Source organism: Parasteatoda tepidariorum, chromosome 1 (assembly GCF_982258835.1).
Source record: "Parasteatoda tepidariorum strain Cologne lab strain chromosome 1, Ptep-v5.0, whole genome shotgun sequence".
NCBI classification, from domain to species: domain Eukaryota; kingdom Metazoa; phylum Arthropoda; class Arachnida; order Araneae; family Theridiidae; genus Parasteatoda; species Parasteatoda tepidariorum.
Window position 1 is genome coordinate 127076269 of NC_141755.1, and position 63697 is coordinate 127139965.

Below are 63697 nucleotides of genomic sequence, written 5' to 3' on the forward strand. Positions count from 1 at the left end.
CGGTTCACCTCATTGGGAGGTGAGGGCTATATCCCCTGAGCCACCACTACTCTTTATTGATGTATTGTATATCTTAAGTCTTTCAAATGGAAATCTTATTTAAATAAGTTCTCTCGGGTTCATACTCAAGTTTAGCCGATATAACGCCCTGTAACCGATATAACTCTGTCTAGCCGATATAACCCCCTCTAAAATATCAAAATTTATAAAAAAAAATTTAAAAAAAATCGACTAACGAGAACAAGTTTTTGTAATTTTGATGAAGCTGGGAGTAAATTAAAAGAACTAGGACTAAAAAAACGTCAAAAGAAATTTGAACAGATTATATTTCATTCAATAAGAAGGTTTTAAAACTTAGAAATAAAGAACAGTATTATGAAAAATCATGACCTATCATCTGTTAATCTTTCTATCTAGTTCTGATTTATGTCAGTATTTTTTCAAATGATAAAGCATTTCACAACTAATTTTAATATATATTTCAAGAATTTGTAGATGTAAAAATTCTATGTAACATCTAGTTCAAACTTTTTGAATTGGCGAATTTTGAATTGGCGAATTTTCTCCGAAAACTTCGATATGACTATAATTTGACAGAAATGATTTTAGATTACAGCAACCCTAGAAGAACAAATTAATATTCTCTCTCGTTAAGCAAAGGGAGAGACGCAAGTAGTAGAGGTAATTTTTGAAAGCTTCGATAGTTTTTAGTTTAAAGATATTAAATCTCAGTTATTTCACGTGATAATTAAGTGATTTCTCACTATAATCGGGATAATTTCATAAAAATATGATAATGATCAACAATTTCATACGTGTTTTAAATCTCAGAAATAATTTAGGTTTTTTTTGAAAAAATTCTATTGGCTGGTATTGTTTTGCGTTTTTAAAAAAATTGATAGTGTACTAAGTAAGTTTCACAGCTGGTGAAGTACCAAGTAAGTCTGTTACAATTATCATACATTTTTATAATTGTTTATATATCTAATCATTTTATTTTATAACTGTTTAAGTTAATAATCGTAAATGTTTATATCAATAGTTTTGATTGTAAGCAATTCAATTGTTTTTTTAAAATTGCATAAAGTTAATTTATTAATTTAAAAACAACTTTTACAAATAATTATAATTTCTAATGTTAATCAGACTCGTAAAAGTGTTCTCAGTTTCCAGAGACCGATAAATTAGATCGAATAATTTTTTTTTCGAATAATTTTCTTACAGTATAACTCATTTAAATTAGAAAAAATCATCACATTTTGACCCGCATTGCAAAATGTTTTTTTTAATTAGCATTTGCTAATTTTAAATGCTGTGTTTTTAAAACACCGTTTTGTAAACTCGGCGATTTAATAAAGTTTCATTTCATTTGTTTAAATTCCATAGCATTTTTATACTCAACATTGTTCTGGCACATGAAATGTTCTAAATCACATTTATAATTGTACACTCTAAATTTAAAGGTACTTTGCATTCAATGTCACAATTTCGTTAAAAATAGTTTATAATAATGACAAAATTTTGACTACCGTGGCTTAATTTAAAAGTTAAATTTTTTTTTAATATTTATTAACTCATTCACCGATTTGACTTATCACAAAAATACTATTTAATACCTTAAACAACCTATAAGCAAATGCACTGCTATTTATTGGTTACTCATTGTTCATAGACCTATTCACTGATCCAGTGATTGGTTTTTTTTTTCATTCCTCACATTTACTTTATTCACTCGCTATACTGTATCCAAAGTTGTTTATAATAGCAGTTTTCATGAAGAAAGCCTATAAAAAATATTTATGAAATAATCTATCTTGAGAGTAGCCGTTTAAAAATAAACTAAGAATGACTTATTTAATTTTAGTAACAATGTATTATTTTTTTATTATATTTCATAATAATTAAAAACTATTTTGAAGAGTTAAGTATACAACTTTTACATCATTTTTAAGAATATAATTTTACATGGCAAAATACAAAAATTTTAGCGATGTCGAGTAGATCCTGAAAAACTAATTTTTTAAAAAAAGTCGTATTTTTAAAATTAGTTTTCCCAGGAACTATTCGACCGATTTTGTTCAACTTTTTTAATTTTATCCATCGCATCACATGTTTATTTGGAGAAAGTATGTTATTTGTGTCTGGTTTCGTAACAAAGAATATCGTCTGCGCGAATCAATTTGCATATTTAATAATAATATCAGAAATCATAAGTGACTAATATTACGCGGAAATTCGATTATTGGATCAAAAGTTATTCAGGATGTTCACTTTTTTTGCCCTCCGTACATTCTTTTCATATCATTTTTCAATTTTATTTAGCTAAACAATGTGTACAGTTAACTGCTCATACAGTCCCGCTCCATATTATTCGACGTACTGTAAAATTCTATGTAAAATCTTAACTATCAGATGATACTATACTACAGCTTTGTTTTTATATGATTGAAACCGGTTTGCACTTATTTCCGCTCCTGTATCAATGGTTTAACATTGTAATGCAATGCGTTGAAAATAAATACAAATAGGAAGTATAAATAAAATCTCCTGAATAAAAACCCATAACATATATGTTTAAATATTAAAGTATTGCCTATAAACTCCTACAAAACATGCAGTTATTAAAACACTACAGTGAATCTAATATTTTGGTCAAATTATTATAATATTCTAATATAATACCTGATGTAATAAATATTCTATATTTATATAATATATCGTCCTATTTATCCGATGGCTCAGGGATTACAGCGTTCGCCTTCCAATGAGGCGAACTGGGTTCGAATCCCAGTGATGGTTAGTAGATACGAATTCCGTATTCGGCTTGCACCAACCACAGTGCTAACGTGAAATATCCTCAGTGGTTAGGCGGATCATGAGTTAGTCAGGCTAACCATGGGAGGTCCTCGTGGTGATCCCCTCCATGTAACGCAAATGCGGGTTAGTTTCATCAAAAGTCCTCCACGAAGGCAAATGTTTCCTAATACTTGATCCAGGAGTTCCCTTGTCTTCTGGATTGGATGCAAAATTACAAAGCTACGGAGTTGAGTATTAATATACACAAAAATTGAGTCGGATGATACAATAATATCTAACATTAGAAATTTTCCTTTGAAAATATTTAATCTATCTCGCAAGACTTTTTGTTTTGTAACCATTCTGATTTGAAATCTGTTGGGGAAAAAACTAAATTTAATATAACTATGTTAAGAAAGGAGAAAAGCAACTAACAACTACAAATGCGATCTACGCTTAGCTACATTTGACAAACAAAAAAGAATTTTTTTTTTTTTTTTTTTTTTTAACACTTGGAAAAAAAAAGTTGTGCGTACAACTTGTAAGTTCATTTAAAAAAGTAGCGAGTGTTGTTAGATAGGTTTCTTCATAAATTTTTTTAAAACATAAGTCTAAAATGTTACATTTTATGCACATAAAACACTCGTCTGTTTTTAAAAGTTGTAATCAATTTCATAGAACGAAAAAAAATAAGTTAAACATTTAATAAACTCCATTTTTATTTTAAAATAACTTTAGCAAAACACGCGCTGAGTGAAAGCTCTTAACAACAGTTTGTAAATTTTGTAAAAGTTGAAATGTTATTTTAAAAGAAAATTTTGTTTTAGAGGTGTAAGATATCTTCCCTTTCAAGCTAGATTTTGCGAGATGTATTAAAGTTCGAATTTCAAAATGAACATTTTAATCTTCTTTGCAACTACGATTGTAAACAAGGTAGTAGTTAGGGGGGAAGGAGGTGGTCTCATTTTCTAATTAGTGACGGCTATATTGCGTCACAAACTCTCAGCGAATCGAAAACTTACAAAGAACTTAATTTGCATTTTCTCTCTTAAATCTTTTGGATGTCCCGTGTTCTGAAAATGTTTTCAGTTTCTGCAAAAATAATCTATAGGAGTAAAGATCCGTAGTTTTGTAGCAATAGTTTAGCAGTTTATTCGTAGTTAGTTAGTAATCTTTTTTTTTTTCTCATTTGTAACGTTTTTATCTTATTTACTGGCTTTGATAATGATTTTTCAATTAAAGATTTATTTTATTTGGGTTTTTAATTACGTGTGTAATAAGGCGTATACCTGAATATTTACTTAAGTTTAATAAGGATATGTTTTGGAATTCTATATTTTATTTTACAGCCGTCGTTCGACGTCAATTTTGAGTTTACAACTTAAAGTAGACTGTAAAACTAATAAGAAAATAGAACGAATTTTTTTCTTCAAAAAAATGCAAACAATTACAAGTTCTATTTACATGAAAATTTAATTCATTATTACTTTGCAAATATCATAAAATGTGATTTGATTCAACAAAAAAATAATAATAATTTAACGATGTTATAAAAATTATCTTTGTGTTAATGTTTCTCAAGTTAGAAGTTATCGATTTTGTTATATAATTACCCTAAAAATGCAATTATTACTCGGCAAATATTAAAGTGTAATTTGATTTAACCCAAGGGTAATTTAATGACGTTACATGCAGAATACAAAACTGTAGTTTTATTAATTAGTTAGATTTAAAAACAATTGAACTTTTTAATCCATAAAACCTTTTTCGGATGTAATTTACTTTTGTAAACTTCGAAATATTTGAGGAAGGTATATTTTAAATTATTTATATAAAAGCGTTAATGCAAAATTCAATTATTTTAACATCATTTAAGAATCATTATAATAATCTTTATTATCGAATATTTATAATCGAATCTTTATAATAATCTTGATTATAAAATCTTTATAATTTTCTTTAAAGTAAAATAAACATATGAACTGAAGAATTTTCGAGATTAAGTTGAATTGGCGAGTTTTACAGTCAAAGGGAAAGTCGAGTGGAAACCCTACAATTCGAAGAGATGAAGAAACATTTGTTTTATTTTTCATATAAAATATTTAGTTGAACATCAACTAATCGTTCCTCGTAAAAAAAAATTCATAGTCACATTTGAAAACTGAAATCGGCGTTTGTGAGTGTTAAAAGTTTTTTGTTATTTTTCTTTCCGATAAACAAATATTTTTTGATTAACGTCAGTTTTCATTTCATTACCGTTCACTATTTTCCTTTAATTCATTTGGTTAATTCATCAAAAAGTCGGCTGATGTATCATTTTGTTTCATTGCTGAAAAATCAGCCAGGTGCAGTCTTTTGCTCACCCGTACAAAATTACAATGAAACCGGAGGGGGCCAGTATAGCTTGGTTAGTAGGGCAATGCGCCCATATCCCAGAGGTCGTGGGTTCAATCCCCGCCGACCGAAGGCTCCCCGTGTAGTAAATGATGACTGATGCACGTCAGATCTGCCGGGTACACAAAGTCCTCAAAGTACTCATAACAAATCAATACGCCAGGGGGGTACTGATCCAGGAGTTACCTTGTGTTCTGGATTGGGTTCAAAATTACAAGGCTACGGAGTTGAACAATAGTAGTCTTAAACCCGAAAATTGGGTCGGCTGTGCAACGACGATTATAAAATAAAATAAATTTAAAAAAAAATGAAACGGGTATGAACCGTGGTGGCTCATGGGATAGAGCGTTTGTCTTTCAACGAGGTGAATCGGGTTCGAATCTCTGCCGATACAAAATCCGCACGCAGCTCGCACCGGCCGCATCGCTGACGTAAAATATCATCAGTGGTAGACGGATCCATGGTTAGAGTTCCCTTGCTATCAGGCTAACCATGGGTGGTTTTTGTGTTTCCTTTCCATGTAACGCAATAATGGTTTGTCCCATCAAAAAGTTCGCCATGAAAGCGATTTTCTCCCAATACTTGAACTCCTTATCTTCTGAATTGGGTTCAAAATTACAAGTCTATGAAATTGAACATTGTCAGTCGAAAACTCAAAATTGGGTTGGGCTGTTCAAACGACGGTTCGCATATGAAGCGGGAATCTGGAATGACAAAAATAGTAAATAAAACCTCCAAAATTTAAATCCCCTTCCCCCCCAAGAAAAAGCATAACTATAAAATTGAAAAAAGGAAACAAAAAAAAAGTTGCAATGATGAAAGGATAAAAATAGCTACAAAAAAAATAGAAATTGAAAAACGCAAATCAAATGCAGAAGATAAAAAAAAGAAGAAATGAACTATGGAAGAACTGAGATAAAACTGAGAGCAGCAGTTGCAGAACTTCTAACCTTAATATTTTTTATGTTTAATTAAAAGGCTCAATTTTCCAGCATAAATTATATTTCATTTTGATAGAGAAGCTTAAAATTGATTATGAGAAAAACAATTCTAAAGTCACACCTATTATATATTCCTTTTCCTTTTTTTTTACTATTTTTCCTTAAAGGATGCTATAATAACATATATAATATATTTTTTTTTAATAATAATATCATATAATTTTAATGTCACTTCATAAACTAAGAAAAATATTTTTTTATAACAATTTAGAAACAAAATCGTAATTAAGGTTCTTTTAACTCAAAGAAAAATAAATAAATAAAAAAATAGTGGAAAGAAAAAAGTGGTTACCAATAAATCTAGTGGTCAGTGGTCATCCGATAAATTTGTCAGTTTCGCCTTTTGTCGGTAGATTTTGTCTTTTCCCCGATTATAGTAAATTAACGTTTTTCTTATCCGGGATTTTTCGGGCTATATTAATTGGGCTACTTTTCAAAAATCATGAAATATGTTTTTTAATTTTTTAAAAATTTAATAGCTTTTTGAGTTAGCTAAGTATTTGCTGAAATAGCTAATTGTTTTTTAAAACTACGGTTCTTTTAAAATTTATTGAAAAATAATTTGCTTTTAAAATCAATTTTTACTGAATATTTTCTATAAAACAATTTGGATTAATCTGGACCTGCTGTAATAGTTTCAAATTTTTCGCCAGTAAAATCGTCAAATATCAAAAGTATTCGCCAATTTTCCAAAGTCTTCGCCGAATGCAAATCTTAACAATTTGTTTATAATGATTTTTTTTTATCGGGGAGAATTATTTTACGGTAGTATATTTCTGGCTTATATTATTCGCACCCAACTTTCGCCATATAACAATTTTATTCGCCAAATTTACGATTTTATCGCATTTAGCGCGGCCCTGATTAATGTAATATGATGTATCTAGTTTACATACTTTACAAAGAACCAGAAATAAATAATTTCTTAATATTAATAAATAAGACATTCATTTCAATTACAAAATTGCAGTTTTTGGGTCACTTGTTTATTACAGAAATAAACATTATTTATCTAAGATCTATTTATCGTTAGTATCATATTTGCTATCTTTCATCTTTAAATTTTATTAAAAAATTTTGGAATTGGCATATGGATAGAACAATATTGTGGCAAAAAATATTTATAGTGCTGACGTTTAATATCCTCAGTTGCAGACGAATCATGGGTTGAAGTCCCCTTTCAGTCAGGTTAATCGTGGTTTTCCTCCTCATGCAACGCAAATGCGGGTTAGTTCCATCAGAAAGGCCTCCACAAAGGCAAAATTTTACACAATACTTGATAAAGTAGCTCCCTTGTCTTCTGGATTGGGTTCAAAAATACAAGGCTACAGAGTAAAACCAAAATTTGGGTCTGTTCAACGACGGCGATAAAATAAAATAACTTGAGGCGTGATGACTCAGGGGATCGCCTTCCAACAGAGTTCGAATTCCAGCGATAACTGTCCGATATGAATCCTCCTCACCGATCACAGTGCGGACGTAAGAATATCCTGAGTAATACACGGATCATGGATTAGAGTTCACTTGCCGTAAGGCTAACCGTGGGAGTTTCTCGTGGTTTTTCCTGCATGTAACGCAAATGCGTATTAGTTCCGTTAAAAATGTCCTCCGCGAAGGTAAATTTCTTCCATTACAAAGTAAAAAGTGGTCAAAATCAAGTAAAGAGTGGTCAAATCAGAACTGCCAAAAAGTGAGTTCTTTCTAAATCTAGCAACCATGTCACCTTTTTAAACAATACATCTCGAAGTAACTAAAGCAAATGTTCACTTCAAACACACCAGAATTGTGTAATTCATTATCTTATGAAATATTGCTGATTTATGCTCAGAAATTATACAATTTATTTCTTTTTATCAAAAACAAAATTATTTGTTTGAAAATATCGCCCCGCAGAATGAGTTGTAGTAAGAAGCTGTGTGCTTTCTAACCGGAAGTAGAGCAGGTTAAGAGGTCGAGAAAGTTTGTTGCCTACATTTATATGGAAAACATCATCCATTTACGTTAGTTTCGTAGAAGAAATTTTTAAATAAAACGAACTTGCTCCTTATTAAATAAATAATCCCAATCCTGAAACGGTAACACTATTACGGTAACGGCACTAACAATCCTGAAACGGTACTTGCTTAAAAACTTCATTCGGAAAAATATACAAATCGGAAGTTACAGTCACGTGTTCGGAGCGCTCAGAAACTGGCTCCCATTTTCAAGACTTGTTAGACAAGAATGAGAAGAAACAAAAGTGATTTCAAAAATAAAACATAAAAATGCCAACGAAAAGTAAAAAAAAAAAAAATAAATAGGAAAAACAAAACTAAAAAACCACGGTAGAAAAGAGAGGAAAATTAGGGGAACGGGACGCGACTTTACACATTGTCGACTCCCGGGCACCTCCACTCGCTGCGGTTTTATTTGTCAACTGTTTCACCGCCTTATCTAGTAACCCTCACTCAGAGGCAACCCTACGCTCACCTCAATACAGCACTCGCAAAAGTCATAAATGAATCTTCGCGCTAATGGATATTTTTAAAAGTTGCTTGTTGAATTAAGTTAAAATTTTATCCTCGTTTAAGACTAGAAAAATTCAAATAACGAGAACAAAATACTTCGTCCTTCTTTAAAGAAAGAGGAAGAAAAATTTACATACATACAATTATTTCAGTTAATTACATACATATTTCGATTAAAAAAAATTTCAAATAGAAACTATTCTTGTAAATTAAATAAAAATCTGGAGTAATAAAATAGTCAATTATTCAGAATAATCAATTTCTTTTGAATATCTTAATTAATAAACAAAGTTTAAAAAAATAATTCCCTATATAAATCATCACATTATTAAGTGTACATATTTTTAAAGATAAAAGTATTAAAAAAAAATTTACTCAGTTTGAAAAATAATTATTTTCATTTCCTTCATTTTTACCAGGTTTTATCAATTATTTCTATTTTGGAAAAAATATGTATTCTTCAAAATGCTTAACAATATCTTAAAAAAATTGCATATATTTTATACTGAACAACTTTTGATTGACAGTATTTTCTTCATAAGAGAGTCTTTAAAAAAATTTGAAAATATTTTCATTAAATTTGTTCAAATATTTTCTGTGAAATGCGTGCTATTAGGAAAACAAGGAGCAAAAATATTTTTAGTGAAGCCATGACATAAAGAAACAAATCTATGACATATTCACTACTATTTTCGTATAGTTAATTTATTTTTTATAACATCAAATCATATTTATTGAAACTTAAAGTTGTGGCTGCTTAACTTTCTTTAATGTTTCTTAAATCCGTCATGGAAAATTCCGATATTTTCCATTTTTCTTGCTTCTATCACTATTATTTGTATATATCTGAAATTACTCACCTTCGTTTTAATTGTTTCCTAATTAATTTTATCATATATTTTGCTATATATATTTATCCTTTCATTCTATGCTTCATTAATTTCATAACATATCCATCTTGTAACTTTTTATTCATAATTTTATAACAACTTCAGCTTATTAGATTCTATAACTCAACAATTGGTCTATATATTTTAAAAATTTTTTTATTCAATTTTTGGGCTTCTAAATAAGATATGGAAAAAATACTATGAAAATTATTACATTTATTATCAATCTAAAATTCGGCCTTTTTTTCTTCCTAAGTGCGAAAACACATTTACTAACTTAAGGTAACGTAATTTAACACGATTCATCTATTTTAATAAGAAAGATTCAGAGAAAAGCAGGATCAGAAAAAGTGAGATGTGTATTTTAATTTATATTCTACTTCAAAAATGAGACAAAAGAGACACAGAAAACTTTTCTGTTATTATTTAATAGTCTTCATTAGTCTTTAAAATTCCAAAAGAATTTTTCAGTTGCTGGAATCATATAATAGTCTCATTTGTAACAACTTGTTTTAATTTTTTTTTACACAATAGCTTTCATTGTATGCAATTTGCTTTAAAAGTTCAAATATTTATTCTTGGATTGTCATGCAGTCTGTGTGTCTGAAAACTGTATGACCTATTTTATTTTATTTGTTCCTTGCAGAATGGTAATAATTGTTTCTTATTTGATACTAAAAATCTTACTTTTGCTGAGATAACTGATCGCAGGAGTTTTGTTTTATTATCATAACATCGATTAATTTTTTTTAGAAAAGTGTAAGTCCTCAGCCTTTCAACCCAATTGCTTTAAAACTACTTTCTTTATTTAAAGAAAATTATTAAATTTAAAATTTGTTAAGATTCTCTTATTTGACTCAATATCTTGTCTTTAATGAATCAGAAATAAATAAACAGATTGCCCTTATATTGTTATACAGTTATGATATGAGAATGTCAAAGTTGATGCTTACTGTTTACATTATATTTTTATTTTACAAATCATAAAAAGTTTTCTTTAATCAAAATTGTGTTCACCTCATAAATATACTTTAACTGCTACAAATTTTTCAGTCTTTGCTACCAAAGCTGTGGAGTAAGCTAATACGTATGAAGGAATTTATCGTTTGGGACATAACATTTACAAAAAAGTGTCAAATCTAAGTACAATTGTTTGGACGCAAATATTGTGGCACTGCAAATGGGAATCATTACATCAAATTTAATCATAGATATTAATGTCAGAAAAGTAAAAAAGAATAAATTCATGTATAAAGCTGACAGCAACAATCTCCTCATCATTACACGTATATAAAAAGAAAATGCTTAAAACTCATAAATTGTGTAATTACTTAAATTAAAGGTTCTAAAAACTAAACAATAAGGTACAAAACCATGCTGCATTATAGAATATTGTGTCCACATACTTGGTAAAGACACCATAAATTATTTGCAATAATTTTATAAAAATAATTAAAAAACTATACCCTACTCATATATCCTACACCCACAACAAAACTTTATCCTAAAAAGGAAATAAAAAAGTAAGAAATAAATATGTGTTTCAGGAAGTCCGAATAAGAGAGAATGATAATACACAAAAATTTTTAAAGCAGCTAAATTTATTCACACCTCATGTTCACTCATGCGTTTTTTAAATCGTATGTCGCAAGTGAAACATGCGCGAATTAATATTCGAAGATTTTCGCGAGAAAATTTGAAACCCGACTTGGCGAATGTAAGATTGGCGAATTTCAAAATACGGTGCCAAAGAAGTGCCCGGGAGTCGACAATGTGTAAAGTCGCGAACGGGACAAGGCTTCCACGGCCTTGAAAATTAAGGGCCCTTAAAAGTACTTAATTTCCAGTATCACTAATTGTTTGGAACAATTTTTTTATCATAGGAAAATATCCACAATTAAAAAGTTCGTCTTTCGCCTAGAATGAGTCCCTGCTTCGACGGTAGAACATTTTGAATGCGTGTGAGTGTAGGGGTTACAAGAAAGAAAACACGCCCTTATTGTTTTTTTAATTTTATTATTAAATTTTTTCATTAAATTTTTTCATTAAAATATTCTTTCTTTCTGGATCATTCTGAAAGAAAACAATTTAGAGATGGGATCATGATACTGCAGGTGGGTAGAAGGCTTGATTTATTTTGTGCAATACCGTTGTCTGCTTGGCGCCGGAATAATGACTAATAGCACCTATCAGTCAAGCAAAAACTTTTATTTCTTAAAAACTTTTATTCTATTTATTTTCTTTCTTATTTGTTATTCTTAAAAATTTCGTCCCAAACTTATGTCTTTTGTGTACCCTTTCTAAGTTTTTCGTAACGCTGTGTACCATTAATAAAAAAGTGAATGTATATTTTACTATAAACAAATGGCACATAAGTTAAAAATCACAACTGGCTGTTGACACTACTAATTTTTAACTGTTAACTCTGCAAAAAATATGCAATAGAAAAATACGTAATCGTAAAATTTCATGACTAGCTTTTTTTTAAAATAAACGTTTTGAAATGTTTGTTTGTTGCAAGATATTCGCGTACCCCCGCTAAACTGCTACCGTACCCATGGGGGTGCGCGTATCACACTTTGGGAAACACTGTCTTAAAGGATTGTTTGTTTCGCCGTGGTGTCTTTTAGCAGGTGTTTCATGAGCAATATGGAAAATAAAGTGATGGTTTTAAGTCCTCCTAAAAACGGCAGAAGAAATCTTGCATTAGTAAAGCCGAGAAGGAAATAATATTGAGCATTTATAAAACAGAAGTGCATTCAAAACCAGATGTTCCAATCATTGATGTGGCTGATCATGCGGCTTCTATATCGGGAGTAAACACAGCTTCTGTTTTCAGAATTATTAAAGACTATAAAAGGGATGGTATACTACAGGGGTGGCGATGCTCCTTGATAGTCAAACCATTTTTCAAAATTTGAAATTTTTCGCGAGCCGCAATTAAATACGTATTTAAAAGGTATGCAAAAAAGGTATTGATTTTTTTTTACATAAATTATTTATTAAAAACATATAAAAAAAGTAAAAGTAAAAAATATGTGTATTGAATTTAAATATTAAAAGTTAAACACATTTATTTTACTTCTCTTGATAATTCTTTAAAATTTTGTGAATAATTGGTGGCGGCACTTCCCAGTAATTCTTTGAGATGCTGGTTAGCTAATACTGATCGGTGTTTGGATTTTACGAATTTTAAAGTGGAATACAATGATTCACATAAGTACGTTGTTCCGAATATTGAAATAATTTGACAGGCAGCCTTTTTCAATTCAGGATACTTCGATTCTGGTACAAATTTCCAAAATTCAGTAATCGACGTCGACTTATATTTTCATTGTAGAGCTTGATCTTCTTGCATCTCTATTAATTCTAATTCTCCAGATGCTCTTTATGTCATAATATATTAGAAATGGAAAACTCAAATTGAACTGAACAACGTTGCATTCAGTCTTTCATATTTGTTCTCAGTAATTTAAAATACATTTAGAAACACTTTCGGAATGATAATAATTTTTTATAAATATAATAGCACAAAAATGAAAAAGGAACTCTGTACTCTGGTACATTTATCAAGAGCCACAAATAATCCTTCAAAGAGCCGCATTTGGCTCGTCAGCCGCATGTTAGCCACCCCTGGTATATTACATTCACTGAAGAGGACTAAATCTCGTAAAACTTTTTTGGATGACATTGACGATTTCGACAGAAATGCTGCAAGAAGAAAAGTTCATGATTCTTTCCGCCGTAACGGAATTCCGACAATAAACAAAGCTCTCAAAACTGTGAACGATGATTCTGATTTACTAAACTGTAAAAGAACGACATTTTATTCCCTGTTAAAAAAATTAGGCTTCAAACATCAAAAACCTACCTAGTTTCATTTTTACTTTTTAATGATTCGTTATTATCCATGATTAATTATGATTAATCCAATGTTAATACAGTTATTCTTAAAATTTTGTTCTTTTCTGCGTAGATTAATCTAATTATTTTTGCTTTAGGTACAGATGTTAATTAATTACAAAAATTCAAATGCTACTTAAAATTAAATAATTTTGATTACTTCATTCTATTTTCAAAAACCTATTGAATTCGAGGGTTACAAACTGCTTTTTTTTTATAGGTTAAGTGGGTATATTTTTTTTAACTAAAGATTTTGTGAGACATGTAAAAAAGTTCCAAGTTTCTTTTAGCGTAATTATTTTTGTAATACTTCCCTTAGAACTATATATATATATATATATATATATATATATATATGAAATAACGGTGGAACCACACCGTTATTTTTTAGTTATTTACAGTCAAAGCAGCATGTTTAACGAGTCCATATTGTGCATAATCTCTTTTATTTCGTAGCGATGGTGAAAGCATACATCTTAGCCCCCTCCAAGCTGGAGATGGGGGGAGACCCATGTCCCGTCTAAGCTGACGGATTTTATTTAAGCATGATAAACAACAAAAAGCATACGCAAAAACATTGCTCCTGCGTTATATAGGATGATTAAAAGTTGTGAAGAGGCCAGTCACTATTGCCTTTTTCTGTATTCTTACGCCTCATCAATTTATTTATTACTCATAGCAAATCGTTTAATATTCTTTCCTTATATGGAAGTGAAAGATCTTAAAATAACTTCTCTTTTGAAGTATAAATCTAATTATTATTCATTGGCATGTTTTTAGCCTTGAAGTCCCAAAATAGAATTTCTACCCTTATCCTTTACTAAAGATATTTTATGAAAACGAATGAAGTTTTAATGCTTTTATTAATACAAAAGTATTTAATTTTTGTATTATATATATATATATATATATATATATATATATATATATAGCGCGGCATTTTAACAGCGTTTCTGATATATTTTTTCTTCTCCACTTCTTCTTTTAAATACAAATAATTAGATTGTCGGTAAAATAAAAAACTGATTTTCTACGTTGCAAGTTTTGTTTTAAGAATTTAGGAAAATTTTCTATTTCTCTTATGCTTTTTTGATTAATTGTGTTTCTTTTTTATTTTATTTTGATAACGTATTTTAACGCGTGTTCTTTTTCGTCATTTTTTCTAAGAATCCGGCGATGGGAAACACTTAAAAGTGTAATTATCAGCGTTAAATTTTTTTTTTAAAAATCGAGAGCGATTTCTTATTTTATTTCTGTTTGGCTTTCCCATTTTTTTTAAAAAAAAAGGAAGAAAAAAAACTTTTGTTTTTGTTATGATGTGGCAATTTTAACGAGCACTACTCTTAGATATATTTAAATCGATTATCGCGAATTATCGACTTAACGGACATATCGGCAAGCCGATATAATTACATTTTATTTTTGGCGATGCATCAGGAATCTGATTTAACCCACTAACGGGACTCATTTGTTCCAACAAATGTATAAAAATTACTAATGACCCTCACTGACTGAATTAACTGACCCTCATTTGCGTTACATAGAGAGAAAAATCACGAAAATATGCCATGGTTAGCCTGACGGTAATGGGACTCGAACCGATGATCCGTCTACCACTGAGGATATTTTGCAAGCCAGATTGGCGCAAGCCAGATGCGGAATTCGTATCGACCAGTCATCTCTGGGATTCGAACCCGGTCCACCTCATATGGAAATCTGATTTAAATGGCTTCTCTCGTGTTCACGGTCCAGTTTAGTCCATCTTTAGATAATGCCCTCAAACACTTAAATAACAAAATGATTAAAAAGAAAGCTCTTTTAACGAGAAAAAGTTTTTTGTAATTCTGATGAAGCAGGGTATAAATTAAAAAAACTATTAAAGAAAAATTAAAAAAAAAATTAAATAAATTGTAAATGTTATATTTTATGCAATAGTTTTAAAAAATAGAAATAACACGATTTCAAAAATAGTGATCTCTGTTTAAAATCATGCCTTTTAATAAAACGCATTACGTTTTCAACTATACGATTTTAATGCGTAGTAAAATATTTCGTCCTTGTGTCTAGTTCAGATTTATGTTGGTATTTTTTAAAACCGCAAAAAGCATTTCGCCATTTATTTTATTACACTTCTGGATCCTAGATATAAAAACTCTATGTGACATTTAGTTCAAACTTTTTTAATTGGCGAATTTTCAATTGGCGACTTAAGTACGGCGAATTCCAAATAACCGAGAAACAATATAACAACCATAGAAAACTAAATTAGTATTCTCTTTCCTCTACTGAATTTAAAGTAAATATTGATGTTCCTCCATAAAGTAAATATGATTTAAAGTAAATATTGATGAATTCCTTGTTGAAAGCGTGGGTTTGTGTCTTATTTTTGAGATCTATTTATTAAGTAAATTTCCTTTTTTGTTGATACATTTATTATAGAATTTTATGAAAACATTTTTCTATTCTTTTTCTGCATTTATTTTATTTCAATTTATTGTTTTTATCAATAGTTTTGTATTTAAGGACTTTGATAGGTTTTTTGCCATAGAAATGACTTTATGAAGGAATATTTGTTGAATATCAAATCAAGTGTTGAATGTTAACAAAGTTGTAATATTATTTTAGGAAAGATAGTCAATCAAATGAAACGTCGCGATTCGCATTTACGAAACTTAAAATACACTCAGGGCGATTCCTATTAACGAGATTTAAAACTATAACACAATGTAATTTTCATCAAATATTCAAAAATTACACACCATGATTCGTTTTAAAATAACGCTTCATGATATATATATATTCACCTGATTTTTTAAGAAAAATTTTGATTCGAACCTGGGTTATTTTAAAATCAAAGATTATGATTTGTAATTACGCGATTTTAATATCGAACATTTCGTTTTTTAAACTCAAAATTTAAAAACCGCACATCACGATTCATATTCACGCAATTTAACTTAATAATTGACTTTTCATGGATTAAAAATAAATTTTGGCATTTTGCCAACGTATAATTCAAAATATCTTTGTAAAATTTTTGGTCAATATTCATGGATTCAGATAATTAAAATATAATAGTTTAAAAGAGTTTTGGATCCTTTTTTGAAGCTATCATTATTTACCACGTTTATATAAACTTGCCTTCGTGTATGTCTGTCCGGGTGGAATTTTGTAATCCATTTTAAACTAACTTCCCGACTAGCTACAAACTTCAAATTTAGCACACAGTTCAGAATTGGATGACAATGCATGAAAATGAAGAGAAAAAAGACATGCAAAGTAAAATAAAATTAAAATTTAAAAAAAAATTATTTTCGAGATTGTCTTTTGTTGTCGATTCCATTATTTCAAATTATTACGTGTCGGGTGAAAAGATTTTTGTTGTCGGAGTATTTTTATTGGCTGAAAAATCACGTGGTAGGATCCAGTTTTTCCTCATTCATCTCCAGATTGTTTTGGTTGTCATCAGCATAAAACTTATTCTATTACTTTAGTAGTAGTCTTGTAGTAGTCTTGACTACTCTTGACTAAGAAAAATAATCTAAATAAAAATATATATTTTTAAAAACCACGTTTTTTGTAGTGAAGAATAATAATTAAAAAATAATAATTTTTTAAAAATATAAAATAAAAATTAAAAATTAAAAAAATCATAGTTTAAAATAAAAAAATTCAAAATAAAAAGTAATATTTTTAAAAACCACGTTTTAGTAGTGGAGAATAATAATTAAGAAAAAAATTGAAAAACGAAAAACGTGGGGCGCATGAAATACATAACAGTACATATACACATACATTTACACATTTTCTTACTCATACACATGCACAGCCACATATGCATTCACATACATATGCATATACACAAACATATTCCACATCCACATTCAGATACAATTACAATTACTGATATACATAAACATATTCTCAAGAGCACACATACACACACTAATATAACATTACTGTTATGTATTTCATGCGCCCCACGTTTTTCGTTTTTCAATATTTTTCTTAATTATTCTTCTCCACTACTAAAACGTGGTTTTTAAAAATATTACTTTTTATTTTGAATTTTTTTTTTATTATTACCACTCAAGTATTGTCGGAATCTTTGTCGAAAAATTGAGAATATCATATAGTTTTAAGAATTTTATAATATTGTAATAAAATTACAATATTATGAAATTTACAGTTACAATATTATTATTATTATTATTTTAATTGAAATAATACGACTTAACTACTGTAATTGCTTAAAATATTTTCATGAATTTAATTCATTTATGCTTTAATTATTAAAGTTTCTCAAAATAAGATTTAAAATATATCAATTTCTCATTTATAAAAATTATGATTAGAGTTTACAATTGTCTATTAGCAGAAGACATTCAATGATTATCTATGTCTCCTGCGTAAACGTCTATTTCTTTTAAAATTTCGGGTATTTCTTCGTGAAGCCCCCCCCCCAATCACTCCTCTTAAATATTGATGGTGAATTTTTATATTCACATTTTTCTATTTTTTTTTAAAAAATAGTTTGTGATAAATATCAGTTGAAATCATATTCATTTATTTAAAAGATTGAAATATATTTTTGTTTAATTTGTAAACACTCTTCCGACGTTATTTATTTTAGAAGAGTGTTATGTTGTATTTAGCTCATGTCAATCCTTGACTCTTAAGTTTATTTTGATCCTTTAAAATTCCATTTCTAGTCTTCCTTTGTAATACACATCTGAAAATTATTGAATTGATATATTTAATAAGATTTTTTATTTTATCTATCAAATATAAACCCTGTGTAAATTATTCTGGAAATCACCTTTGAGATAAAAGCTGTAATTTTACTCACACATCGTAAGACAATCAACAGTTTTACTGAGACAAAATGTCATTTTTGTTGCGACCTTTTTTTTATTTGCTCTTTCATCCCTGAATTGTGTATACTTTTCTATGTTCATTTTTGACAAGGATTCTAGAAAGAAAAAGTTAAGGGTGGTTTTTACAAAACACCCTGTATATGAAAGGTTTTCACTCGACATTAAGAGTGATTTAAGGTAAAAACTAACACATATATATTATTAGCCATTTGTAGATAAATGTCTTATTACTGTATTTAATAGAGTTAGTAGAGTCGGATAAATTTCAAAAAATGAAGCTTTCAATTTCCAAAATGTGCCAAACAATGAAAAAAAAGTAAGTTCTTCACTATACATTTCGATAAAATCGGTTTTATAACTATTTCCTATCTATTGCTAATGCTAACAAAATTGAAACCGAAATTCATAAAACTGATAACAATACTTTGCAATTTATAAATTAGTTTTACTTATCAAATAAAAATGCAAAATTCATAAAAATCTCATTTTTTGAATTTTTTGTCTTTACTTTGATTTTTCTATTGCATGACAGTGTCTTCTATAAATTAACTCAGTTTTTCCGTGACATTGAAAATGTGCCGAAGTTTCAGAAAGATATTTGGGAGAAATTAATGTCTGTTAAACAAATCGTCATACTCCGTGAAGCATATGTTACAACTTGATCTTTCAAAAGTTCGAATTTTAGAAACGCTAAATAAAGACAGGGGTCTGTCCAGACATTTTGTGAAAGGTCCGTTTTTCGTGAAATTGTGAAAAAATGACTCGCATTTTTTCAATCAGGGTCCGCTTTTATGAATTTGTGCAAATAGGGTCCGTTATTGCAAAAAAAAAACTTTTTCAAGGAGTTTTTAAATTGTAAAGACATACATGATAATGCTCAACACTGTAAAATTATAATTAAAAAAATTAAATTTTAAAAAATAAACAACAATTGCTGCTTCTAAATTAGAAATGCAACATTTGATATTTAGCCTATACTGCTGAACGCAGAATATTCATTTCGGACGAATAATGGAAGAATCGTCTGACGAAACTTAATTCGTTTACATCCATCTTTCTTGTTTTCTGCCCTGGAAAGGGTTTATTCGATTGACAAAATAATAATGAAGATAAACAAGTTTGTGAAGGGTCCGATTAAAAGAATAATCTTTTTGTGAAGGGTCCGTTTTTAAGTTAAAATATTTTGTGAAGGGTCCGTTTTTATGGAAAGATATTTTGTGAAGGGTCCGTTAACGGACCCAAATTTCTTCTAAACAGACCCCTGAAAGAAAATGCTACATTATGAAAGTTTAAAAGGGTCTCTCTTTAACCTTTCAACCCCCTAGTTATTTGACGTAAAATCGTTGTAAAAACATTTTTTTTAATAAGCAATCGGGGAAAAAAATTTTTTTTCAGGAGTTTTTTAAAATGTAATTAAAAATGCAATTGACATTGAATAGCTGGTGGAATATACCCCGATCGTGATACAATATCTAAAATTAAAAACCTTTCTTTTAAAACAAACTTAACATAAACTATGTATTTAAAGTAAAGAAACAATTCAAATGCGTAACTACAATTGTTAAAAAAATAATAGAATATATATTTTTTTATTTGTAAAATCAATTTCGCATAGAATTTTTAAGTTCTTTAAAAAGTGTAGCGTGTAATGTGAGAAAGGTTTCTAGAAAACATTAGCTTCAATAAATATTACTTTTTTGCATAATATTACTTTTTTTAAGTTTAGCATTTAATAAAGTAATTAAACTCTTATTATTTAAAGAAAATAAAATTTCAACAAAGCGCATGTCGAGTAAAAAGTTGTTAACTACAGTTTGTAAATAATATAGTAGTATAATATAGTTTGTAATATAGTTTGTAAATAATACAGTAGTTGAAATGTAGTTTTAAAAATATTTTTTTTTGTTTCAAGGGTCAAAGATTTCATCCGTTTAAAATAAGACTTGGCGAGATTTATAAAACTCGAATTTTAAAATGAACATTTTAATCCTCTTCCGCAACAGCGATTGTTAACAAGGAGAGAGCAGGGGGGGGGGGAGGCAGGCGACTGCTGGCGTCACTGACTTCCAGCCAATTGAAAACCCGCGAAGAGCTTAATTTGCATCTTTCTTCTTTCTTGCATCTCTTAAGATTTTCCGTATTCCCCCCCCCCAAAAAAAAGAATTTTTTTTTTCTGAAGCTGTGTTAATGTAAGAGTAAAGATACTTAAATCTTGCATTTGAATGTAAGTAATGTTTCATTTTTTATTTTGTAGCACTTTAATGATATTTTGTTTTATCATATTTATTTTTATTTGGTTTTTTTTTAATTACTTAAGTAATTAGGGTATACCTGTTCATTTACTTAGTTTACTAAGGATATTTTCATGGAAAAGTAGTTATCTTAAATTTTAATGCATTAAAAAATCTTATTTTTTTGAACTGCTTAAGTTTTAAACCAGGTTTCATTCCCGCAGAATTACAAATTATCATCTGGAAATATTAAATAGAGGGTGAAATCTTCATTATACACAGCCGAAACGAGCTTTGCTTATTCTTTGTTGAGTGTCTTCTGTAAGTGAAGTTAATTTTGAAATTTTCTGGACAGTTTTAATACGTTATGTTCATAAGAGTTTGCGTATTGTGAACGATTTGCGATGTTGCAACGATGCAATAAAATTATTTGTAAAAGCTTTTTTAAATTTCACATTATTTTTTTAAAATCTAAATCATGCTTCTTTAATGTCCAAATAATTGCTAAAGTTTACATTCACGCTTTTTATGAATACGCAATTTTTTTTTAAATCATTGACATAATTTTACATACACACAATTAACTACTTTCTTAAAAGTGTTTTTTAATATTATTAAAAGGTTTTTAAGAACAAAGTTTTATAAGAAACGAAACTTATTGTTTATATTTCACAACGTTCTTACATTCTGTTTGATAACATTCCAACTTAAATATTTTGCGCATGACAAATATTGATTTTTATCCATTATTCATTAACATCCCTATTTTATTAAGTAATAAATATTTTTTTTTTCTTCATTAATATACAGTTTTATTCATTACACTGGGGAACAAGTTTTTTGTTGCTTTTATATAAATACTTAATCTTTCCTAATTAGGGCACTTCGACAGATTCTTTTTAAAAATGATTTTCTTCTGTTAATTTTCGGTGAAATGTTTAGAAACGCTATGCATATCAGGGAGTTAAAGATCATTTCCTTTTTTTTTCTCTTCTGAATTCCAATTTGAGACAGCATATTTTTATTCTCTTGTTAAGTTCGAGTGTAAGTAATCTTACACCTTTTTTTTTTTAATCATCTAGTTTAATCTTATAGTTTTATTTCTTTCATTTTTTTTCCTTTTTCTTGTTCTGAATTTTGATTTGTTTTTAAAATCTTAAAACATATTTTTTACACAATAGCGACAATTTTTGGAGGGCGTAACAGCATAGAAATATGTATCTCGAATATTTTAGTTATTGTTTATTAAAACAATTTATTTTTTTTAAATTTTTTTTCTAATTATTAATTAATTCAAAAATTTTATTGAGGTATTTTTAAAACTAATTATACTTTGAGTTTATAAGTGAATTCTCAGATTTTTCCGATTTAGCTTTAACAGTTTAATATTTTTTATTCGTCGTCATTTTTGATGTTTTTGAAACTTATTGAACTAAGAATACTTGATTCTTCATTTTGGAACTTAGTTTTTTTCCTTATTATGGAACTTCAAAATTGAAGTACGTAATTCATTAAAACTCCAATTTTGTTCCATATACATTTTGATTATCTTAACAATCGACTATAAAAAAATAATAAAACTTCTAAAATTTTCCTCAGAAAAACCTTTTATAAAAATCTTTTTATTTTCATGTTTTATCTTTAATCATATATTCTGGTAATTATTTATGAAAATTTGGTTTTTGTGTTAATGTTTTAGGGATTGAATTTTTTCACGGGTAGTAAAACTTTTATGAATTATAAATCTTACTTTAGTAAATTGATTTAAAGTTATTTTAACGTTACGATATAACTTAGTCTTCATAAACGTTCTTTTAATTTCTTTTATTGCGAGATATTTTGTGTTTTCTTCATCTGCTTCTAGTTGACAGGAAAGCAGAAAATGTCTATTTGTATTTTTGCACATCTTATTTGGTATGACAGCCTAAGGTGGGCCAAAGCCTTCAGTTGAAGATTCCGCTAGGACAATTTATTCTTTGACCTGGAGTCTTTTATCCCCATAGCACTAAAACCTGTTTCCACATAATCGGCCCATCATTTTCTTACGTATTTATGTGTATAATTTTAATTGGAAAAAAAGCTGTTCCCTTCAAATAAGTTGTATTTTGTATTTGGCTTAATCACACATTGAATAATCACTGATTGATATCCTTTGTAAATAAGTATTGTTTTCTTTTTAAGGAATTAACAGTCCTTTGCTGAAACTCGCCGTGTGGCCTGACGGAACTGTATATAGTGTGTCAGACGGAAACTCGCTTAGGTGCTCGATGCAACTCATTAAGGCGCCTCATCTACAGCTATTGGATTAGTTAACTGAGCAATTTGGGTAAGTACTCTTTGTATAGATTTCAAACTCATTTTATACCCTATTCAAAGAAATTGTTTCGCTTTCAAAAAGGAAGAAATATTCATTTTAGATTAAAATAAATTAATTAGAGTGCTATAAATTGTTTAATGCCAAATACTAACATTAATGTGAAAAAAATGTAGAAGTAGAACTTATTTATATAAATTTACCAGAAGAGGGATAAAACTCTTTTTTTTTAATTCATTAAATATTTAGAAATTAAATTTTCTATTTGTGTGTCAAATAGAGAGTAATCATTTCTTTTACTTTGGTTTTTGAGCCGCGATGGTTCAGGGGATAGAACGTTCGAGGCGAACCGGGTTCGAATCCCAGTCGATACGAATTCCGCATCTGGCTTGCACCGACCACAGTGCTGACGTGTAATATCCTCAGTGGTTGAAGGATCATGGGTTTGAGTCCCCTTGCAGTGGGAGGTTCTCGTGGTCTTCCTCTCCATGTAACGCAAAAGCGGTTTAGCTCCATCAAAAAGTCCTCCACGATGGTAACATTCTCCCAATACTCGACCCAAGAGTTCCCTTGTCTTCTGCATTGGGTTCAAAATTACAAGGCTACGGAGTTTATCATTAGTAGTCGTAAACCCACTTATTTGGGTCAGCTGTTCAACGACGGTTATAGTATTATAATATTACTTTGGTTCGTGGGTTCGATCCCCGCCGACCGAAGACTCACCGTGTAGTAAATGGTGACTGATGCACGTTAAATCTGTCGAGTTGCAAAGTCCTCCATGTTCCCATAACAAATCAATTCCTCTGTGGGGTACTGATCCAGGAGTTTCCTTGTCTTCTGAATTGGTTCAAAATTACCAGGCTGCGGAGTTCAACATTAGTAGTCGTAAACCCGAAATTGGATCGGCTGCTGAACGACGGTTATAAAATTTAAAACAATACTTTTAATAAGTTCGAGCAATTAAAGTAATCTTAAACTTTTGTTTTTCATCGAATTAGTTTTATTTTTATCATTTTTTTCCTTTCACTACTCGTTATGAATTACGTTCGTTTAATATATTTTATGCTTTAGGGACAAAATGTTTAAGTATACGTGATAACATGGAATCAGATGTCTCGAATCTTTTAGTTATTGTTTATTTCAAACAATTAGCTTTTTCAATGTTTTCAAATAGTTTAAAGAATAAACGCATTTTATGACGAAAATTATTGCAGAAAATTTATTAAGCATTTTAAACTAATTATACTTCCGAAATATAGTATATAAGTAAATTCTCAGTTTTTTCCGATGTGCCTTTGTTTAGAGTTTTAATATTTTTCCTTCGTCCTAATTTAAAATGTTTATGAAATTTATTAAACTAAGAATATTTGACTTTTACTTTTGGAATTAAGTTTTTTCTTCTCATTTTGGAACTTCGGGTTTTTTTTTACCCTAAGCTCGTGATGTTTGAATTCAGCTCAGTTCACTGATTCAATTTTTGCACTGTTTTAAATTAGAATTGCTGTTTCTTTAATCAAATAGACTCAATATTTAATTCAGATACCGATATATGAGTGGTTAGCTAGCTCAAATACAAAATTTAAAAAAAAAGGAAAGAGAAAGAAGTCTTCTTTGACAGTAAGAAATGCAGAAAATGTGGTATCAAAATACGTTACAAAGGTTGTTTATTTAAAATGTAGAAAATTAGGAAAATAAAACTAAACATTTTTGAAATTCGGAAATTACTTTAAAACACGTTATTAGTGTAATGCTACTCAGAATATACAAATTCTTTTCACTTTGTCTGTTGGAAGTTTATGCTCAGGCTAATGCGTGACTCACGACCCCCCTAAGAATCTTTTATTTTATTTTACAATACTCTTACTTACTTTTTAATCAGGTATAGTTTCTGTCACCGTATGAATTGCTTACATTGAATATGTGATAAAAAAAATCGATGTGAGCAGTAAAGCCATTTCTGGCTCTTTAACCATAAACATATTTATTCAATCAAACTAAACCTTTTGATAATTAAGTTCACCGAAGTCAAGCATCACTGACTGCGGTCAGTGTGCGGGTGGGTAACCACTTGGATCAGCCTGCGTAGGGACCGAGGGTGTGCGATATTGGTCCTCGTTAAACTGTGCTACCGTAAAGTGCTCGACTTCGCGTGCAGGTCGTCGGGCTACCGAAGCGGGGGTGCCATCCCCTCTGCAGAGGATCAAAATTGTGATGGCATGTTTTCGGATCATCCTCAGGGATGTTTCCCAGACCGTCGCCAATAGCCCATTGTGCAGCTCTAGTGCGACGTAAATGAACTACAACAATTGTTTATTAAGTTAGACGTACTTTCTAGCATTGTTTAAATTTGTTTTCCGATTCGCATGAAAATATGAATATATGCTGGCTTGTTCGACATTTCTTCTTGAGTTATTAAACTAAACATTTTTCTTACGGCAAAAGCTTCAAATATTACAAAAGCATACCAAAGTCAAAAATCTTGATGGTCCTATCAAGAAATTTTGATGGTTTATGCTGGTTTCACTGAGATTCATGATGGTCCAACAGCATCCATCATTTTCTATTACGTGTTTTTTGATATGCTTCCATCATTCCATAATGGAGACTCTAATACTATGATGATTAACCATCAAGAGACTCTCATGGACCAACAATCCGTTATGGTTGATGATGGTTCCAACTATACATTTTCATAAGGATTAAATGGGAATTCTTGTTGGTTTTCAGGAATATACCATCAAAACATTTTGGGTTTTTATGCAGAACCATCATCCGAATTTCTTACATTGAGATGATGGTTGTTCATGATCGTTCCATCATTTGATTTTTAAGACGCTATCATGGAAATTCGTGATTGTTCAACATGAACAAACCATCAAAACAAGTTGCTATTTTTATGTTGGACCATCATAAATCAATCCGAATTCCTACATTGATTACTCATGTTGGTTACCATCAAAAAATAGAGTAGTTCATGATGGAATTATTGATGGTTACCATCAAGATTATGTTGGTCCATCAAAAAATAGAGTGGTTCATGATGGAATTATTGATGGTTACTATCAAGATTATGTTGGTCCATCAAAAAATATAGTGGTTCATGATGGAATTATTGATGGTTACCATCAAGATTATGTTGGTCCATCAAAAAATATAGTGGTTCATGATGGAATTATTGATGGTTACCATCAAGATTATGTTGGTCCATCAATGGAAAACCATCAGAGATTTTGACTTGGGTATGTAAAGATCCAATCACTAAATCAAGAGTTATTTAGGGTGTTCTTTTTTTCGTACTGTACTTACTTTGTCAGAAGAATGTCCTAGATTGCCTTATTTTTTTGTGTTCTTTCTATAAATGTATTGCAATTTTGTTCCCCCACCCCCTTTTGAAAGCAAAAATGATCAAACATCTTCACCCAATATTTAAAACAAAAGTTATATAACTATTGTGATTCATCTGTAAATATCTCTTCCTAGTCAAGATTACAGTCTTGTGGCTCAGTAATAAAATTTCTCATCTAAAAAATTCCATAATCTGTATAAAAATAAGTTTTTTTGATTATGAGATTTTTGCTATGAAATTTTGCTGTACGCAGCTAATCTACGATAATTTTTTACTTCTAAGCAATAAATAAAAATCAAAAAATCAAAATAGCCAGGAAATGTCACCTTCCACTCTTGCCAACGAACTATTCTGAAACCTAACCTTTTTCCTTAAAGAAAAAAAAACGAACTCAAATCTTAAAAGCTGTGAGCAAAAAACTGAAGTATTTCAAATGCTTAATATAAAAATACAATATTGGCTAATTTGAGTAATCAATTTAATTTTACCACTTTTTTAATAAAATATAAGATTTCAGTATAATTTAATTTTTGGTTTAGTACCTTAACTTTTTTAATTGAAACTCTCGCTTAATTTTATTAATATCATGTACCGATATAAAATTAAGTTTAATGCACCTCAAAATTTCACTATTTTGAATTTTGTAAGCGTACAGAGTAATCATTTTAGTGTTATTGTAGGTAACTGCCTCTTTTATCACTTTATATTTTGATAAAAATTTTTTTTTGCCTTCATTCAACTTTAGAATAAAAGTTGAAATTTTTCCATGAATCTTTTTTTTTTAAATTTTAAGAAAATTTTGAAAATAAGTAATAAATATTAAACGTGAGCATTGCTCGTATCCTTACCCCCTTATCAGGGAAAATAAGTAAATCACAAACCCCCTTCCACTGTTAGGTGCTTACGTATTATTTGAACTGCCTCGTATCTACTCTATTTCGCCGTTGAACTATTATTCTTAAAAAAATTTACAAATATTTCATACACTTCAGTGTATGAAAAATATTTCTCAATTTTTTTTAAAAAATTTTATCTCTATCATTTGAATTTATATTTTTCAAAGCATTTAAATTGTTTACTTACTTATTTATTTTATTAGAATTGTTAATGAGAATTAAAGTAAAGATTAAAACGCGGATAATTTTTTTAATAAAAAAATTGTTTTCATATGTAACTATATTGAGTTGGTTTTGAAACTAAACTTAAAATTAAAGATGTGAAAGACCGATATGACATTTAAAAAATTCTATCTTATGCTTATGCTCAACAGAAATACTTGTTAGTCATTCTATCCAGATATTAATCATTTGTATGAGTTTAGTCGGGATACCTCAAGAAAGTGAACGCTAAATAGACAAGTATTTATCTCTGAACATTGCTTACTACGTTTTTAATAAATCGCTTTCGTTTGTTTAATGCTGGAATCTTGAAAATTTCGACCTTTTACTGACATGCTAGAGCACCCAAACTTTAACTGAAATTTTTTACTGAATGATAGTTTCAATCATTTTTCTAATCGCTAAAAGCAGCATTTATCGTCAATCGAAATATTGACATCATACTGATTAACTAGAATTTCAACGTGAACTTTGTAACGAAATTGACAAATGTGTAAATAATAAATGTTAAAAAATCCAAACCATAAGCAAATGTCCCCTTAATTTTATTGCCATATAAAATTTATTACCAAAAAAATATATATATAGGGTATCTGAGCACCTGGAAAGTCATGAAAAATCATGGAAAGTCATGGATTTCAGTATTGAACAAAATTTGTCATGAAATGTCATGATTTTAAATTTTTTTTTTAAATCGTGGAAAGTCTAGGTTGCCGAAAAATCTAATTTTTAGAATGAAATTTACCCCCTCCCAATTTCACAAGAGTTCCGATGTTCCAAATCTAAATTTGTAGCAAAATCCCAGCTCATAGTCATATTCTATAAAAATATAAAGTGTTTTTTATCCTGTTCCTTAAAAATTATGGCGTTCTTTCGAGAAATTAAAGAAAGAACATCCTTTCTAGAGCGAATTATCTTTTAAACTGCTGTGATTTCAGAATTTTTTTTATTTATTATTTATTTTTTATTTTATCAATTTAAAATTCCAGTTTAGGCTTTTCATATTACACTTACTTTAAAGAGGAAGTAAAACAGCTTTAAATAACTACATATATTTGACAGTATTTCGTTATTTGCTTTTGTATTTTTTTTAGCTATTTTATTGCTTCAACTCTTTCTTTACTCGGTTTTTTAAGTTTAAAATCAATAAATATGCAGATAGAGTATAGCAATTTTGGTTATAATGTTATTGTAATGCTTTTTTAAATTTATTGTTGTGTTTTGTGGCGAAAATAGTAACTTTTGGTAAGTCATGAAAATTTTTTTGATTTATTCATGGAAAGTCATGAAAATATTTTGGATTTATTCATGGAAAGTCATGAAAATTTTTTGGATTTATTCATGGAAAGTCATGAAAAGTCACGGATTTAAAAATCTAAAATGTAGCAGATACCCTGTTGATATATTCGACCACTTTTCGCTTGGCAAGAGTTCTCAAATTTGAAATGGTGCTCTGACCTTGGCTACCACAAGTAGCTATCGTTTTTTTTCTTTTTTTTTTCTTAAAAATTGTATGCTGCAATTTATCTCTATTTTTATCCCAAATCGAAATTTCAACCACTTTATTACGTAAACTTAGAGAATAATAAAAAAGAAAGCATAATAATTCGAAAAGTATTTAGTTTTCTTAAAGTTGATTAAATGAAGAAAGTAATTTCATTTGTAATAACTGCTAATACCAAAAATCGCCCCCTCCCGTGTTTCAGAATATTGAGCCCTACATTTATCGTCTTAATTAAGGCAAAGATAGAATCGTTTTCTTCTTTCTCTCTACTTCCACCTAAAAAAAAGTAATTTTTAAAATTTAATTTTATTCATGTTAAATTCTCTTTTTTATGTGTCCATGTATAGAGTCACATAAGACAATAAGATTCTTTTACTGTTTGTTCAAAATAAATTCAGATGTTTAACTTTACAAAATGACTTTTATTTACAAGAATTTTAAATACGATATACTTATTTTTTCATGGAACACAGAAAGTTGCCATCGGCGAAAACTAAAATAAAACTACAAAAATTAAGTGGAAATAGTAGTAGTTGCAGTCACGTGATATTAACTATAATAACATATTATAATCTCTAACATATAATATACTTGACGAACATTGTTGTCTTTATTTTAGAATATAGTTTTTATTGTACTCAAATTTGAAGTAACAAATTCAAAACGCAGTTATTTTTCTTTCTCTTATCTTCTGAATCGATGTTGTTTTCTATCTGACGCATAGAAAATGATCTTTTGGTAATTATTTTATAAAATTCAAAAAGTACAAATGAATAAAAAAACCTTTTAATTTGATGATACAAAGGTTTGACAGTAAAACAAATTTGGCGATGATTTAAAAACGAAATTCATAGCCTTTAGTATGTAAAGTCGAATTTGGCGATTAAGTAACTAGCACAACGGTGTTTACATTTTCATTGAGTGGTAACCCGTTCAAATGTAAGTTTTAAGTGAAATAATTGTTCGTATTATATTCAATTGCATAGTCCCCTGGTAGAATTTTCTTCCTTCTATTTTAAACAAATATTAATCATGGTTAGCGCTTAGTATCTCAATTTCGGGAAGCCTTAAATTTCTTTTTGACGAGATCTGTTTTCTTTTCCGCAAAACTTGTTGATTTGATCAAATCATTTCATCTTAAGAACGTCGCACAGTGGGACAAAATCAGAAAAATGCGGCCAAAATTAGAAAATTAACTTCAATGTTCTAGAAATTGATCACCTATAGGTTTTTTTGGTCATTGATTTTAAATATGAAGTCAAAATTTCAAAAAAACAAAATGGCGGATCCAAAATGGCGGATGATAATTGAAAATATTACAAATAAATAAATAAAAATTATTTAATAGCAGTTTTTGTGATTTTTGATTACAAATTTGTGGTTAATAATTTTAATAAATGAAGTAATGGATGCAAAATCACAAATATTTATCAAAACAAATTTAAACTAAATAAATTGAATCAAAATATTTAAGATTGTTAATTACAAATTCGATTATCGAATTTAAGAAAAATAATGAATCTATTTTGCTAGATATAAAAAATTTTGAAAATTTTATAACAGAAATAATAATCTCAAGTTTATTTTTATGATTTTTTTTATACACGAAGTATTATTTTTATTAAATAACGTTTTTTATTTATATTTAATATAAACAAACTACTTTGGCACTATTAATTTTCCATTTCTATAAAACATGAACTTGCTGAAGGATCTTCCAATAAATCGATAACGGCTTGAGGCATGCTACCACTTTTCCTACTAGGCAATTTTCGAAGAGAACTTATTACTGGATCTGACGAAATTAGAAACATATGTATAGCTCGTTCACCAGGAATTGGCACTTGGCTCCGCCTTCATCACGTGGTATGCGACGATACTATTTCGCTATTTTTGGGAGAAGGTTGTGAGCAATCCTGAACAATGTTGCTATTTGGCGATCGTTTGGCAAAAATATTTATTTCTCAAACTTTATGTGCATTTTTTTAACAATGAATATTTCATAAATTTGATGATATTTTACACTATTTTTTATGATATTTCTTTCTTTTGAGTGAATAGTTTGTCCTTTATGAGACATTTCGCTGGGAGAACAACAGTTTTAAAATTTAAACTATAATTAGCTAGTGTAACAAAAGGTATGTTAGCAGATGATAAAGCAAAGTAAGTGACTGAAAAAGAATTCACTTTCTGTGTTTGGCGCAAATTAAGGGTTGTCTCAATTTCAACAACGGAGATGTTTCTCTTTTAACTCCCGCGCTGAAATGAACTCTGCGTCCGAGGAGGTGGAGCCAAGTCTCAACTCCTGGTGAACGAACTATAATATGTCTTCATTCGTGTGTACTCTAGATATCTTTCTTGTGAACTTTTCACGGTAATTTCTAAAATCTTTATTCCTAGCCTCTTGGGCTTCTTCACTCATCATACCTATAGGTAATAAAGCTGATTTTAAAATATCATGTCCGTGAATCAATATCTTATGAACGCTAGCTGGCATTGGATACCACGAATACTCATTTACATATAAATTTGCAAGTTCCAATGAATAATTGTAAAATTTAGAGGAATCAACTGCATACCTACTTGATAATGCTTTCAAAATGGTATTACACATTGAAATCAGATTTTCATTAAGTCCTGTAATTTCAGCAGACTTTTTCGAGTTTTTGAAAAAACGACGAGCCAGATTTCCGTCGTGCGTGGTACCTTTTCCTTGTATAATTATACCTACAGGTAAACCCATCTCTCTGTGAAACTTTATATTTTCTTCTCTGATTTCCACTTTTTCTTTCACATCTTTTCTTTTCTGCCAACACTTCACTTCAAGTCGTACAGAAACATGATATAACCACTAAAAAAAACGAATATAAGCGTGCAGTGTTGATAAATCGTATTCATAAAAATCTGTATTTATCTTCTTGGTCTTTAGTTTCGCCAAGTCGTTCATCTCTTTTGATGTAGCTCTGCATATATTGCATGTCTGTGCAGACTTTGTATCAGTAATCGCATTACACGTTTTTCCGTCAATCATTGTCATACCTAAAATATGCTTAACAACAAAAGATTGAGAATTATGTAAGTTCGCAACTGTAGGGACCAGGTTTTTAATTTTAATGTCCATCATCAACTTCTCTTGTTGAATAGCATCAGTCGTTTCATTTTTGAACTCAAGCTTTACTGCTCTGCAATATCTTGTGGCAGAAGGTCTGGGATTTTGCCACAATATAATTTTTTTTATGATCTCCGTTGCAAGTACCGTGAAGTTGTAGAGGCACTAAGCAATTCATATAAAGACTAGCATCTGAATTAGACGAATCTTGAAAAATTTGCTTATTCAGGGAATGACCACTACTGCCATCGCAACCCCATTTAGAAATCAAAGTTATGTTTTGCATTTTGTCTGCAGAAGTTTAAGCAAAGACATCTGATTGAACTTTTAAGATGCGTTGTGTTGTCAGATCTAGTGAGTCTTGAAGATTAATTTCAGCTTTCACTTCACTTATGCAGATAGAGACTTTCGATGGATAACAATGTGACGTAGCTTCTCGTACTTTGTAATAGGGTGGATAGACATTTATTTCACGTTCCAAGGCACTATTTCGCACTATTCTCTATTTTGATATGCGTTTCTCGTTAATCCTGTTTGAACGATTAAAGCTAATGCTTCATCTGGTGAGTAAGCGTTAACATTGGGAGTTTTTTGTATCAAATTGGAGTTATTTAATTTTATTTCTCCAATACATTTTACGGTTTCTGCATTGCCTTTAGATCGAAGGTGTCTTTTGCTCGCATCGAAAATTAATTGTGGTTCTGCTTCTTCACACAATTTTCGAAGTTAGCGTCTTTTAGTGCGTTCATTACTTGATGCATAATCTTTTTGCGGCCTACCACGTTTTACAGGAATTGATGTTGAATTTGAAACAGTTTCTATCAACAAAAAAAAAAAAAAATAAAAAAATAAAAATAAGAACAATAATTTACTCACATATTTTATATAAGTAATAAAAATTTTACAAATTATAGATAATTTACCTTTGCATTGGAATGTGTACAATTTCAATTCCGTGTCAAGCCAATCTTTATTTTGCTGGAGAAATAAATCTTTCTTGCGAGTGCATTTTTGCCACTTATTTTTAATAGTTGCAAAAATTTTTCTTAATTCTGATTTTTGTTGGCCATTCAAACGTTCAATATTAAACAACACTGCAACCGACTTATCAGCATTTTCGTATCGTTGTTGGGTCCAATTAGCATTGCTTTCAATGAGAAATTCGAAAATTTGGCATTTATATATTTTTGATGCCATCTTAAAAAAAAAATAATAAATATTTCAGCGAATAAGTTGCTATTTCATTACAGAGCATTTTATTTTGATATTTAATAAAAAAAATTTAAAAATGCCTACCTCAATTTACTAGTATAACTTGAAATTCACTCCGTTTAGAATGAAAAATGATAGTCGAAACACAATGAATGTGAAAATATTGAAAACACTCCACTGACCTTGACGAAAAATGAATAATTTTTAAATCCGAAATTGTAGATAGAATTGTTCCTTTACATTTTGAGACTAAATATAATTACAAAATATGTAGTGCTGGCACCATTGTCATAAGGTTTGATTTAAGCAGCAATTTTAAAAAAATGACAAGATTGTTCAGCCATGTAGATATAAGAAAATCTTTATTATAAAAATGACGCGAACGATAAAAATCGATATATCAGCCAAATTCGCAAATATTCGCAGCTAATTTTTTTTAGTTCTTGAGTATATATACCAAACAAATGCACACATTTTTTTTTACCTCGGCAACGTAAGGCTTTTTTTTATAGAGCACCCTAAAGTTGCAATTTCATTGTACAGTTCAGAAATAGGAAAATGGCTCTGGTTTTAATAGTATTTATATAAAATAATGAATTCATATATATCTTAGAAATACATTTATGTATAAATCATGCATAGTTTTAATATTTTTATTTACTATAAGGAGTTACCATATTAATAAAAATGTAACTGAAAACTTTAATTTTTTTTTATTTCGACTTTGTTTCCATTTAATTGCTATTTCCATTAATAAACCAAAAAAACAAAATACACCGTCTTATTCCTTGGATATTTTATCATTACCATGTTTATCATTTTCCCATTAATTTGCTGATCAATTGTTTTTGCAATTTAGTTTGTTTTCCTTAAAAGTAAAATTCATTTTGAAATTATTGTCAAGTTTTAATTAAAAGGAAACTTAGAATTATTGCCAGCTAGCTAAGATCTTGTTAAGAAATTAAAAATAATCTGCTGATCAAATTTTTCGATGTACAGCAGCTGACTAATTACAAAGCATACTTTTTTTCGAGAAATGAAGATAAATTATTGATTGTCTTTTGTTTATTATTTGAGTAATGAGAGGTAAATGCGTGTGTGTGCACAGAAAGAAATACAACAGTTTGCTTAGTTTTTTTAAATGAACAAAAAATTATATCCGTGCAATTTTATTTTGACGTTCAAAGTTATTCTTTTTAGCTAACTTTATGAAATTTGCTCTTTTAAAAGAGATAATGGTGAAAAAATTTGCTTAAAAGTTGCAAATATTTTTTGTCAAATTTAGCACCATTCAAAAAAATAATGCTATATCAGGAAAATGCTCGATATGCCTTGTTTTATTAAAGAGCAAATACTAAAAATTGAAAATTCTAAAAAGATTCCAAAACTGTGCTATTTTCAGAATCACCTCAAACAATTTCTCTTTTCCTAACTTTGGAATTTTCTTAATGCTAAAATAAGATTTATTGAGAGGTTTTTGTGTGACAGATTATTTTATAGATGGTCGTAATGGTGCATACGTTAACGCATCTAGAGTTGCTTACGAAACGAAAACTTTATTATTACCTTCTACTACTCTTTTAAGAAAATCGCCATTTTAAAAGAGCTATTCAAAGTTTCAAGAAAATCGAGATCGATAATATTTTCAAAAAAAGATTGCTTTATTGCAACTTTTCATCTACCTCTGAACTGATTAAATTAACATAAGAAAATCAAAATGGCCTTTACCATACATCAATCTAAACAAAAACATGCAACTTGATTTTGTAATTTTTAGTCAATTAACTTCATTAGAAAAAACGAGATTTTGTAGTAGTGTTCAAAATGTGTCTGTGCAAACTCATTTAGATTTTTTTGCAAGCTACTCTGCAAGCAAATTATGCCTATTTGTGCTTTTGAACCGATAGCCTTAGGTTGGCCAAAGCCTTCAGTTGCAGATTCCGCCAGGACAACTTATTCTTTGTCCTGGAGTGCAAGTCTTTTACCCTAAACTTTGATTCCACACAATCGAGCCATAATTGTTTTGATCATCCCCGAAACCCAACGTCTTATTCGGCGTTAGTTTAACTATCAAAATAAATTTCGTTTCGTCTAAGTTTTAAGGTTTTTGTGTGTATATTTATGGCAGTAACGGTCCATGTTGCTGAAAAAAAAAACTCTAAATTGAATCGTAAATTCGAGAATTCAAAATTAACTTGAAAGAAAATATAAAATTGCTTATGAGCTACCATTTCTTATTGGTTTGTTTAAAAAAAACAATAAGAGATATGCAGGAGAAAAATTAAAAGAAAGGATTAAAGATGTAGGGTATTTTCAAATTAAATTCAAACGTATGATAGTTTTAATAATTCAAAACGGTATTGTGTATAAAAAAAAAATCTTAAAATAAAATTCCGTAGCAGAACAACTGCCCCTAAAATAGTTCAAGATAATGAGAGAAAATGTTTAGAAATTCTGTTGGTCGGGGCATTAATTAATAATATACAAAAAAAGATACAAATTAAAAGTCGACTTGTTTCAAGTGCTTTATAGGCGCGCATTTTCAAGAAACACGTCAACTGTTATTTCCAGTTCTTATTTATTTTTGAAGCGAGTGAACTTTTTAATCAAGTAAACTTGTCCCTTGTTTGTTGCTTGATCTAGGAATTTATCTTTTCGTGATTTGAAATTCAAATTATGGGTGTACGGGGATTCAAGTTATGGGGTTCAAATCACAAAGCTCAAAATCATGATAAATAACATCAAATCTGCAATTCTGTTCAACATTGGATTACATAAAATTTCTCACAGAGTATCGAAAATATTTTATTAAGTTAGATATCATGGCACTTAAATTATGTTATATAGTCAGTTTGATTAAAAATTAAACTCTGATAAATAAAACGTTTGTCATTTAATAAATCATCATAGTATTAAAAGATTTTTTACTGAAATATAATAAAATATCCTACGTTTTACATAAGCTATATTAATAAATACTATTGACCATTTAAATAATTCAAAGGCAAAAATAATTATTAAGTCTACTATTAAGAAATGTCTCTATGTAATAGCAAAGATTTAGATAGATCAACCAGTCATATCAAATTTTTGTTAGTAACTTTTCTTCACCTAAATTTAGTTTTTAAATATCGAAGAATTTTTTTTTTCATGTTATATAAGTGCACAATAAACTCCCATAAAACCTTTTTCTCGAAAAATCACAATCGCACCTTGTAAAATCCTGTAAATTGTTTGTCAATAAATATTTGTCTTGTAAATTGCTTGTTCGATAGAAAATTCTGCGATTTTTATATTATGTAATTGTCTTTGTGTTTATGACTACCAATGTTCAACTCCGCAGAGTTGTAATTTTGAATCGAATCCAGAAAACGAGGGAACTCCTTTATCAAGAATTAGGAGAAATTTGCCTTCGCGGAGGAATATTTTTGATGGAACTAACCTGCGTTACATGAACAGGAAAACCGCGAAAATCTCCCACTATTATACTGATGGCGAGGAGACTCTAAACTATGATCCGTCTGCCACTGACGATATTTTACGTCATCTCTTAGTTCGTTGCGAGCCGGGATTCAAATCGACCAGCCATCGCTGGTATGTGAACACCTCATTGGGAGTGTTTTTAAAATAATTTTCCCTTTTCAAAATGAGGATTTTTTCTTTACCATGTTGATTTTCGCCATATATTATGCAAAAGCGTAGTTTTTACATTCAACGTTTTTACAGTTCATTCAAACATAATGTATTTCGGCGTACCGTCGTCCGTAGCGTATGAAAACACCAATCATTTTACATGCTTGACGAAAGCATGAGTGTCCACATGTACTTTGGTGAGATTCTTGCACTCCCATGTACAACTCTGCTGCACGATATTCTCAATTTCAGGCTTTATAACCCCCTGTCTGAAATCGAACCGAAAAATATCTCAATTTTTTTAGGGTGGCTAATGTAATCAAGAAAAAGAGTTCTTTGTCAAAAACTACTTACTTTATCAAGATCATATAAATTCTTTGAAAATTATTTTGATTTTTGTTATTGTATATAGTGTTTAAAAATATTTTTGAGTGCTTAAAAAGTACTTAAAAGGTGCTTATTTTTTGTTGAAAGATTTGTCTACTCACCCTGCCCTAGTCTTATTGAAATCAAAGGGATCGGACAAAAAGTGATCTGGTTCTTTGAATTTGCTCAATGAAAATATTAGTTAACTAGTGGGCTGTGCCCCCCTGCTCGCTAACGCTCGCCAACCCCCGAAAATTGCTACGCAATTTTATATGGTTTGCTTCGCAAACCAAGCTCGCTTCGCTCGCTACTAACTTGAGTACTTTGCAAATGCACAAAATTCTAAGAATTCAAAACAATCATTCAAATCCATATAACAACTTTTTTTTAAAAAAAAAATTACATCTTTTTAGTAAATACTAAGTCATTAAAATAAATTTGAATTCAAATAAATGACATGTAATTCGTTAAACCTATTAGAAATGTGCTATAGTATAAAATCTTAAGATAAAATTTCTAAAACTGATATCTCTTTAAAAAGGTTAAAATTTTGGCTATAATTAAGTGTATTAAAAATTTAAATAAGAGAAATTGCAATGGAAAAACCCTGCATATACAAAACATTGAATTTCGGAAGAAATCTCGTTTGGTGAGAATGCTCTCTCTTGTCAAAAAATACAAAATAAACTGACCTCAAATAAAACTCCAAGGACTTCGAATCAAATAATTAAGGAAACTACTATCACGTTTAATATAAAAGGAAGATTTATTAACTAAACAATAAAATTACAGCATCGCAGTTCCAAAAAACAAATCTCACACTCACTCAAAAAAACAATTTACCTTCTAATTAGTCACCATAGCAACCACAAAACTCTTCTCGTTACCATCTATAAACTTATATATAATAAATAAATTATTTAGCAAAAAATACGATGCGCATAAGCACATAATATTTTACACTCTGGTTATTTCAGTTTCCGTTTTTAGAAGCGCTATATGTTGAGCCACCCAATCCAGATTTGGCATGTGACATTTTTAGCGGCAATTATTGGTTGGTTTTCTAGCGTTGCCATTCGGAGAGTTGTAATGAGGCTTTTTTTTATCGCCGTGTAAGAGAAATATATATATAGATAGCTACGAAAATCTTTCATTAATACTTTTTTAAGGTTTAGTTATTTATGTTCAGGTCGTAAAGTATTGTTTAATCCCTAATTTTAAATAAACCAAATGAAAAACCCATTTAAACCTTAAAGAATAGTTTTTGTCTTTTTATTTATGTTAATTGATTTGTGTCGTATTTGTCTCGTAGAAAAGAATGGGATGACTCTCTGCACGCCTCTGTTTGGATTGGTCTATTTAAATCGCACTGGAGCTGCACAATTGGACTCTGTAGATTGAGCTGGATAAAGATAAGTACATTTTTACATAATTTGTTGTCCATTATTTATCACAATTATATTGTGATTTATATGTCAATTCCGCCGAATCTGATTAATATATTATTACTGGTTAATCGGCTTCATTTTCAAGGTTATATTAATTTTCTTTAAAAAGTTTCTCTTCTTTCTTAAGAAAATAAATCGTACATACAGCAAACATCAATATAACGTAAAAATTCCGTTTTTCGCCCCTTTTGAGGGAGGAATTTATTGTTTACCCATTCTTAACCCCTTTGGAACCGGTGGAAGAGAGATCCCTCGGCCAGTACTTTCCAACAGAATAGTTTGTTCACCAGGAGTTTGCTCCGCCTTCATCACGTGGTATCAAACGAATGTGAACAATCCAGGAGAGGTCGCTATGTGGCTATCGTATGACAAAAATATTTATTTCGCAATCTTTATGTGCATTTTTTTAACATTAAATATTTCATAAATTTGATGACATTTCTCTCTTTTGAGTGAATAATTTGATCATGATTTTGTGAAGGGTCCGTTTTATGTAAAGATATTTTGTGAAGGGTCCGTTAACGGATCCAAATTTCTTCTAAACAGACCCCGGCTATGGTCAGCGGCATGTGATCACGCCCCCTGAAGGGGTTGATAATTAAAGATATAATAGCAAATGACGATGAGAAAGACGTGGTTTTGACTTTTATAACATGGTTTCGTATTCAACGCTGCTTTGGCCATCAGTGACTTATCCATGTGATGGTGATAATAATAGTAAAATTTTGAATACATTGCTTTCATATTTAAATTAAAAAAAAAGAGAGTAAAATTATGATCTTTGATTTTCTACTTCCTTGAAATCTATCATTCTTTGGCTCGATTAAAGCTTCTATTTTTGATAGTTTCGTGCATCTCGGATTTAACGAGTTCATTTATTTAACGAGCGGATCATGTAATTCATTCTTCTTAGGATCGACTCTTGGTGCCTCAATCTTGAGATGATTGGTACCGTTTCAGAACTATATCTAGGCAATATGGTCAAAATAGTTTAGTCAGAAGACAGCTCTAAAGTATGAGTCCCTTAATGTCATTCTTGATTATTGTGTTTCACCTACCTCAAGCAAAGTTTGCTTATTGCGATTCCCCTTTCCCCCACTGAACCAATTTTTGTCCCTCAATAATTTCATATTAAAGTTCAGTTATTGAATTAAGAGGTTAATAAATTTCGATAATATGTAAAAACTCTTTAATACCACATCTGACTATGAAATTTTTTAATGTCAAAAACTAATATGAGTAGGACTACTCATTAGTAATAAAACTACTTTAGCGAAGGAGAAAAAAAAACGAGCATGGGCTTTTAGAATTGTTTGGCTCTCCCCCCCCCCTTTGTAAGAAATTTTTTCCAACGCTCTTTAAATTTTTTTTTACAAGCGTTTAATTAACCATTTTTACCTTGGATGATTTTTAAATAAAATTCTTAAAAAAAAATCTTACAATAACTTAATCTTTTGGGTTTTTAATATCAAATTTCATTAAGATTGAAAATTAGTTGGTAAAAAAAGTTAATCTGACTTGAAATGAAGAACTCAGTTTCACATTCTGATAAGTAGTAAAGATTCATATAATTTCTACAAATTGTATTTACAATTCTTTTTTTTCGAACAGGAAGTTTAAACATAAAATACATATTTTGATCACAGTTGAAATTTTTTTTAAAATTACTCAATAGAAATGAAGCTATCCGCTTAGTTTAGATAAAATTGCTCGGGCCTTCTGGTTTCACGCATGGAACCATAGGGTTTTTTGGGATGAAATTATAGGAGTTCCGGGAGTTAGGCTATTTTTTCCCCTCGTAAATACTTCGGGTTTTTTTTGTGAAATTACTTACTGTAAAATTTCAAGTAAAAATGTAGCAAAATACCAAATTACATACAGATATTTTCCAACAATAATAATTTTCCAACAATCCAACAATAACATTTCTCATGAAACTTTTCCATTTCAAATAGATAATTATGTTCTGATATTACTTTCTCAAATCTAACTGTTCTCTTTCCAAAAAAAAAAAAAATCAGTTTATTTTATTCTATTTCAATTAATGCGTACAACATGGAAAAAAAATCAGAACTAGAATCCGCTCTAGACCTGCAAATTAAACAGCCTCATATTTTACCTAATTCTAAGTTGCATTAATAATATACAAATTAATTTATAGTCCTTTTTTTCTTTTTTGTCAGTGTATCCCCTGCTGCTAATAAACTTTATTTTTAAATTCTGGATTCTATAGCCAAAGCTAAATTTCCCGACCTTTCATAGGTTTTGGACTCAAAGTTTTGTCCGGTTTCTTGACTAAACTATTAAGATCATATTTCTAAACATTCACTTTATTTTGAGTGTTAGAAAACCAAAGCAACGAAGCATAAAACTAATAAGTTCTATAGCGTCAAGTTTTGTTGGAAATAGTTTCATCTACGATTTGTTAGCGCATATTTTTTGTAAACTCTCGTTGCTGTAATATAATTCGTATTATAAATGGAAAACAATGTGGGTAAGTATTCGTTGTTTTAATGTTATTTTATTATTATTACATTACTGGGTAAAAAGACATCACTCTCTTTGATTTTTCGGGGGATAACATTTCATATCACGATAAAATTCTGTCAAATAATATGTATTCAAAATTTAAAGTAATGAACAAAAATGTAGAGATATTTAATAATATTTTTAAATTCCGTCTGTTCTCACAAAAAATACTAAAAATGAAGTGTTAATGGGAGCTCTTGTTAAATTTTTTTGTGGGTGTGCTTTTAATGTTTCGTCCATATTGTATTTTTTTACTTTCAAATAATGGTGCAGTTATAAACTTCAACAAAAATCAACTGAGAGATATTGTTTGTGGTTACAGCCTACTTTTTCAACTGTTCAACCGCGTCTTGGTCAACCATTTCAAAATTTTTGCAGATGTATTTTTCCGAAGGTGATATTGACTTAAAACATATTTATATAGATCCATACTCTTGTTATTGACAGTGTTATGGATATAAACTGTTGCGTACTAGTCGCCAGAGCTCGTGTGCCTCTGCTGCTCTTAATATTTTTTAGATATCACTTGCCAAAGAGTTCTAATTTCATTAATATGCACCCCCAAAAGAGATGCCATAAGGGAAGACCACCAGCGAAGAAATCATGGACCCCAAGATAGGAAAACCGCGTAGATTGGGTTAGATTATATCACTTAACCCATTCCAATATTTCGATATCGGTACCTGCTCGCGTCAACTACGATAGCAAATGAGAAAAAGTATTTTAAATTTGAAGCAATTAAAATGTATATAATTAGAGGTTTGCCCAACGGTGGCTACGAGTATATTCTTCTAGTCAGTTTCTTTTTGTGATTTTTAAATGTCTTTTGAACTACTTCAAAAAGTGGAAGTCACCAAGAAAACTCGAGATGACTGTAAAATTTCGATGAAAGGTTCTGCAGCATTCCTTTTACAGCCTCGATCTCTCTTTATGTAGCTTTCATGTCTCTTAAAATATTATCTTGAAGCTCAAAGCTTATTCTGTATCAAGGAAATACAAGTTAGCTTGGAACTTTGCCCGGGAGAAACCTGGAAGATATTTACATCATCCTTTGCACTGAGATCAGTGTATAGCTGTCACTGGTGGTTCTTTACATTTGTACTGTTCCACGTGAACTTTTGTCCTATTATTTTTATTAAAATTTTACTGCATACTCTAAATATATGTTTTAACCTTCTTTGGGGTACACTCTCTTATTATCGCAGAATTTTGAATTTGATATGAAAAAGTTATCCTTGAAAGTTCAAAAAGTGATTTATTTTTGCCCCCTCATTATATGCACTATCCTCTCGTTTTCAATACATCTCCATTTATTCTGAACAAGCAAAATGCGTTATCAATATTTTATCACATCTTGTAGCTGTTAGTAAAGTCCGCTTCCGCTTTTATGTTGTACAGTGCGAAATGAAAGATACAAAATGAAAGATATCACCCGGAATAACTTATGCTCTAATTACTGGATTTTCACAAACTGAACACCAATCATATTGGTTGAAAAGGGAATGTTTAACTTGTTAACCTCAAATGTTAACTATAAGATTCTGACACACTTTCTCTGAAATGTAACTGAGAGAAATATTTAGTATTAAAATGGTGCTTATTGAAATATTAAATTACTTTGTTTTATTTATAAATGATTCGCTGAATTAAATTAATCGAAATTAATTACAAATGTTACTTTAATTGGACCCTTGATTAAATTAAAAAAAGTACGACATCAATTTAATGGCATGCACTATTTTGGATTGCTTGGCATAACTTAACTTTGAATGAAGTTACTCAAACTTAGGACCGCTTTCTAACCTAACTATTGTGATATTTTCCAAGTAGCATCTACTTTGACAGGGATAACCTGGTTGGTAGGTCACTGGGCTCATGTCCAAGAGGATTTGTGGGTTTGATCTCCGCTGGCCGAAGACTCCCCGCGGAGTAAATGGTGACTGATGCATGTAAAATCTGCAGTCACAAAGTCCTCCATTTTCCCATAACAAATCATTCCTGTGGGGGTACTGATCCAGAAGTTTCCTCGTCTTCTGGATTGGTCCAAAAAAATTACATGGATACGAAGTTGAAGATTAATAATCATAAACCCAAAATTAGGAAGGTTGTTCAATGACGGTTATTTAAAAAAACAGCATTTACTCCAGAGTCAGAAAATACGTTTTTGTGTTTATATCTGTAACTTAATTGCTAGGGTTAACTTAAGACAACCCCTTTGAACCATTATGGTTGGAACTTAGTTTTCGAAAATCTGATCAATAAAACAAAAGTTATTCCCAATGATATCTTTTTTATTTTGCGCATTGAACCCTGATCGTAAAAGTAGACAAACCAATTTTGAACGTTTGCACAAAGCAGAAATTGTTGAGCGAAATGTATTTGATAATTATCTGTAAGTTGTTCGGCGTGATGTTTGAAGAATGTGCGTATGTTTTAAGTTCGAAGCAAAGCTGGAAAATAGTAGCACTTTATTTACGTCGTACTAGAGCTGCTCAATGAGCTGTTGTCGACGAACTTAACTAAGAAGACTGCTCTAGAGAGATTCCAAGGGATAAAATTTGTTTGTATTTAAAACAAGAATTTTTGCTCCCGTAGAGTTGAATTAATTTAAAGCAATTATCAGTTTAAAATAGCTCAGTTAAAAGGAGTTAATTAATAAGATGCATTTTTAAATTGATCAGGAGAGCGCTTTTAGTAATAAATATACAGGCCATAGGACGCTGTTGTGTTGTCTCCTAGTGAAAATTCTTGAAACTTCTAAAGTGTATCTGGAAGTGTGTCTTGCTCCAAGCTCTTTAATTTACAAAAATTTCTATGATTAAACTTTGCAGACTAGCCTGTAAATGGATTGAACGGATTAACTTTGAGAAAAAAAATTCCGACATTCTTTTAAAAGAACTATCAAGAGTTTGTCGGAGCATCTACTACTTTCGAAAACATGAAAAAAGGAAAATGTTAATAAAAGGGAGATATTCAAAAATCCAAAACATCATCCTTCAAATTTTTGCTGAAGTTATGGAAGCGAAAGAAAACTAGTGATAGCTACAATCGAAATTCGCCACTGTCTTACGGGGTCAGCAAGAAAATTACTTCTGGGGCAGATAAATAAAAGAGACACACAAGGATTAATTTGTTGAAAGAAGAACGAAAGAAGAATTAACGACGAAGAAAGAAGAACTGACGAATTGAGAAACTTAACAATATCTGGTTCTGATTGACTTGTGTGCTGTAGATGAACCCATTTTATTTGCTAATCAAGAAGGGTTCTGTTATGAACGGGAAGTGATCTTCTGGAAGTAGACGGGATTGTAGAGAGCAGATCCGTATTTATTTGATATTTAATCTATTACAACTGAAAGATTATATTCTACAAGTTTAACAATTACAAATATGTGAAGAAAGTTAGAAATGTGAAGAAAAATGATGATTCAAAGAACTCTTAAAAAAAGAAGACGAGCGAGGACCTCGAAATATGGTTTGGCATCCCCTCAAATTCAGACGTCTTCATAGTTGCATCAAAGATCTGAACCTTCAAAGCTGAAATTGTGTGGGTATCGATTCAATACAATCGGAATATAATTGCATTTACGAAACGATAGTAGAAGACGGTAGTGATCAATGACAGAAGTGTGGCTACTTTGGAAAAAGATTCGAGAGAAAATTCAACTGAACAAATTTTTTTCTAATACCCACCCGAATTATTGACTTTCGTCATTCGGGTATCAGATGGGTTGGTCACTCTCTCAGGGGTGCCATATTAGGTGGGCCAACGTTGCTTTCACAATAGAAAGGACAGATAATACGAAGAAGGGAAGGAAAGAACCGAAACTTTCTTACTTGAGGTCAGCTTCTTGGCCACCCTGCCGGCCAGTTGGCATTGAGCAGCATATTGTATTTTGCAATAGTTTCTTTTTTGAATAAAATATTATATTCATTCAATAGTTAGTGTGTATTCCTTAGAAAGAAAAATAAGGGATGTGTGGGGCGTGAGTTGTTATCGACCATGTCAACCGTCATCTATGCAAAGGTACCCCGGCATAGAGTCGAGTTAACATGTCTTATATACTAGTGAATTGTAGTTGTAATTTTGTAGTGGTAGATACGCTACAGATGTATTGAAAACGAATGAGAGGTAGTGAATTTGTATTTGTCTGACAGTTTTTGAAGTAAAAAGTAGACCCCTCAGTAAAGAGGTTTTACATTTTAATAAAGCACAGTTCAGTTTTTTTTTAATTAAATGTTAAATGACTTTTTAATCGTTTATGCATTTTCAAGTATTCTATTTTATTCACCTCTTTCTTATTACCTCTCACAATCCTTTAACCTTATCTATTCTTGAGTTTTATTTACTCTAACCATGAACTTTAATTTAAAATGGCATTGACGCGTGCGCGCTTAGGGTAATTTATATCGTATTTAGTGTCTAAATATTTTTTTTTGAAAGTAATTGAGTCGATCAAGTTGCTCCATCTCGTCATTTAAGGGGGAATGGATTTTTTTCAGGGATTATAGGGAGAAAAAGAAAGTCCGTGACCTCTTCAGCTCCAAACTAAATTCCGAGCGAAATAAAGCGATGCGTATTGCAGCCACTCAAAAATAAAATTATTTATAAAATGTTTCGTCAACATTTTATTTCGACATTTCCATTACAAATTTTTCCAAGGCTTTTCAACTGTGGTACATCGTATTCTTTTGAAGTTTAAAGTTTTTACCAACAAAAAAAAAGAATAAAAATGCGGCAGTTACCTATAATAATGTTCTATGAAAAAATGATTGGAAACATATACAAGACGGTTGTTTTCGGAGAAATGGGGTTCAGAATTATGTTCTATGGTAACAATTCGCGGCGACAGGAAAATTAATTAAAAGCAATAATTCCAGAGGTACTTCATTTTTATTAATACATTCAATTAGAAAAAAAAATATTAATAAGTAAACTCTATGTACCGAATTTCTAATCTAAGAACTTGTTTTTGATCGATTCTGAAAGATTGAATTTAAATCGTAAATTAAAAACCATTAAATACTAAACCAAATATTGCTGGAGACAAAAAAAAAACAAATAGAAACTGGGAAATATTTGTCACTGACTTAAAAACATGTTTTTAAAGTTTCGACTTTAACAGTTTTACTTAAGCTATTATAATATCCAAAGAATCGAAATCTATGCAGTGACAGTGCTCATTATTTTGCAGTCATGAGAAATTAAGTCCTTCCATCTATTGTACCTTCCTTCATATTGATATCCCCCATAATTTTAATTTTTAATACTTTTCGGCATGTCGCAAAGCGTTTTAATGTTGTGCAATTTTCGACTCCTTCGAATTAACAGAAGTTTTCAGCTCCGGTATTTTTTAAACCAACTTTCCAATCAATGTCACAACATTTAATATACAAAATCTTATTGGGGAAATTGCTACTGAATCAGTAATGAACTGTGGTGGGCCTATTTCAATACGCATCGCTTTATATATACAATCATACACAATCATAAAATGAACATATTTTTGTACCATTTTGCGAAATGTATATGGTGTAATGAAATGTGTAAATGAATCTGCGACTGATTCTTACAATTTTAGTTTTGCATTTATTTTGTAACTTCTGTTTCCTCAATCTTTAACTACACCTTTAATGATGTTATTAAAAATTTTAAATATCCATTTCCTACTTGATGGGATTTTAACAAATTAAATTAGAGTTTATGATGTTGAAATTGGTTTGGCAGTTGGGAAGAGTTAAGGGGTTACGAACCACGTGTTAGAAACCCTAAGAATTTATGCTTATTGTGAAACAAGCTAAAAGAAAAAGAGTGATTACATTTCAACCCTTGATGGACCGCCATTAGAGCGGCATGGCAAACTTATTGATCCACGTACATGATGGCGGAAGTTTCATTATTTCTATCACAATTAGTGCAGCCATATTTGAAAATATATCGATTGAAATTAATTATTTAACCTTAATTAATATTGTAAATTGTTATAATTACAACTGGAGGGAAGTAAACTTTATACACTTCCGGGCCGTGTTAAACACTGAAAGAAAAAGAAAACTTATATAGTGTTATCACTTTTCATGATTTGTATAAGTATTTTACTGATCCTTTTTGGTTATATTCAACTTATATATGTAAGAAAATAGCTAAGCCTGTGGAAATTTTTCTTCTGGAGAATTTTAAAAGTGTGGTTTTTTAAATTAATACTACTGAAATGAATTTCTCAACTGAATAAAAATGTAGCAAATTTTCACAATAAGCTTCTGCAATGACATCGCGCAACTTGTGGAACGATTCTGCCACAGCTCAAAATCGTATTTTTCTTTAAGTGTTAAACAAGAAAATAAAAGTTTTGAGGTTAGAAATTTATTTAAATATAAAGTACACTCTTACCATTTAGCAATCAAAACCTTTTGTGGTTGCGCATATTATGAGGCTGTGGTGCCACAGGGAGCGCGATGCTTTCTAGTATTCGAAACAGGCTCCAAAGCGGAGATAAGGGGATCAACTTAGTTCCTTGTACTTTTGTATCGAGAGAGTGTATTACTAATAAAGCAGAGGTGTCAGCAATTACGACATACCCGTTATTATTACGCTTTCACTGTCACGGTTAACTAATAAAAATTACGACCTTTGTAAATTCTCGCTATTTGTTTAAGTTTTTTTTCAACTTAACTACCAAGTGCTAGGAAATTTTGTCAGCAACTAATCTAATTTTTTACTGCCCCTTAAACAGTTTTTGAAACAATAAATAGAAAACAACGTTCTAATGGAAGGAAGAAATAAAATAAGGAAAGAAATATCATCCTTTCAACGAGCTGTTCTGAAACTTACGGAAAAGCATAAACTCAAATCTGAAATGCTGTCAGCCAACATTTTTAGTGGCTTAAATGCAAGATGATAAAAAGGCTAGTTTTTGTTTAACCAAAAGCCTTAACATTGATTCCAATTAATTAATTTAATTGAACCATCTATTAATGAAGTATAAAGTTTCCTCGTTGTATAATTTTTAATTTAGTACTTTATAAAAATTACTTTTTATTTAATAGTAAACTCATGAATGATTTTATTAATATTAGATACATATATCGAATGAAGTTGTATAGACACCATGAAATTGCTATAATTTGAGTTCTCATTTATAGCAATTATAGCAAGATTGCTATAACACTTACTGTATACATTGTGTTCCTCTGATTTTTAAAGCTAGTTTGGAAAGTTGGCACCTCTGCTAAAGCCTCCACTCTGAAATATTGAACATTTAGATTGGAATATAAGAAGGGTGGGACGGAATCTCGAAATCTCAAAGGTGGGATAAAAAGTGTAAATTTTAATAACCAAATTTAGATCAATAAAAAGCTAATAGATTCTCTCTGCTTTAACGTCGATGTAATTTTGATAGATAAACGAATTTGATGAGAAAAGGTTTGATCCTAAGTCCGGTTATAATTACGCTAAAATAAATAGTTCTGAACATTCACAAAAATTCTACATATTTTTTTAAAAAAAATGTGTAGAAAAATTTTATATATGATCAACCTGTAAGTGAGAGTTGAGATTTTTGTGTTATTTTTCATTTACAAATTTATTAAATTTTTCCCTTTAAGAGAGTACATTTTCCCCTACGCATTGGAACTTCAAGATTGAAAGCTCCCTTGCTGGTTCAATAAAATTTTCGTTATAACGCTATTTGATTTTATTAGCTCTTGGATTAGTAATGTCATATGCGTTTGGCCATAAAATGCCATATGAGTAATGTAAGTAATATAGTATATGAGCATATATGAGCAATGCCATATGAGCTGTGTAGTCACTTTTGCTCTTTTGCATAAAAGTTCAGCATTGAAATTTATCCCAATTATTATTTTATTATGATTTCATGAAATGAAAATGGTGTTTACGAGTGATTAAAAGTTTTTGAGGAAATTTTAGAAACGTACATTTTAAATCTTTGAAACTGTCTCATGAGGCTACGACAATTGAAATGCTGTATTGATTTGAAACATCATGAAAAAGATTTATCTGCAGAGCCCTATTAGATACTGTATGTCTGCAAGTAAAAATAAATAAAATCGTGCTGCACTAATTCTGCTACCAAACATGACGTTATTATTTGTTAATTAAGCTCTAAAAGAGGTAGCGCTTTAAAACCTCTTTATAATAATTCATTTGTTATTTATTTTTTAAAGCGTGCATACCTAACTCACATAAGATATTTATTAATACTAAAATTGGATTTTTTTTCATTGAATTATAATAATTTAAAAAAAATATTAGTTGTTCTTTATTTTTTGCTTTGTTTGCATTAAAGAATTTCGTATTAGTATCTGTTATCAAAAAAAAAAAAAAATCTTGTTCGAAACATTTTATATACACCGTTAATTGTTTACAACTTATAGAACATTTAACAGAATTTTTAAAACTAAAATAAATTTGTTTAATTTAATTTCTACCCCTCTCAAATACTAGGAAATTAAATTTATTTGTAAAACTGCTCTCGAAATGTAGTTTAATTCGCTTTATCTGTTCACTGGATAGGACGAGATATTTCGTCATACACGGGCTAAGTATGGCGACATTTTTCGTCTTGTAATTACTTGAGATGTGATGGATGATATTACCTATATCTATGAAAAAAAATGTATCAATTTCCAAACGTGCTGAGCAAAAGTTGATTACACGGTTAACAGAGCTTTCTAGTTAGTGTGATATGTTTAGGTATCCAAACTAGATAACTTGCACTGAAATCGGTTATTTGTAAAGCAGGTTATGCACACTTGAAGTTTCTTATGCTGTTTATTGAACAATTATTATTAAAATAATATTAGAAATTCCAATATTATATTATTAAAATAATATAATATTGGAAAATATTAACCAATTTAAAAACTTTTTCATTATTTATTTAAATAAAATAAAATAAAATTAAAATTTCCTCTCTTCGAAAAAGGGTTTCGAATTTCTGTACTATCAAACTTCTGTGATAAAAAGTCTATTTTATTTTAAATAATCTTTTATAATGACAAAAGAAAAGTTCATAGTTAATAAGTAATGTTTCTTATTGTGAAGAACTTTTCCCTTAAACAGAAGTCACTGATTTTTGCAGTTTTCTGACAATGCTTTTAAGTATAAAATGTTGTCATAACGTAATTAATAGCTAATCAACATTTTCTGCGTTAATAAAACGACGAATCAATGATGAATTGCAATAAACTTGTAATAATTAGGACTCCATTTATCATAAACAACTGCATTAATTATTTATGCTTGAAACTGAATTTGTTTCTAGAATGTATTTTATTGATAAGAAAATAGGATCATGATGAGCAACCAGTTATTTTTAGTCTTTTTTTTTACCGAAATGTTAATATTTAAATTGTTTTTTTTTTTTAAACTCAACTAGGTATATTTTTAAGATGTGATTTAATTTTCAAATTGTATTTGCAAAGCAGTATTTTCAGAAAATTATAGTTTTAATTTTATACTGCAAGGAACTTCTGAGAACTCTTAAATATTTTAAATTCTTAAATCACAAAGTTCAAACTCTTAATTTGCTTGAATTTGTTAGAGCGTTTCCCTGGTCTTAAAAAACGGAAAGTTTTTTCTTTTTTTAAAATTTTTCTAGCCGTAAGCATGGAGCCCTTTGAATTGTTAGGATTTAAAGTTATCTAAGAATTCTAAAGTAGATTACCTAAGGTCAATGATAAAAGCCTCATTATTAATATCTTTAGATGCGAAAGACGATTGCCTTCTCTCTCTCTCAAAAAAAAAAAAAAAAAAAAAACGCTTTTTTTTGTTTCATATATTTTTGTAGGTATTCAGCAATCACAACAAAGAATCATACTGATCTTACAATATTTAAAGAATATCCGTTTACGTCGATAGACTTTGGATGTATCTCAAAGTTAAAATGATATTTTACTAACTCTGCTCAAGTTTGAGCCCGATTTTTTTCCCCTTCGTATGTTATTTTTTTCCCCTTTATTTCTTCGTATTTAGAATTCGCTCTGAAAATATTAATTCCGACAAGAATGACAACTTGTGTAAACTTGGATCTTAAAAGTTTAAGTAAATAATTTTCTTCTCCGAAATTCCCTGGTCATTTTATTATGCATTCATTTCGAAATTCAATCATAAGTCTTAAAGAAATATTATTTCATTATTAAAACTCTATCCGAACGTCATTGATAGTTGAAATCAAGTTTGTTATTTTCTATAGCAAACTTTTATGAGCTCCATTTGTATGGGCTCAGATACAAGAGAAAAGTAACCTTGCCCTCTTTCATTTTTGTCCAATTCTTAGTTCTTAATACCGTTTCATTTTGTTGCATTGACTAATTAATAAAGCTTATGATTAACTCAGTAACTACTCTCAGATTTCGTGCTGTTTGTTCTCAAACTATACATTCAACACACCAACTTGTTAATGTGTCAACACCATATCTTTTGAAATCTTTAACACAGTTCAGGTCCCAGGAACAAATAGATATCCGTATCAACCCACACTTTGTGTTTTTTTTTAAATAACTAATTCACACTTGACTTCACTGGACGGAAAACTAAAAACCCTCTATTTGTCAGCCCGATGATATTAGATAACTATATGTAATTAATTTCTTGTCCATTGCTTCTGTTAATTCTGTGGATTTTTTTATTGGAAAAAAGAGGTAAATGACCTTTTCAAGTTTGCTAGAAAATAGTATGTGGAATTTTTTTGTATTTATTTTTTATACTTAGTAGTTTCTACAAGAACTAGTATTCACAATTTTTAATCTGTCAGAAAAATAAGGTGTTTCCAAGGTGGTGTTTCTGAACCATGAAATTTCCTATTTTAGTTCTGTTTTGTTTTTATTAACTTTTCTCGATATTTCTATGATATACATAGTTTACTGCACGATTTAAATTCATCAACTTGTTTTCACATTTCTGTGTAAGTTTAGCGTAGTATAACCGATGTTAGGTACATTTCATTTAACCATAAAATCCATAAATCCTGAGCGTTTATTTTATTTATGTTATAATCTATGTTAACCTAGCGTGACATATACGTTACGCGAATTACGAGAATTTCTTATTTAAAACAGGACTGATTTCACATTAAGCAAATGTTTTTTTTGTTTTTTTCAAAAATCAAGTAGTAGCTAACAGAAGAAAATATTTATTTAGTTGAAAAAATAACTATTTTTTTAACAGGTTTTTTTGCGTCCCGGCATGTTAAAATTCAGGAGTTACTGGTTTTTAATAGTTGTTAGACGCGCATCGACATTTCACTAATTCATAATAAATGCTAATTTTTTAAAATCAAAATATGAGAATTTTCTTGAAAATAAAGTGCAAAAATGTCAAGAGAATAGACATTAAACATTTTCTTTATTCAGAAAAAATTTTGCTGATCAGAATAGAAATTTTATGTCTGAAATTCTGATTTAAAAAAAAAAAAAAAAAAAAAAATCGAAGTCTGTAGATTTGTATTCTTATGTTTGATTTTTTTTGCCCTATTGGTTTCTTTTTGAAGTGCTGAAACTATTTACTTGAATTGTACTATTAAGTAGGATAGATTACTGATCAAAGTAAGATTTTTGTTCACATTTTAAAACTTTAAGAACAAAAATATAGTTATTAATTTTCTAAGCCGTATGCATGTATGCGTGCATAGTCCTCGGAATGTGTATGAATGCATGCCTGAAAATCCGCCATCGCAGCTTTCTAATTTCAACAAATTAAAAAAAAAGTTTTGGGGTGTGCATTATATGTTATATATTATAAAGAGTGGAAGCATGTTTGCAATCTAAAATGACTAGATTTTTTTATGTAAAAAGGAACAAATTAAATAAAACAAGTTTGTAAAAGTATTTTGAGAAATTAGTTTATTTGATTGTTAAACTGGTTCTCGAGTTTATTACAATGCAAATCAAAGCCGTGATCTTACATCATTGCTCTGGATAGTTATGTTTTTTACCATTATCAAAATTATTTTAATATTAATGCTTTTTTGTATAGAAAACTTTTTATCGACATTTAACTGTTTAGTTAGCATATAATAGTATAAATAACTAGATTCAACTGCAAAGTGTCTAAAGGCACACGCTGTATGGTTATTTAACATTAATTTTGCGTATAACTTTAATAGTTATGGTTGATTTTAAAGGCAAGAAAAATGCATAACATTAAAATTTTTTTATATTGTATCTACGAGAATATTTTTGTTTCTGACTGGTCTCAGCCAATTGCAGGTGGTTTTTCTGTTTAGACTTAACTCTCTAAGTAAGACAGAGTAAGATCTCTAAGTAAGATCATCGAGTTCTCAGTAATTTTAAACTGCATTTTGGAACTATGAATTCGTTTAAAAAATCAGTACATGATTAGTCGTCTCAGAGCAGAAAAAAACGGGAAAACGTTTGTGTAAAGGAAAAACAAATCTGGAGATGATTCTAAGAAATTGCGGTACAGATTAAAAACCAATCTTTGGTTTTCAATGTTCTTTTTTAATTAAATTTTGTGAAGAAACAAACGTACAGTCGAACTCGCTTATAACGAGCTCGGATTTAACGAGAACTCGGATTTACCGAGGGAAACGAGAATATTTGGTTGGATCAATGTTAAGTCTATGGAACAGAAGTCGCTTTTAACGAGAAAGACCCGGTTTTAGCGAGCAATATTTTTCTGTCTTGCAATCTTTTTTCTCATCTTTCTAGTCTTATCTTTTTTTCAAAATTATAAGAAATGCGCGCGAAATCAAAAAAACCGCGAACTGAAACTTAATTGCCCTTATCGCTCTAATCTGAAGCATGGGAAAAGTCGCGTGAGAGTAGGCGGAGGCGTATCGATTTCGTGCCTTATCGGTCATGACCGATAAAAGCATTTAATTAAATTTAGTAAGTAAGAATTAATTTATTAAGCAAGAAAAGTATTTGATTAAATTAATTAATGTAAATAAAGTAAGTAAGTAGTAATTAAATTTTAAGTAAACTCAATCATTTGACCTCCAAAGCCCCCCCCCTCTTCTGTTTGCACGCCTGCCGTAAGGACCCGTTTATTACGAGCACTCGGATTTAACGAGTACAATGTTACGGTCCCTTTATGCTCGTTATAAACGAGTTCAACTGTAATTTATTTTGATAAGTTTCTAGAAAAATTGGTAAATTAGGCAAATTTAAGCTTCCAAGGAAATTTTTTCTTTTTTGTTTTTAAAGAGTAAGAAATAAGATAATGACTATGTTCCGTGCAACCTAATTTGATTAAATTAACAATTACTAAAAATGAGCAGTTTTTGGAAGCAATTTAAACTAGTATCTTACATGCGTAGTTATGTTTCAAAACGACGTTACTTAATTACTGTCTAAAACTTTATAATTTCAGTAGCTATTCCTGTTCATCACACACTAAGGTTTTTGCAGGGCGAGAATTTCGTAATATAAAAAGAAAATTAATTTATACAAAAAAACGTGTAAAAAATCTTTTTTGAAATTGAATGTTCTCTTTTTTAAATACTAACTTAGATTCCTAATCTCTTGAAATATAGAATTGAGATGTTTCAAGTATTTCATAAAGCTTACTGAACAATGAAACAAGAGTATTTTAAGTTTTATGAATAATTGTAGTAAAAAGTTACAATAAAAATAAAAACAAGATAAATTTAAAATATCATTTGCCCTAGAATTTTTAATTAACAAATGTGGCTTTTAAAAAGAAATAATTGGCACAGTATTTATTTAAATAATTATTTTTAAATCTCAGAACATTTTATCCCAGCTATATCCGTTTGTACGTTTAACAATTACAAATATTAAATATTTGAGATTTAGAGAAAGAAAACTTTCCTATGTCATGGGCGTCAACTCTTAATTCCATTTTTATTTGGCATGGAAATCAAGAATTACACACGAACGCACAATATAGATATAACATTTATTTGTAGAAACGTATTCACTTAAAAATGCTGTTTAAAAATCTCCATAACAAAAATTTATTGTAAAATAATTTTTGATTTACTGAAGAAGCAAAAACATTTTCTGCCGCAAGAAAACTTCTTTAGCTTCGAAATCACAGACAGCAATAGGATTTTCGAAATCAACCGCATCTAATCTGTTCTCAGTCTCATATAAAATCTTGTATGATCAGTCTTTTGTCAGACAACATTTTCTATTTTATGATGATATTTGAGTAGTGTGTTTTAAACTTAATTAGCATATTAGTAGTTATGAGAACGCGTCATAAGCAATTTAAAATGGCAAAGCTTTTGTAAATTTACGTTTATGTTCATGTTAAAAATCCTTTGAACCAAAGAAATCTTTCTAAAATTAGAGCATCTAAGATAATTGCTCTTTTTCGGTTGCGCACAATACCAATAATGCTAAATGGTTGCCTTAATATAAAAACGATCGTTAACAAAAATCTACCTACCACTGAATGTTCTATAATTAATAAAATTTCGAGTTCTAATTTAACAAATATATATTGTTGTAAACTCTTTGAGTATTTTTATGCATCGTCTTAAGATATCTTTATAATTATGTATATTTCTTCTAAATTATTTTTTTGTTTTAAATAAATATTTTTTTAAGAAATAGATTGGATTTTAACTGTTCCGTTTCTTTTTAAAATTGCGATCTTATCACTTCTTAACATATTTTTAAATGAAAACTAATTGTTACTTTGTAGTTGAGTAGCTTGTAAGTTTTGGATATCCATAATGTTTCGTTGGCTTCCCGTGTGTGAACGTATGTATCGATCGAGGCTTATAAAACTTTATTATTTTTACGTCTTTGAAGAATTTGTAAGTTTTTTAAACCTGCTTTTTACATTAAAGGAAAATTTCTTTTAAAAATCTTTATTTTCGTTACTTTATATGAATCTTCGCCCCGAGTAATTATTTTTAAATAAAAAATAATTAGAAATTTTTTTTGTAAGAGTTAGATTGGGTTTCAACTGTATCCTCATAACGTCCTCTTAATACAATGACACTGTTGATAAGATGGTGACATTTATTTATTTTAATTTTGAAATGTTTAAAGGTGAATAAAATTTACTTAAAAGTGTTAAATTATTTCAAAAATAAATTGTCAATTTTTAAGCCTTTTTTTTTTTTACTTGGAACTTTTTCATTAATGACACTTTTTGAATTAACGAGAAATGTTTAGTACTTTATTAAAAAGTTTTATGAAATTATACATTTTAATAAATCAGTACATGACTAGTTGTCCCAAAGCTTGGCAGAAATTGGAGAAAAAAAGGCTGTCTAAAATTTGATTTCGCTGCTACATCTCCAGACGAAATCAAGAAATCACGTTAACCCTTCGATTTATTAGATTTTTCATAAAATCATTTCACGAGAAACTTATAATTTCTTTTAAAAAACGTAAATCATCTGAATCTTCTGAGAAAAAAAAAACGAAAAAATTCTAAAACTACGAACTACCAGAAAAGTAATAACGATTCCACGTTCTCTGCAATCTCATTTGTTGATGTTATCTATAATTATAAATGCTCTGAAGAAGCAAATTAAGTTTGTATCTAAAATTGTTGATGACAAAATCACATTTCTTAATTTGATGCATAAAATTTAACAAGCTTCGTAGCCATCCGTGTGCATCACACACAAATTAACGTTTTCTTGTTTTATAAATGCTTGAAATTCATCTTAGTATTTATGATATGTAAGAAAGTCCAATTAATGAATTTTAGATATTTTATTTATTTGAAAAAGTGTTTAACTTACCAAAGAAAAAGAGTCATGGTGGTTTCAATCTTCAATATTGTTTGGTATAAGGGATTTAATACTTGTTTCAGAAAATTAAATGTTTTTAGTTTTAAAAATTTTGATGCTTTGAGGTATATAACAGACATCATAATATCTATAAAATATTGTAGAGAAAAAAACTTTTAAGGCTTTATAAATCGAATGCAAAATTTATTTAATAACTAGACATTAAAAACTGAGAAAAATGTATTTTGCGGGATATGAATTTTGTAATGTAAAGAATGAAATGATAGATTTTATAAAAATATTTTTTTTACATTTCAATGTGTAGTTTCTTTAAAATATTGGATTACATTCCTTATATCACGTGATGTTTAAAATTTAGCTGCTTTAAATAGTTTTATTTTGTTTGAGACTATGAAAAAAATTTCTCAACATCATAGACGTCATTCAATATCAACGAATGCTATCAGGTTGCACGTGCATGCTTAATGTCGATTGTCGAATTAAAACAATGAGAATTTTAGGATATTTGTTTGGAAAAAAATGCGAAGAAAGCGCCATAGTAAAAAGTTCTTTTGACGTTTCACTGTGTAAGGTTTAACAAAATGTGGAAGCATTTTCTGCCACAAGGAGAGTTTCCAATTGACAGCAGCAGGTTGTTTAAAAACGACTTATGCTGTTCTGTTCTCAGTTACATAAATATTCATCTATGATTATTAAAGTCTTTATCGGGAATCATTTTATTATAAGATTATACATGATTAGTAAGAGTTTTTCTTCGATTTGTGTTTTAAACTTAGAAGCATATTAAGAACAAGTTGTAGAACGGTAATAAGCAATATAAAATGGCAAATCCTTTCTAAATTTGAGTTTCGTTTCGTAGTCTAAAAATATTTTGACCTCTAAAACATCTCAGATAATATTACCCCTTTTTTCACACAATACTTATAATCGTAAATGGTTGCCTCAATATTTAAACGATCTCTAGCGAAAATTCTTTTTTTTCAGCAAAAAATGTTCCATGATAAGATGACAAACTGTCATTCATGTGTTGAGCAAGTTTTCTGATTACTCGTGATAAGGACTGGTATATTTAACGATATTCTTTTTATGCATGAATTTATCGCTCTTTTTTTATTTTAAAAAAGATACTATCTTAACATATTTTAAAAAGAAAACGAAATATCAATTTGTAGTGGGTTGTGTGTTGAATATTTATAAATTTTTTTATTCGCTTCTCGTTTGTGAAGGAGTGTATCGATCGAGGTATAGAAAAATTTTAAAATGTGATTATTTTTATAAGACTTTTAGAGGTTTGTAAACCTGCTTTTCACATTAAAAGGTAAACTCTTTTAAGAATTTCGTTGCTATGTATGAATCTTCGCCCTGAGTAATTCTTTTTAGACAAAAAATAATTAAAAAATTATTTTTTGTAAGGTTTAGATTTGGCTTCAACATTGTCTTCATAACGTCCTGTTAATATAGTAATGATACTCTTTGATTATAGTAATACCTTCAAAGCATGTCAGCTTCTATGTGTCAAAATTAAACTTAATGAAAACTTTTATTATCGCTTATTATCTGATGCAAAGATTATTTAAAAGTGTTACCTTAATAGTTTTTTTTTTATTTTTTTGTTTTTTAATAGTTTTAAACATATTGCATTTTTTTAAAAAATCAGGTTGATGTGTTTATAGATAGGTAAAAAAATAAACTAAACTATTATAAACTATTGATAATAACCTTTTGGTAGCTTTAAACCTTTAAACCTTCCGTCCAAATAAAAAGTAATGAATATCTTGTTTTTTTTTAATACTCTTTTTTATTATTTTAAACATTTTCAAGTTCAGAATGTTTTGTACTTAAATTACTTGAAAAATTCTCTGGAAAAAATATTTTATTAAAGCAATATTTTCATTTCTATGATTAGACCCTAGCGAATCAATGTTATTAAGCAATACCTGAACTTAAAATATTTTTTGAAGTTTTAAAAACACGATACTTTGTGTTTCGAAATAACGAAATAAAAAATTTATTTCATTATACTCGTTATTAATAATTGTCTGATTTCCAAAGATGTTTTCTCTAATATTTTTTATGTGTATATTTAAATATGGTTACTCTAGTGGAAAGTGTATATGTCATTGTATATTGTGTATAAGTAAGTGTTGTCCTATTTATTATTTAAAAAAGTAGATGCAGGAACAGTTTTTGAAAAATGAAACTTTTGTTAGAATTTCATTATTATCCCCCCCCCCCCACACACACACAGCTGACTGAGAATTTCAAATTAATGGATTGGGTCAATAAGCTGGATTTGTTACAAAAGAAAAACTGTATTTACTATTTTTTTAAACCGCTTCAAACTACGATGTAATTATGACGACAAATAGACCAAAATTAAACTCTGAGTTGTAATTGAAATTTCAGAATTCCAAGAATAGTGTGAACTCACTGAACGACATAAGCTCGAAATTGATTAGCTTTTTGAACAGTAAGTTCAAAGATATGCAGAATCAACTAGAAATACTGAATCTCTGAGAACAGAAGAAGTGTTAAAATAAAACACATCATGAAAATACAAATTTTCGCCAAAACAAACATCTATTAGGTAACATAATTAAACAATTTTTAGAGGAAAGATTTGGGAGCTTGTGACTGGACTGGAAAACAACTTGATGTGACAGTTGCAAAGTATATAAAAATATTGCACAAAAGGGAAGCGATATGACATGCTTCTTCAGTGACTGAACCATTTCTTCATTTTGTTCCATGCATCTTATGAAATGTCACGCAATTCTGCATATATCTCCCCATACCAGCAAGGATGCGAACAATTCTTATCAATTCTTAAAAAAAAAGAAAAAAAAAGAATTGATTTTTCCTTTGACAAATGAAGAGGACTAAAACAAATTGATGTGACAGTTGCAAAGTATATAAAAATATTGCACAAATGGGAAGCAATATGACATGCTTCTTCAGTGACTGAACCATTTCTTCATTTTGTTCCATGCATCTTATGAAATGTCACGCAATTCTGCATATATCTCCCCATACCAGCAAGGATGCGAACAATTCTTATCAATTCTTAAAAAAAAAGAAAAAAAAAGAATTGATTTTTCCTTTGACAAATGAAGAGGACTAAAACAAATTGATGTGACAGTTGCAAAGTATATAAAAATATTGCACAAAAGGGAAGCAATATGACATGCTTCTTCAGTGACTGAACCATTTCTTCATTTTGTTCCATGCATCTTATGAAATGTCACGCAATTCTGCATATATCTCCCCATACCAGCAAGGATGCGAACAATTCTTATCAATTCTTAAAAAAAAAGAAAAAAAAAGAATTGATTTTTCCTTTGACAAATGAAGAGGACTAAAACAAATTGATGTGACAGTTGCAAAGTATATAAAAATATTGCACAAATGGGAAGCAATATGACATGCTTCTTCAGTGACTGAACCATTTCTTCATTTTGTTCCATACATCTTATGGAATGCCACGCAATTCTGCATATATCTCTCCATACCAGCAAGGATGCGGATAATTTTTATCAATTCTTAAAAAAAAAAGAAAAAAAAAGGAATTGATTTTTCCTTTGACAAATGAAGAAGACTAAAAGAAATTGATGCGACAGTTGCAAAGTATATAAAAATATTGCACAAATGGGAAACAATATGACATGCTTCTTCAGTGACTGAACTATTTCTTCATTTTGTTACATGCATCTTATGAAATGCCAAGCAATTCTGCATACCTCACTCCATATCGACAAGTAAGCGGACAGTTCTTATCAATTCTTTAAAAAGAAAAAAAAGAATTGATTTTTCCTCTGACAAACAATGAGGACTAAAACAAATTGATGTGACAGTTGCAAAGTATATAAAAATATTGCGCAAATGTGAAACAATGTGACATGCTTCTTCAGTGACTGAACTATTTCTTCATTTTGTTCCATGCATCTTATGAAATGCCACGCAATTCTGCATACCTCACTCCATATCGATAAGTAAGCGGACAGTTCTTATCAATTCTTAAAAAAAAGTACTAAGAATTGATTTTTCCTCTGAGAAACTATGAAGACTAAAACAACTTAAAGCGAACGTTACAAAGTGTGTAAAAAGAGTGTAGTAATGGGAAACAGGATCACAATCAAATATTTCATTCTTCCTGTGTTGAGTAATAAAGACTAAAACAGATACTTTATATGAGATGAGTGAAGGATTCGCAATAAAGTAAACTATTATGCATTAAGATCTCGTAACTGTTAGTGATCGTACTATTACATCATTCCTCTATGTTCCAGGCATACTGAAGATCAAAAACATCTTGATACAAAAAGTCAATACCGAGAATTTGTAACTTCATGTAAATGTTGTAAAGGAAAGAAATGAAGAGAATTATGTATTAGACGTGAAGATCTCGTGGCTACTTATGTAATTTGCAATGTGCCGTTTTATTCCGTAACTAAAAAATATAACACAGCATTACAGCATTCTACAAATGTGTGAGAAACTTGTCGAAAACTTGCTTGATTGTTTTATAAAAGCAGCTTTGACCCGACTCCCGTAGAACTTTTTTCTTCCCTCTATTTAAGCTGAATAACAGTGTTGAAAGTCGAATAACAGAAACAGGGAAATAAATAAAATGGGGGGGGGTTAAAGAATGAAGAACTTACTAAATTTTTTTTAGTTTTTTTATTAGTTTCCTTTTCGTTTTAAAAGCTTGTAATTTTTTGCTTATTTTTCTTGAAGTGATTGTAATGAATATTTATGTGATTGTGATGAATACTTAGAAAAATTAGCAGTTTTTACGGAGGCTTGTTCTAAGAGTGTTTTATTTATAAATATTTTAATGAATGTATAGTTCAATATTTACTAAGTATAAACTCTGCAGTCAGTTTCATACGTAATTCATTTATTATAGTTAATTCTTGTGATTAAGAAAATCCAATCTTCCCTATCGTAAGAAAAAAAAAAGATGGGGTATGAAGCTTATTCTAAATTATTATTAATTTTTTTTATTTCTTTAAATGTGAACTATTTTCTTTTAAATTATTTTGAGACTAAATGGATTTTCTTTCGTATTTTGATATTTTGTTAGCTATTTAAATCACTTGTAGTTCATATTTTAGTCATATGCAAATGTTTTGCATTTCATGCATCTTTTTTCATTATTTACATCATTTCCTATCTTATACATTGCTCCCATTATTTCAAACAAATAAAAATACATTCCAATCCATAAAAAAAGATGGATCGGACAATGACTTATTGCAAATTATTTTGATTTTTTTAAAAAAAGAATTCTTTAAATGTGTAGTGAAGGAAACGAACCGAATGGTTTTGCTTTGATTTAGAAAGTTTTATTACTAGAGCAAGCAATCACTTTCAAATTATTTTTGGCATTTTCATTACATTATTTATTAAACTCAATCAGTTTTGTTGGCTATCATTAAGAACGTTTCGTGTTTTTAAGTTTGCGAAAACGTACTTTAGTTGAAATACACTCAATTTCTTTAAAAATGATTTAATAACTAATTACTACAAATTCAATTCAGTATTATCTATGTATAAAATATATATTCATCTAATTTAAGCCTCCATGAAAAACTTGCAAATCCCTTTTGGTTTGAATGTTCTCTAGATTGCAATGTATTGTACTTATTTATTATGTAAACAACCTAACAGTTTGCTTTAAAAAGGAAAAAAAAATATAAGAGAAAAAATATAAAGGAAAAAAATATATAAAATAAAAAATATATAAAAAAATATAAAAAAGAAAAAAAATATAAAAAAGAAAAAATACATAAAAAAAATATATAAAAAAATATATATATATAAAAAAGAAAAATATATAAAAGAAAAAATATAAAAAAGAAAAAAATAAAAAAAAAATAAAAAAAATATGAAAAAATATGAAAAAATATATAAAAAGATATAAAAATATTAAAAAATTATAAAAAAAATATGAAAAAAAAGAAGAAAAAAAAGCAAACTGTGGTAATAGTTCTTTGTATAACACGTTTGCATTTATCTTTCAATTTAACTTTTTTTGTAGTATTCAACTAAAAAACACTAACAAGTTAGTATTATGCATGCAATTTTGTTTTTAATGTTCTGTATAATAAAAAATTGCATTCCTCATTTTATTTATCAATAAACATTGAAAATTTTTTCTTTAATAACAGTTATTTCATGCATTCCTTTAAGAGTTTAACATTAATTCATTAAGAGTTTCTTTTTTTTAAGGCTTTGATTATTTTATTTAATTATTGGCTATTTGTTAAATGTAATAATTTTTTAAAACTGGTTTATTTGAATCATTTTGTATCATTAACAAAAAAATTAAATCTTTGCATCAGTCTTTCGTGCCTTTTTTTTTGTTTTAAATTGCGTGAGATGTTTTAATTTCGGAAATGCTGAAAACCCTCAGTAAAATGTTATATTTTTACGAATTAAGTTTTATATGAAGCAGATGATAAGAGCAGAGATTATAAGAACGAATTTAAGGGATTCGAATCAAACAAAATTACTTTTTCAATTCTTGAATATCTTTAAACTAATAGATTCGAATCAAATATTAAGGACCTCAAAAACAATTGAATCAAATGGATGATTCAATCAGATCATCGGCTATCTATTCAGATCATCGACGCAATATTTAACTATAATTGGCAGTATCATGTAATGATATTGAAAGGACGTTTTTACAATGTTGAACCTGTAATTTTTTTGTTTTAAATATTTACTATGAAATATAAAATTCTTTTAAAAACAGGGCGAAGCAATACCTCTTGTGTCAATTATCGTTC

The 63697-nt window shown here is 29.3% G+C and overlaps 1 long non-coding RNA gene across 1 annotated transcript; it reads left to right on the plus strand.

The window, feature by feature from the left end:
* The first annotated feature begins 630 nt into the window (after positions 1-630).
* LOC147816912 (uncharacterized) lies at positions 631-50472 on the plus strand. Its single transcript, XR_015429498.1, has 3 exons — positions 631-938; positions 22781-22925; positions 38514-50472. It is a non-coding gene; the product is annotated as an uncharacterized LOC147816912 (long non-coding RNA).
* Positions 50473-63697: the final 13225 nt, after the last annotated feature.